Genomic DNA, 72,089 nt, shown 5'->3' on the forward strand with positions numbered 1-72,089 from the left:
TTGCTTTAATGTAATTTGGTAGTCTGTTCCAAGCATCAGCTACTCTGTCAGAGAACCAGTTAGTAAACTTCTCATTCCTATAGAATCTTCTACATAGGTAATCTGACGTTTCTCTAGTACTTTTTGATAACCCCAAACATTCCCAGAGGTAGTTGTCCCTAAATGCCCTATATGCCTGAATAAGATCTCCTCTTAAATATATATGAGACACTGTACAAGTTCAGATATTTTAGTCTTTCATAATAACTTACATTTTCACATCCATGGATGCCCTTAGTATATTTCCACTGTACTCTTTCCAGTTTATTCATGCTTGTTTTCCTATAGGGTTTCCATATTGTTATTCCATACTCAAGTTTGGGTCTAATGTAACTGACAAACAATGACTTCATTATGTTTGATTTCCTAGACTTTATAAATATTTTTATACAACCTATAGTTCTATAATTATCATTAGCCAATTGGTTGATATGATTAGAAAAACTCATAGCTGAATCTACCCATATACCCAGGTCCTTAAATGAGTCTACAGTTTCAATCACTGTGTGCTGTATAAAATATTCACCTTTCAGTTTATGTCTCCCAAATCTCATATGCTTAGTTTTTGATGTATTTATCAATATATTATTTTCCTGTGGCCAAATAGTCAATTTAGTCAAATTATTTTCCAGCCATGCCTTATCTGTAACACTTGTAATCAGTTAACCCAATTTCAGGTCATCAGCATATAGACTGTAGAACACCTAAGATGAAAAAGTAAGGTCTGAAAGGTACAATCTAAACAAGTAAGGGCGTAGTACAGAGGCCTGTGGAACACCTTGACTATAACCAAGAATTTCTGTCCAGTTGGTGTGTGATATTTGCCATGTCCTATTTGTAAGCCATGCAGCTATCCATCTTATCAACAGTACATCAATAACAAGTACTAATTTATTGATCAGTGTTTTGTGCATGACCCTGTCAAATGCTGCAGTTAAATCTATATAAATCACATCACAGCACAAATTTTCATTCATAGCTGTTTTATATTGTTACAGAACATCATGTTACAGGTGGTAATAGCTCTACTGGGTCTGTATTAGAACACCGAATGTTCAAAATTTTGAGTGTTCTAATATCGACCCGTTTTCAGTGAATGCTGAAAATATTGAAAAAACAGAAAACCAAATTTTTTCCTAGGGAAAGCATTTGGTTATCCCTTTCTGTTGCTTCGGTATTTTCAGTGCTGTGGTGGAAAGTTACGGGTCGGGTTCAGGTAAGTGTGCGATTGTGTGGACATGAGGGTTAGGGCAGGTTACGTGAGTTAGGGTTAGGTTGCAGGTCAGGTAAGTATGCGATTGTATGGACGTGAGGGTTAGGGCGGGGTAGGTGATTTAGGGTTAGGGCGCGGGTGAGGTGACTGCGCAATAGTGATGGACCTTAGGGTTAGGGTTTGGGTTAAGGTAAGTGGATGGTTAGTGGTGTATATATAGTTTAGTGCAGGGTTAGGTGTAAGAGTTTAGGTGTATGTGTGTGGATTGCTGTTTATTTGGTGTGCTTGTGTTGTGTTTATGTGTTTTGGAACAGCAATTTTTTTCCCTAGGAAAAAAATTGCTGTTCTGCATGTTCGATATTTTAAATTTTCGATTCATAGGGTTTGATATTAGAACACTTGAAATTTTGAACATTCGGTGTTCTAATATAGACCCGATCTATTTTCAACAGATTTCAAGTCCCAACCTACCCAGTTCTGACAATAACTTATCCAGTATTACCTTTTCCATTATTTTTACACAACATGAAAGTAGACTTAAGGGTCTATATGATTCTGGGTTTGTCCTACTACCCTTTCCCTTAAAGACAGGTTTAATAAGTGCATGTCTCCAATCTTGAGGAATCTCCCCATATTTATATGACCTAGTGAATAATAGATGTAATGGCAGTGCAAGTTTTTGCTTAAGTGTTCTCAGGTCATTGTTACTTATTCCATCTTCTCCCTGCACTTTGTTTGTATCCAGTTTGCACAGTTCTTTTTCAATATAATCTAATTTGATTCAAGTATCTGGGGTTACCTGGATGTCACTAAGACAACTTACCACCCCTTTTGTGAAGCCAAACTGTTTTGCATAAGATTTTGTAAATATATCTATAATCTGTTGTGTCTGAGAATACATTTTAGAATCAGCACACAGTTTATCAATTTGTGTATCTTTACTCCTTCCACATCTTATGTATCTATAAAAAGGTTTCCTATTATGCTCAATATCTTTATATAAATTTTCTTCAATTTTTTCTTGATCTTGTCTAACACTATGCTTAATCTGTTTGTCCAGCCCATTTATTTCAGTTTTCAAAGTTGTAGTTCGACCTCTCTTCCATTTCTTATATTTTTGTCTCTCAACTTAATCAGGTATCTTGTTCTTAAGGAAATATACCCCCTGATGTTGTGTGCCTAGATCCTGATGTTAAACATTTTTTGACATTTTGCACTCAAACAATTTCTCTTTCAAAACTTTCCACATTCCATCTGCATTTTTTATACTGAACACCTCACTCCATTTAGTTTTATACAGTAACTGTTTTGCTTCTCTATAATCTGTAATTAACTTTCTGTACATTGGCTTAGATTTCAGTTTGGCAGAATTATCTAGCAACAAATTAACCTTTATGACCCCATGATCACTGCACATCAGTGGTGGTAAAACTTGACTTGAAGTTACAGTAATTTATTTGGGAACACAAACAATATTTAGTATATTCCATCTCCTTTGATATAAATTCCCCAAATAATATTTCAGAGGTAAGAATGTATATTTTTTCATTTCTAAGTTTACATAGTTTTTTATATAATTCTACAATAAAATCCATTTACAGTTTCAGTTTGGTGATTTTAATATAAATTGCATGCATGTAAAATGGAGTCTTATATTATATATATATATATATATATATATATATATATATATATATATATATATATATATATATATATATATATATATATATATATATTACAAAAAATATTATGTTTTTTTTTTCAGTAACTGTAACTCAGAGGTGGTTAGAATTGGGAATTGGCAGTAAAGGATGCAATTACAGCCTCCTTCGTGAATTGGGAGGGGTCTTGTCCCCCATCATAGAATGCTAATTTCAGACAATTGTTCACCTGTAGTCTTCTGATGACAGTTGTAAGCATTTAAGATGACACACAGTTTTGGGACACTGCAACTGAAACATCAGTTGCAGAGCACATTAGCACATTTTAATTAACCCCTGTGGCAGCACAGTGTAATCTGAACTGTAACTTTTGGCTATAGTCTGTTATAAAAGTGCAAGTACAAATAAAGCAAAGCTCCTGTAAAATGAAATACAGTGACGAGACACATGATGGGTCACAAATCAAATTGGAGGGCTCTGCTTTTCTCTGAGGAGTCTGAATCAGTGACCCTATTAATCCATCAGCTGTTTGCTATTGACTTACAAAACATAATGTAATGTAATGCCTTCCGTGGTAAGGTCAGACCACAAAATGGTCTCCTTTGAAGTAAAAATAAAACCTCGACTCCCAGTTAAACCTGGAATATTCAGGAACTATTCTAAGGCTAACCTTCTGTTAAGTGAGAACCTGGCAAAATTTCAAGCGCCTATAAACCCTATGAACACTTCTGCCTATGCAGAACTGTTCACAGAAACCCTTTACAAGCATGCTAATGGCTGCATAGAGGCAGCTGTACCCACCAAGAAGAAGTACAGAACTAACTTAAAAAAAAACCCTGGTGGAATCACAAAATCAGTTGGCTATATAACAGGAGGAAAAAATCATGGCACAAATTAGGAGCAGGATGAAAGCACTCTTATCAAACTAAACAAACAACTCAGGGAACAAATAAAGTCAACTAAAGCCAACTTTGAGGTAAGTTTGGCCTCCCATGCCAAGGACAACCACAAAGCGTTTTTTAACTATGTCCGCAACCTCAAAGGCAATACACAATTGTGTGCAGAGCTCATTGTAAATGGAGCCACCTATACTGAGCCAGAAGATATAGCAAACCTCCTGGCTGATAAATTCAGCTCCAAATTTACCCATCTCTCCCCCTCAAACTTCCCTCAGGAAATATCATCAAATATAACTTCCCCTGCTGTCACTAGGCAACAGGTCCTTAATGCTATGTCTAAGACCAAGAACACTGCATCAATGGGCCCAGACAATATCCAAGGATGCCTTCTAAAAACATGACCTATCAGGGCCTCTGAAATTACTATTTAACGGCCGCCTCCTAACAGGCTTCATGCTTCATGAATGAGAAAGACAACAGTCATCCTTCTGTACAAAGGTGAGCCATCTACAGACCCTGGAAACTACAGACCCATAAGTCCCACTAGTCTTATATGTAAAGCCATGAAAGAATTATCATGGAGATAACCAATAGAGATATAGTAAACCTCCAGTCACTGGACCCAACCCAGTTTGGTTTCATCAAGGGCAGATCATGTCTACTCAACCTGGTAGACTTATTTGAGAATGTCAGCAAAGCAATGGATGAGGGAAAAATCTTTCACACTGCCTACTTTGACCTGGCCAAGGCATTTGACACAATACCCCACTTGGGCATTGTTGACAAACTCAAGAAGTTAGGTGCAAACACATATGTCACCCGGTGGATAGCCAACTGGCTCACAGACAGGACTCAGGAAGTTAGAATTGGAGAGTCCATCTCCACAAAGAGGCCAGTCACAAGTGGAGTCCCTTAGGGATCAGTCCTTGGACTGCTGCTTTTTGGCATTTACTTCTCAGAAGTCAAGGCCAATGTCAGTGGTCTCTGGCTGACTAAATTTGCAGATGATTGTAAATTAGGAGCTATCATTGAATCTCACACTGACACAAATGTTCTCCAGGAGGGGCTGACACAGACAAACAACTGGTGTTAGAGCCATGGACTAAAACTAAATGCCAAGAAATGTGTAATAGTATCCTTTGGGAAGTCATCCATACCTGGTAACTATCATATTGACAACACACCCCTTAGAGTTGACCCTGTAGTCAGGGACTTATGGACACACATAGATAGCAGTCTAGCCTTTGATCATCATGTGTCTACAGTGGGGAAGAAATCATTGTATGTTGCACAACTTATAAACAAAGGTATGGCATCTAAGTCCATGGAAGTCATTGTTCCACTGTATTTGGCATTCATCAGACCTATCACTGAGTACAGTGCTCCCTTTGATATGTACCTAACCAGGCATATCCAACAATTGGAATCTCCACAGAGGTTCCTCATTAAAAGAATACAGGACATAAGTAATATGTCCTATGCAGGCCGCCTCAAGACCCTATCCCTGTATTCTGTCTCCTACAGGCATTTGAGGGGAGATCTATACCTGGCATACAGGGCATTGTCAGACCCCACTCTGATGAATCTCTTGCATATCCACAAAACAAACAACATCAGAATTACCTGTTCTAAAGACAAGCCTTGCCTGTGATATAAATAGGACCTGGAGAGATAGGTATGTATCCCAGAGACTATCCAGTCTATGGAACAGGCTCCCCATCCATGTGAAGCATAGTTCCTCCCAAACCCAATTCAAGTGCAATTTGGACAATTGGACGGGAAACCAGAGATTCATCCCTGGTTTGGCACCTATGTCTCTAATGTAAACAGGTAACCTGTAAATGATTCATCTCCCATGCCCATGCTTACACTTATCAAGGGTATCAGAACTTTTCAGATATTTGGGATGCATGGCTAGGATTAAAAAGGCCCTTGTGGTCATTAGCCTAGTAAACACCTATGAACCTATAATCATACATTATTCCTATACAGTTCATAAATGCAACAAGATCAAGTGGAGGTATGAGGTACCACACAGATACATACTTTTGATGCTTATAATAAAATTTACTAAAAATCTGAACAGTAGAGTTAAAGGGGTCTCCTTTAACTTATCCAGACAATAATGAAATGACCATGGATTTATGAGATGAATAATGTGATTTTAAATTGTTGAATGTACCCACCTGATTGATGAAGATTGTACTTTACTACAAAGAAGACGTCTTTAATGTGCTATCTGATGAGGTTTCAGGGCACAGTGCCTAAAAGTTTACCCAAGATTCCCGACATTTATGGCATTGAAAGTGTGTGGCTTGCTATTATTCAGCTGACAGAGCTAAATTCTCAATAACATAGTCAGAGACAATAACTCTGTTATTACCAATTAACACCCTTGAAACGAGTTATGTCTAAAATAATCTAGTGCAGAAAAATAAAATAGTGTCTAATACATAGCAAATGTGAAATCTTTACCATTTATTTTACAACAGTATTAATAGGAAAGTGAAAGAATTTAAAGGAATACTCCACCTTAGAACTAAAGAAATCTATTTTTTCACTCTATCTCTGTTTTTCTAAGTTATTTTAACATCTCAAAATCACTCTGACTGCTTCTTATAGAATTTTAATATGTTTTCTGCAAAATGGCTGTCAATGGGGCTTGACTTATTAACGTGATCTTATTCTTCTTCAAGCCTTTCTCTTTCCCATAATACATTTCAAGTCTGCTTTATATGACTCATGCTAGATATAAGGAGGTAGTGATGTATTCCCATTCCATTGACATATAATGGGATTAGAGTCAGTCACTGTCAGGACTGCTTCTTTTATTTCTTAAATGACCCTCATTTGTGTGCGTCACAGGGTTTGTTTTATAGTATACTAAGCAATTATACAGCTGCAACCAGCACAGCTGCTAAACTGCAGGCCTTTGTTCAAAGTAGCTTTTTGTAGTCCAAGATGAATTGACAGCCCTCCCCCCCTATACTTTGATAAATGTGCTGATACTTTAAAAGAATTACAAGAAAAAATATTTTCTGACTTTTCTCTGAATGACACAGACATCTCTGATACTACATTCAAGTCATCTTATAATGTAAAGTAGTATAATTTAAACCATAGCATTTTAATACTATGATGCTGCTTATGTAAATTTGTCAAAAGAGGTGACAACTGCCTTTGAAAAATTAAATGATCTACTTGCTCTGTTTTGCTATGAAAGGTATGGCTACATTGTAAGCAACTGGAATGAAAACAGTTTCACACCTCTCTGTCTTGTTTACAGCAGCCTGGGCTCATGACTACAAATTTATTATTTATTATTTATTTATTTTACATTTGTTAACCGGGATAGTCCGGCTGGACATGTGTCCATTTATAGTGGAGGCCCGGGGAGAAAAGCTCCAAATTAATATACACAAGTAGTGAAACTTAAATTGTAGAAAATGCTCTACAACAATTTACATTAATAATAAATATATTTTTGTACAACTTATATTGTAGAAAAAGCTGTACAACAAATTACATTAATAATAAACATATTATTGCACGAGTGACAAGCAGGCAAATAACTGGTCAAAGGTACATTTCATAGTAAGAAAGCAAAAGTTAAAATTAACCCAAATTAGGGGATTTATTTATTGCAGTGGGGGTTCCTGGGTTTGTAGCAGAACATCTGGAGACTGCATCTGCATTATTTATGTGCCATTTCAAAGATAGGGGTCCTATGTGATGTATGGGCATAACCAAGAATTTAACAGGTGTGCTTTGAGAGAGTTTTTGAACAGTGTAGTTGAAAGAGCTGAGGTTAGAGAGGTGAGAAGGTTGTTCCAGTTTCTGGCAATGTTGTGGGAGAATGGAGCTTTTCCAGCAGAGTTATTGGCTTTAGAGATACAGAGGAGAGACTTTTCTGAGGGGCGGAGGGGACAATTTGCTATGTACTGGGTTAGGAGTTTGTTTAGGGATGGGGTTTTGTCAGGATGTTTGCAATATTGTAGGTAAGTATTAGTTGTTGATAGTTAAGTAGTTGGGGGAGTTCTAATCATTTAAGTCTCGTAGTGCCTGACAATGATGGGTTTTGGAAGTGCAGTTATTAGCAAATCTGGCAATTTTATTGTAGCAGGACTCAAGTTGTTCAAGGTCCTGTTTTCTAGTGTGGGTAAGGATAGGTGTGGTATACATGAGTGTAGAAAGTAGGTGCGTTTGGGCGAGTGTGATGTGTGTCTGATCAGATAGGAATTTTTTGTGTCTGTATAGGGTACCCATTTTCTTGTGGACTTTTTTGATTGTTTGTGATATATGGACATCAAATAGCAGTTTATTGTCAATTGTTACTCCAAGTAGTTTGGTGTGGTCAGAGGGGGAGATGTTAGTACCATTTTTAGATGTGATTGTAAAAGGAGGTTGGGTGGTTTTAGTGTTATTAAGAGCAAATATGAGTCATTTGGTCTTGTTGGAATTGAGGATGAGTTGGATCTGGGTAATCCAACTTTCAACTGAGGTAAAGGATTCCTGAGTAAGTTTTTGCAGGGTAGTAAGAGATGGTGCTGAGCAGATGAGAGTTGAGTCATCTGCATGTTGTATAAGAGTGGCATGTTGGGAGGACCTGTCAAGGTTGTTAGTAAATATCGTGAAGAGTAGTGGGCCCAATATTGAATCTTGTGGGACTCCTATAGTGGTTGGTAGTAGGGGAGATAGTTTGTTTTGCCATTGGACAGACTGTTGTCTGTCTGATAGATAGCTTTTAAACCAGGCTATGGTGGATGGGGCAAAGGATAGAGAGGTCAGAAAGTCTAGAAGCATGGTGTGTGACACCATGTCAAATGCCTTAGATAGGTCTAAAAATATTGCTGAGACAAAGTTGTTGTTATTTCTGTATGGGTTACCTGTGTTTGTATAGTGGTACTATGGTATTGCCGGAAGCCATGTTGTGTGGGAGAGAGGAGATTGTTAGTATTCAGGAATTGCATCACTTGAGAGTGAATATATCTTTCAGGTATTTTCGATAAGGGGGGTAAGATGGCTATGGGATGGTAGTTAGAGAAATCATAAGAGTTTCCACTTTTATGAAGGGGAATAATGTATGATACTTTCCATAAGTGTGGGATGTAAGGTTCCTGAATTGAGTGGTTAATAAGAATGGAAACAGGGTAAGATAGTGAGTCAGCTACTATTTTAAAGAAATTGGCTGGTAGGTTGTCTGCAGCAAGGGTGGTAGGTTTAAGTTTTAGTAGCAGTTTTTTAATTGTAGCAGTAGGGACAGGTGAGAGGGTAAAGGATGGGGTATTGTTAGGGGGTTGGTTAGGGGTGTAGGAATGGTTGTTATTGGAGAGTTGTGCAGACAGGGATAGGATGGTTTTAGTGAAATGGTGGTTAAATTGGGAAGCAATGTCTGTAGTGTTGTTTTTGGTGGTTGGAGTTGGAGTGGAAGTTATGTCTGTGGTATGTCATGCACATGTGGACAAATTCCTCTGCAACTTATGTGAGAAGTTAAGCTAAAAAAGTCTGTGTTTTTTCCCTTCCTTTGGTACCAATGTGAGGAAATGAAAGTTTTATAAAGTGCAAGCAGCTTTCAGGTACCTATATAGTACTGGAATTATATTGCAGGGAGAAAAGCAGACAAAGAGTTGAGTTAAACTGTAGGAGAAGGTGGAGTTTTCCTTTAAGACCCAAGTGTGAGGTCTGGTCAAAGGATGTTTTGCGTTGTGTCACCATCATATTCTAGATTAGTTCATCATTTTTTTTTATTTTGTTATACTGTTGTAGAAAAGTACCTATAGTATCTTTAATGTACTGACATTGCATGTTTTCCATGATTACATTTTGGGGCTCTTTGACCTAGAGCCAAAGAAACAGAATGAAATCTTGTGGAAATGTTGCCAACAGCAGGAAACAATTAATTGTTTTTCAATTTAAATTTTAATTGTTGTTTTTCATGTGACTTAAGAAATGTACATTTTAATTATTGTTTTTCACGTCTGATTGGTTTGCTGTGTCTTGTTCTAGCTTTAAAATGTGTGTTGATTTTAATGAATTTACACTGCACTGAGGAAAGGTTGTTTAACCTGAAAGCTTTGCATTGCACTTTAATAAATTGCTGGTCTTGCTCTTGGCTTCATTGTCCAGCTTTTTCCTGGCACCTGCTCTTTGACCTAGATTCAGGGTCTGTACTTTTACTTTAATAGTCTGTAGCCTAATCTGAACAAAAGGGAACTTTGTAATGGACAGTCTCTTTTGGTGTGGTGATCTCTGTTGAGTTTCTATTACCTGTTTTTGGTCGCCTCTCCACACAGGATGGCAAATCAAGAAGTTGAGTTGGACTATAATCCGAACCCGAGGGTGAGTCTTATTTCTAGTAAATGGACAAATATTGTGAACTGTGTCAACAACCCTTTATTGGATTTGGATCTACAGACCCACATGTCTGCTATCTATAATAATGATATAGATAATTCTGAACAGTTTCTTCATTTATTGAGACAACTCGAGAATGACCTGTATAAATTGCAACGGCTAACATGGCAGCGCAAACACCTAGAGGCATGCCTGCATTTCAAACTGGTTCCGAGGGGCATGCAAGTTCTTTGCATGCCCTCTTATGGTGAACAGCACCCTACCCTACTTAAACTATGGCAACAGATTAACCTCGAAACAAGTTATAAGTACATCTAGTTAATTATTGATTATTTTACTCCGCTAGAAAAGGAGTTGCTGTTGAAAGTTGATAAGCTAAACACTGATATACGCAGCAATTTCAACTGTGATTCGTGTTTAAAGAGACTTGACCATATATACGTGCAGGTAGATTCCTATGCTTTCAAGTTGCAACAGACGAAGCAAAAAAAGTTGCAACGTGACTACAGGGATTTCCTAGATGGTAACGTGTTTGTTTGGCCCAGGAGAGTTGAGAACACCACCTCGACACACAATTTACCTGTTACCGCTGGTACCATGGACACCACGCTAACTGACGTTGATTTGGTGAGTCCTATTCCTAGAGACGTTGCAACAGCGGGTTCCGGCCGGACTTCAGGAACTAGCTTTGTCACTCCACCTGAGCTACCCATCTCTACGGAGGCAACGAATGTGATTTCCACATCGCAACCAAACCAGGAAGCAGATTGTGCTACAACATCGAGGAGGGATTTGGGAGCCATAAGGAAACATGGAGCCTTACCCTCCGGTCAGGATTTTTTACCCTTACGGATAAAGAAATCAGCATTACCGAGAGACAGGTCAAAAAGTTGGGACAGGCGGAAACGAAAGTTCTCTGGAGAGAACTCCCATCAACAGAGAAGGAAGTTCAGATAACGGAACATTTATTCTTTAATTTATCAAGGTTGGTGCTTAATCCGGCTGATGTTAGCGTACTGGATAAAGGCCTTTCCTTTATCCCTTCCCAAGGCAGTACTTTGAATAGTTTATTAGTAGACTTACGTCTTTTTGCTAGGAATGTAGCTATCAAACTATTGTTTTCTAAAGACGCAATGAATGTGTCCACTAATATTTGTTCATCAGACACTTATTTGTTCAAGCGCAAAAGTACTTTTTCCCCTCCATTACCTGGCCTTGTAGAAAGTTTTGTCAGATTATGTGAACGGGATTTGTATACTTACTTCTTGAAGGGCAATAAGAAATGTCTATATTTTAATATGTCTGAGGAAGCTATCTCATGATCCCTCTCTTGCTATAAGACCAGCAGACAAAGGGGGGGGGGTATTGTTCTGTTGAACAGAGAAGATTATGATTGCTATATGGAGAGTATGCTTAGTGATCACTCTACGTACAAACGTATAGATGAAAAGATCTTAAGTAAGATACTTAGTGATATTAATGATACACTATATGACCTACTAATGTGTCGTCAGATTAATAAGGACCTATATGAATTTTTCATACTGCCTCCCCTCAACTTCCAGTAATAAAAGGATTACCCAAGATGCATAAAGGGGTACATCCACCTCCTCTTTGCTCCATAGTTTCGGGAGATAATTGGAGTACGGAGAACATCTCCATTTATCTAGAGAAGCTGTTGAGACCATTTGTCAATGACATTCCGACTATCCTGAAAGATACCTATCAACTTCTAGATTTTCTAGACACCTTAGATGTTGAATTACTCAGGGATAGACACCTTTTGATAACTATGGACGTCCAAAGTCTATTTACTTCCATTCCGAACGATAAGGGTATTGAATCCATTAGAGAGCTATTTCAGGTTTTACCTTCTATAGATTGTAATACAGAGATACTGGTTTGCCAACTGTTAGAGCTGGTTTTAAATAATAATGTCTTTTGTTTCAAAGAGCGTATGTTTCTACAACTAGCAGGGGTTGCCATGGGCACCCCTTGCGCAAATACATATGCAAACCTAGTGGTTTACCAGTGGGAGAAGGAGTTTTTATTTAGTCATGACTCTTTCAAAAAATGCTTGGTCTACAAGCGTTTTGTAGACGACATCCTTATCATTTGGGATGGGAGTCTACAGGATTTTCTTTCATTTGTGGGATATTTAGAAACCACTACAAGTTTTTTAAGATTCACCGTTGAAACTTCGTATGACACTGTGAGTTTCCTTGACGTGAATCTAAGCATTCAAGATGGCAGGTTATTATCTTCTCTCCACAGAAAGGCCTGTTGGAAGAATGCTATACTAAGATATGATAGCATGCATCCCCGTCATATATTTAGAGGGATAGTGAAGTGTCAATTTCAGAGGCTCTTGAGGCTTTGTAAAGATCCCATAGACTTGACCATGGAATTAGAAAAGATGGAGTTAATTTTTATCGAAAGGGGTTATGATATTAAGTTAGTAAAACAGGTCAAGGCTGAGGTGTTAGGAGAAGAATCCGACAGGGCTTTTGTGGATTCTAACATTCGAACTACTAAGAGATTAGGTTATAGTAACAAAAATACATTTTCCAATAGAGTTATGTTTGTTACTACATATACGAATGATAGCACAGCAATTAATAAAATTATAGCTAAACATTGGGGTGTTTTAACCTTAGATGACAAAATAGCAGACATAGTGGGGTCCACCCCTGGGTTTATTTATAGGAATAACAAAAATTTGAAAAGAATATTATGCACTGATCATGTTACTGACAAAGGAAATATTAATTTATTAGGCACTAGTATATTACAAGAAAGAGGGACTTACCCATGTAAGAATTGTAATTATTGTGGATATATATCAACAGTACAAGATTTTATACATCCAGAGTTAGAATTTTCTTTTAGTCCTAGGTTTTATGCAAATTGTGATACATCAGGACTTATCTATTTAGCAACGTGCCATACATGTCCTGCATTTTATGTAGGCATGACTAAAAGAAAGTTTAAACATAGAATTTATAATCACATATATGACATTAGGAATAATAATCAATTGAATGCCTTAGCTAAGCATGTTTCTATCCACAATGATCATGGTTTTGTATTTAGAGTACTTCAAATCATCCCTCAGAGTCAGAGAAGGGGAGATTACATGAGCCACCTGGAATGTAAAGAACTGGAGTGGGTTTTTAAATTAAGAGCTCATTACCCACCAGGTCTTAATACATATGTTTCACTACGCTCTGTGTTAAAGTCCCGTAAATGAAGTTACATTTTAACACCCATTAATGTTTTACTTATGTTCATTAAAATACAGGCATCATATATTTATATTACACTTTTTAAAAGTCTCATATTTATTACATGATATAGTGTTTTATTAATATGCATCAAATTGAGCTTTATGCTTAGGTCTATGTGAAATGCAATGTATTTATGTTTGTATTTATAGTTGTTCGTTTGCTTTTGTTCATTTACATTTAATGTTTTAGAGAGAAGTTTTTATTTTTATACTATTATTACCATTGTTTTATATGTATGTTTTTATAGTATATAAAAAATTTTTTTGTTGTCTGATGAAAGTGAAGTTATTAATGTTTGTTTGAACAATGGGTTAATTTTATGCACAGCGCTCATTGGAGGATTTGAATTAATTAGAATATTGAGTCACATTTAAATAAGGTTGATTTGTTTTATTTTGTGATCTGAAGAAGCGTAGTAATACGCGAAAGCGCTCATCTCTGTTTTATATACAATAAATGCATTGGATTTTTATAACTGCTTTTGCCTTTCCTGTGTTGGGACTGTACGTGTGTTTGCTGCCTATTTACCCACTTTGTAACGGACAGTCTCTTTTGGCGTGGTGATCTCTGTTGAGTTTATATTATTGCACAAGTGACAAGCAGGCAAATAACTGGTCAAAGGTACATTTCATATTAAGAAAGCAAAAGTTAAAATTAACCCAAATTAGGGGATTTGTTTATTGCAGTGGGGGTTCCTGGGTTTGTAGCAGAACATCTGGAGACTGCATCTGCATTATTTATGTGCAATTTCAAAGATAGGGGTCCTATGTGATGTATGGGCATAACCAAGAATTTAACAGGTGTGCTTTGAGACAGTTTTTGAACAGTGTAGTTGAAAGAGCTGAGGTCAGAGAGGTGGGAAGGTTGTTCCAGTTTCTGGCAATGTTGTGGGAGAACGGAGCTTTTCCAGCAGAGTTATTGGCTTTAGAGATACAGAGGAGAGACTTTTCTGAGGAGTGGAGGGGACAATTTGCTATGTACTGGGTTAGGAGTTTGTTTAGGGATGGGGTTTTGTCAGGATGTTTTGCAATATTGTAGGTAAGTATTAGTTGTTGATAGTTAAGTAGTTGGGGGAGTTCTAATCATTTAAGTCTCGTAGTGCCTGACAATGATGGGTTTTGGAAGTGCAGTTATTAGCAAATCTGGCAATTTTATTGTAGCAGGACTCGAGTTGTTCAAGGTCCTGTTTTCTAGTGTGGGTAAGGATAGGTGTGGTATACATGAGTGTAGAAAGTAGGTGTGTTTGGGCGAGTGTGATGTGTGTCTGATCAGATAGGAATTTTTTGTGTCTGTATAGGGTACCCATTTTCTTGTGGACTTTTTTGATTGTTTGTGATATATGGACATCAAATAGCAGTTTATTGTCAATTGTTACTCCAAGTAGTTTGGTGTGGTCAGAGGGGGAGATGTTAGTACCATTTTTAGATGTGATTGTAAAAGGAGGTTGGGTGGTTTTAGTGTTATTAAGAGCAAATATGAGTCATTTGGTCTTGTTGGGATTGAGGATGAGTTGGATCTGGGTAATCCAACTTTCAACTGAGGTAAAGGATTCCTGAGTAAGTTTTTGCAGGGTAGTAAGAGATGGTGCTGAGCAGATGAGAGTTGAGTCATCTGCATGTTGTATAAGAGTGGCATGTTGGGAGGACCTGTGAAGGTTGTTAGTAAATATTGTGAAGAGTAGTGGGCCCAATATTGAATCATGTGGGACTCCTATAGTGGTTGGTAGTAGGGGAGATAGTTTGTTTTGCCATTGGACAGACTGTTGTCTGTCTGATAGATAGCTTTTAAACCAGGCTATGGTGGATGGGGCAAAGGATAGAGAGGTCAGAGAGTCTAGAAGTATGGTATGTGACACCATGTCAAATGCCTTAGATAGGTCTAAAAATATTGCTGAGACAAAGTTGTTGTTATTTCTGTATGGGTTACCTGTGTTTGTATAATGGTGCTATGGTATTGCCGGAAGCCATGTTGTGTGGGAGAGAGAGGAGATTGTTAGTATTCAGGAATTGCATCACTTGAGAGTGAATATATCTTTCAGGTATTTTCGATAAGGGGGTAAGATGGCTATGGGATGGTAGTTAGAGAAATCATAAGAGTTTCCACTTTTATGAAGGGGAATAATGTATGATACTTTCCATAAGTGTGGGATGTAAGGTTCCTGAATTGAGTGGTTAATAAGAATGGAAACAGGGTAAGATAGTGAGTCAGCTACTATTTTAAGGAAATTGGCTGGTAGGTTGTCTGCAGCAAGGGTGGTAGGTTTAAGTTTTAGTAGCAGGTTTTTAATTGTAGCAGTAGGGACAGGTGAGAGGGTAAAGGATGGGGTATTGTTGGGGGTTTGGTTAGGGGTGTAGGAATGGTTGTTATTGGAGAGTTGTGCAGACAGGGATAGGATGGTTTTAGTGAAATGGTGGTTAAATTGGGAAGCAATGTCTGTAGTGTTGTTTTTGGTGGTTGGAGTTGGAGTGGAAGTTATGTCTGTGGTATGTCATGCACACGTGGACAAATTCCTCTGCAACTTATGTGAGAAGTTAAGCTAAAAAAGTCTGTGTTTTTTCCCTTCCTTTGGTACCAATGTGAGGAAATGAAAGTTTTATAAAGTGCAAGCAGCTTTCAGGTACCTATATAGTACTGGAATTATATTGCAGGGAGAAAAGCAGACAAAGAGTTGAGTTAAACTGTAGGAGAAGGTGGAGTTTTCCTTTATGACCCAAGTGTGAGGTCTGGTCAAAGGATGTTTTGCTTTGTGTCACCATCATATTCTAGATTAGTTCATCCATTTTTTTTTATTTTGTTATACTGTTGTAGAAAAGTACCTATAGTATCTTTAATGTACTGACATTGCATGTTTTCCATGATTACATTTTGGGGCTCTTTGACCTAGAGCCAAAGAAACAGAATGAAATCTTGTGGAAATGTTGCCAACAGCAGGAAACAATTAATTGTTTTTCAATTTAAATTTTAATTATTGTTTTTCATGTGACTTAAGAAATGTACATTTTAATTATTAATTGTTTTTCACGTCTGATTGGTTTGCTGTGTCTTGTTCTAGCTTTAAAATGTGTGTTGATTTTAATGAATTTACACTGCACTGAGGAAAGGTTGTTTAACCTGAAAGCTTTGCATTGCACTTTAATAAATTGCTGGTCTTGCTCTTGGCTTCATTGTCCAGCTTTTTCCTGGCACCTGCTCTTTGACCTAGATTCAGGGTCTGTACTTTTACTTTAATAGTCTGTAGCCTAATCTGAACAAAAGGGAACCTTGCAAATCAGGAACAAGGTAACTTGTTATAAAGTGGCTGTAGGTGAAAATAGCAAGAGAAAGACAATTACCACACAAAGGACTGATTGAATTGTTTTGTACCTCGAAGCTGCATCAAGAAGTTTCTAAAATCAATGAGAAGAAATTATTCAGAAGGTGTAGTGAGGTTCATCTGGAGACAGTCTGACTCAAAATTGATAGTATGTACTGCAGCTATCACTTCTGAAATCTTCAGATTGACAGGGAAGCTTTTTCCTGCTTTACAAGAACATCAAAAAGGGAAATCTGCCCAATGTGAGTGGCAGTTTAATTTGGAAAACATGCTATTGTATAGTAATTTCTTTGAAGCTATATTTTAATTGATTTCTAATAGTTTGAGATTTTCGATGTAAACATTCAGCTTTCTATAGACTGTTTCACCTGTAATATTTGTATTAGTGACGTGTGTATGTACTTGCATGCTTGCATCTGCTTGTCTCTGAGCATATGTTTGTTTTTCTGCATATGTGTGCTTGTCTCATTGATAACTGCAGCTGTTATATTTTAATAAACTTTTAATAATGATTTCCTACATATCTGTTATTGTACTGATTACTAAACTGAACATTAAATGTGATAATCCCCTCATCCACCCACTCTGTCACCTTATTTCCATGATAAGCAAGTCAGACATGTGACCCTGTTACTGCAATGAAGATGCCAGACCATAGCAAGTAGAATATTTTTATTATTTATCTTTCTTGTGTTATAACTAAGCAGTAAACCATGTGACTTGCTTTTCTGATGTTATGTATACATTTAGAAGAAATAAAGAGTACTGACATTGCAGAGATTAAATGAAATTGTTACAAACACCGCTCAAGTTCTGCAAAGGATATATTCAGAAACATTATATAACTCGGGGTGAGAGAGGCGTTGATCTACTTATTAGTGACAATTTTGACTGGCATGGCAACTTCCCAGGTTATCCATATCTAAACAGCCAAATTCATGCAGATTTGCTCTGGTTGAAAAGAACCCTGATATTCAGAAACATTGTGGCTGTTATTGAGGGCAGCCCTCTAGTGTTTACTGTGCATAAACGATGAGCCTCGATGGTCATTAAATATGAGTAGAGCCAGGAAAGGGTGTGTGAGAAGCAGCTCATTAAATGTTCATAGGTTCATAGGTTCATAGGTTCATAGGAGATTAGGCTTAAGGGCCCTTACAAGCCTAGCCAATATCACCCAATTTTACCCAATATATGGCCCCTAGGGGCAAGAAGATAGCATGAATTTGTGCCTGTGCATTGAGTATCTTACAGACTGCCCTATCCATAAGGGGCATAGACACTACTCTGGGTGTGAAATTGCGATTCCCCATCCATTGATTCAAATTGCATTTGAAGAGGTCCAGGGAAGGGGTCTGATTAATGTGAATAGGAAGCCTGTGCCAAAGAAGGGCCAATCTCTGAGACACATATCTTTCTATCCAACATGTTTTGTTTGGGTCTCTGTCTAAGTTCATATCCCTAGATTGGGTGACCCTTGTGCTGTTTGACTTGTGGATTTGTAGTAGCTCCATCAGGGCTAGATTTGTGAGTGCCTTGTATTTTAGGCATAGGTCACCCATTAATAGTCAGTAGGAGAGAGAGTAAAGGGACATGGCTTTTAGTCTATACACATAGTTCATGTTGTTTACAGCCTGTATTTTCTTTGTGAGGAACCTCTGAGGTCACTACAGCTGCTATAAGTACGTAGTCAAGTACATGCAAAATGATGCACTGTAGTCAATTATTGGTCTAATGAGGGCTGAGTACAGTGGGACTATAATTTCCTAGGATCTGGATGCCATACCTTTACTTATAAGTTGTGCCATATAAAAGGAAGGATTTCCTTACCACTGTGGACACATGACAAAGTTCAGGCGGGTCTGTATCACATAGTCGAAGTTTTATAACTTCAAAAATAGAATGTTCAAACCATCATCATCAGAGAACTATACTCCAAACAGGGAATGGTCACAGTACTGAGCCCTGTGGCTCTTGCTGGATCTGGATTCACCCACCTTAACCACATGTGTCCTGTCCATGAGCCAACTGGCTATCCATCTGGTGACTTAGGGATTTATGCTCAGTTTTGTGAGTTTATAATATTTGAGTGGGGAATTGTGTCAAATGCCTTGACCAGGTTAAGGTAGGCAGTCAGACCTCTCAACTATACTGAATTTCTTATTTTTTACCAGTTTTGAGGTCCAAATTATGGGGTGCCATGATTCCCGAGTGGCACCCCTTAATTTCCGATTTTTCCCTGCTGTTTTTTAAAATTTGTCAGCCTTGACCTGATGTCATCGTGTACGAAATGACATCAGCTTTGTGAATATCCTGCCAGCCCGTTGGATTTGAGCTCGAGTGACGTGCAGGGCAGCATTTCTGGCTGCTCCATTGCAAGAGAATTATGAACTGAAAGGGAATATTGCTCCTTCTGTTATATTTTAACACTCCGTTGCAGCAAGGGAATAAACAGCTAAATTGCGAGGGTCCAGGAGGTGTGTATATTGTATAATTCATTATATGCAAGTGCAGCTGCAAGGGAATTACAAATTGAACTGCTCCAGCTCGTTATGGTGTGTGTGTGTGTACCAGTTTCTGAAGCTACATTAGATGAGTGCTTTTATGCGGTGTAGCTATGTGTGTATTTCATAGGTTTCAGTAATTGTCTGCGTGTGTTTTACCTTTTTTTTTGTTTTGTGTCTATTATTTTCTATTATAGATGTGAATTATTACTGTGTATTTGTTGCAGCTGTCTAGGACACAGAGAAAGGGGGCAGTGAGATAAGGGGCAAGAGCTTTGAATATTCTTTGTGGTTTAAGGTCTCGTGAACTAACTTCATGGTGTTTGATATACTCGTGTGTGTTGTGCTGGAGATGTTACCATGTTTAGAGTCTCCAGTGTTGATGTCCCAGTTGAATCTAAGCGAGTGAAAGAGAATGCTTTATGATTGCTGCAGATCTGCTGTACTTGGTGTCTGATATACTCATGTGTGCTGTGCTGGAGATGTTACCGTGTTTAGAGTCTCTGATGTTGATGTTCCAGTTGAATCTAAGTGAGTGAAAGAAAATGTCTTATGTTTGCGGCAGATCTGCTGTACCTAACAGTAAATATGCATGACCGTGTGATTTGGCATCATAGCTACCTTCCATCCCAAAAATGTGGAATACTACTTTCACAGCTGGAAATCTCAGACCATGATTATTAACAGTCACAGTTTTTTCTTGTTTTTAAGTTCTTTTATCGAGTTAATAAGATTCAGTATGATTCAAGGCCATTTACCGTAAATATTCGTAAAAATAATTTTAAAAGAATGCTCAGACCATGATTATTAACAGTTGTAGTTTCTTGTTCTTTTATCCAGTTAATAAGATTCAGTATGATTCAAGGCTATTTACCGTAAATATTCATAAAAATAATTTTAAAAGAATGTGTGCCGGTTTCACTTAGTGTTCAGTTAATACTCTTGTAATCTTTCCTTATATTGGGTTTATTGTGTATGTTAAGCTGCTCACCTTTTGTATTTAATGTGAATTGGAAATGCTAAACAAGAATTTGTTGGGACTAGGTCAGACTTTTTATATGAAACGTGTTGTAGTTTTACTGTTTGTTTTTTTACCTTTTGCCAAGTATTTTGGTGTTTTAGTTTACTGCAACAAATGTACTGATGACACACTTGGTAAGAATGGTGATGTCTTTTCAACCCACCTGTTTAGCCTGCTCTTCTTCCTCAACTCCAGCCCATTAAGTCACATTATTCTGTTTTCCATTTCATTTTTGTTACTTCACACACTTCTCTACACTACCTTCTCCCATTTAATCACATTATTCTGTTTTCCATTTCATTTTTGTTACTTCACACACTTCTCTACACTATCTTCTCCCATTTAATCACATTATTCTGTTTTCCATTTCATTTTTGTTACTTCACATACTTCTCTACACTATCTTCTCCCATTTAATCACATTATTCTGTTTTCCATTTCATTTTTGTTACTTCACACACTTCTCTACACTACCTTCTCCCATTTAATCACATTATTCTGTTTTCCATTTCATTTTTGTTACTTCACACACTTCTCTAGACTATCTTCTCCCATTTAATCACATTATTCTGTTTTCCATTTCATTTTTGTTACTTCACACACTTCTCTACACTATCTTCTCCCATTTAATCACATTATTCTGTTTTCCATTTCATTTTTGTTACTTCACACACTTCTCTACACTATCTTCTTCCATTTAATCACATTATTCTGATTTCCATTTCGTTTTTGTTACTTCACACACTTCTCTACACTATCTTCTTCCATTTAATCACATTATTCTGTTTTCCATTTCATTTTTGTTACTTCACACACTTCTCTACACTATCTTCTCCCATTTAATCACATTATTCTATTTTCCATTTCATTTTTGTTACTTCAAACACTTCTCTACACTACCTTCTCCCATTTAATCACATTATTCTGTTTTCCATTTCATTTTTGTTACTTCACATACTTCTCTACACTACCTTCTCCCATTTAATCACATTATTCTGTTTTCCATTTCATTTTGGTTATATCGCACACTTCTCTACACTACCTCCCCCCATTTTTAGTGCTCCATGTAGCGTTTTTATTTTTGATTTTTAAACTAGGTGTATACAGAGTCATCAGAGGCATTAATTTGTCTTTTCTGCTAAATTGTCCCTGGATGAACGTCTATATAAGTTAAACATGGTCACAGCTCCATTATTTTTCATCATTCATGTTTAACTTTGAACTGGTGTCAAATTGTAGACCAGTATCCACAGAGAGTAATTGTAATTTATTTTTATTTATTTATTTCCTTGCAGCAACTCAGAATGCTTTACCTTACTTTTTTTCTTGTTTGGTCTTCCACACTTGCAGTGAGCACCTTGAGTCATCATTCTCAGAATCCCTTTTACTGGCTTTGAATTATTACTTAATGTGCACTGTGACATGTGTAACCTTTCTTCTGCAGATGAAGGTTGGTACATTGCATCAGTAGTGGCTTGCCAAAAGTACACACATAGATGCATTACTGCTTTAGCCTTTCTGTTTATCTTCCAAAGTATGCATGTAGACACACTACTGTGTTAGCTTTTCTGCTGTCAGAACATTTGCTTGTGCAATGTTTCTCTTCCTGTGCTTCAGTCCTGTTGTCACTTGTTTAAACAGAGGGATATGCTTGCAAAAGCTTCAAGGTTCTGCATATCTGATGCATACATTTGATTTGCTGCCCTAAGCGGCAATGTGCCTCAAAGTCCTTATTTTCTTATGTGCATTAATTTTGTATTTTGTAGTTGAATAACGAAAAAAGTGTCACCAGTGTGCCCATTTTATATATCGCTATGTTCATCTTTTTTTTTTTTCATTTTGACTTTCCAGAAAGTGTTCCATTGCTTCTTTGCCCCATTGATGCATTAGTTTACTAGCCTGTAATAAAAGGGACACTTGCTGGCTTTTTGACATAGTGAGGATGTATCACTGTGACCCAGGAGACCTGAGTTAAAGTAGTGGATCTTGTGGGGCCATATTTTGGTTGTCTCCTCTTCAGTTTGCATTTGAAAGTTGATACCCCACAATTCCATGGGAGTGGGCATGGTTACATAATAATGTATGCAACTTTTATGTTAATCAGCGTACAGATTCGTACCTATTTTTCATGGGCCATTGTCCAGATTTTTGATGTTTCCAAGTTGAGAGGTATCTACGCAGTATGTACTGTTTTCCGTCATTCATGCCCTTAGTGACTTTCTCAAAGAAATCTATCAAATTCAGTAGGCATGACCTGCCATTGAAAAAGCCGAATTGGGTTGGGTCCAGTGTTTGGAAGTTTCCTTTGTCATTATTTACTAGGTCCATGATTATTCCTTCCATGGCGTTACATATAAGACTAGTCAAACCTATGGGTTTGTAATTTCCAGGGTCAGAAGATGGCCCTGCTTTATGCAGATGGATGACTGTTGCTGTCCACTAATCCAGAGGCTGTGGTTAAACAGAGATCTGAATGGGCCTAATAAGTCCTAATTTAAGCTGTTTAAGAGGCAACCTAGTATATTGTCAGGCCCTATTGTAGCCATGTTTTAGTTTTAGAGAGCACAGTGGCAACCTGTTCTTTGGTGATAATTGGCAGTGGAGTAGTGGAGGGTATTTTTGGGGGCAGAAATGGGAGTGATGGGGAGGCAAATTTTGAGCTGAATTTTTTGGCCAGCAGATTTGCTGTCTTTCAACTGAGTATAGGTATAAACAAGTAATTCCGCACATTGTTATGTGTTGCCCTTAAGATTTCATGCATGACTGAAAGATGCCTTATGGTTATCCTTAGCTTTGGAAGCTATTTTTCCTCAAAGTCTGCTTTCGGAGACTTGACTTGTTCCCTGATTCACTTGTTTAGACTAATGATGGACTTATTGCTCTATTGTGAATCTTCTCTCTTACTTCTCAATAGGATTTTCTTTCTTTTTTTGGACAATCTATTAATACCAGTGGTTCACCAGGATGGCTTGTTTTAATGGTTTGACCTTAGTTTATGTCAGTCTGGTACTGCTGTTTCTATTAAGTTGTTTAAATGATCATACAGGGTTTTTTAGTATGCCTCTGCATAGGTTTCTGTGTTTTCTGAATTTGGGGGAGCTTGGAAACTATCTATACTGTCTCTTAAAAGGGGGTAATTTACCTTAGAAAAATTCTTAAAGTTTTTGGGGTTAGGTGTAGGGGACTAGATTCATGTTTATTTCAAGGTAGACTGCTTTGTGATTTTATCTTACCAGTGAGGACAAAACACCAGAGGGGCAGCACTCTCCCATATTTGTGAGTACCAGATCTAGGATATGTGTTTCCCTAGTGGGAGTGAAGATTAGCTGCTCCAGGGCATTTGAATTTACAAAGTCAAGAAATCTTTAGGCCTGCATGTTAGTGGTCATGTATGCCTTCCAATTAATGTAGGAGCAGTTAAAATCACCCATGAGTATGCTATGGGGCTGGATGGTGATTGATTGTAATAACTTCAGATATGATGTATGGGTTTCCTGGTTCATAGTAGGGGATCTGTAGCTAGCAAGAATATGGTAATGGATTTTTCCCATGGTTAGTTGGACATAGAGTAGCTCAAGCATGTCATATTGTTTGACCATCCTTGAGGTGTGCTTATCCTTTATGTAGATAGATACACCTCTGACTTTTGCTCTTTCCTGTTTAGTAGGTGGTCAGAATGCATGAAAGGCATTATAGCCATGCACTGCCAGAGTGCTTTCCATGACTTTGAACCATGTTTCAGTAACTGCACAGACATTAGCATTCTCCAGGGGAGGAGAGCTTCCAGGGAGTGCAGTTACTTGTTGAGGCTCCTAGCATTGGGCAGTAGCACCTTTAACTTGTCCTGAATATATTTGTTATCTGTTTGGCAATGCCTAAAAAAGGCACTATAGGAGTGAATAATATTTTGGCCAATATCCAAAAGCTTAGAGGTGACAGGTGAAGATCATCCCGGGCAAGGCAGCATGGCCTATCATCCATGTCCTCACAGGCTGACAAGTGTTGGACCTCTTTATAATGACACCAGTAGCTAAGACAATTGTTACAATCAACCATTTTCTGCTGATATTCTGGCATCATCCTTGGCGATGGTAGAATGCTGCTCAATGTTAGGCTCATACCTGACTGTGACACATATTCTGAGAGCTCAATCATGTCTCTTTTCATATAGTCCAAGGAAGTACATCTCAGGTTATTCATGCTCACATGAATTATGACTGAGTCACACTGGTACTTAGCGGTAAGTGACCTGAGTGCTTCCGTGATCTGGCGAATCCTGGCTCCTGACAGGCAACTAACTGTAAGACACCCTTATCCAGCCTGATAAGCGGGACATCAGTGTGTCTCACAATGGAGTCCCCTATTACCAGAATATTGGGTTGTGGGGGTTTCGTCTTATGGGCTTGGTAGTTGAGGTACAGTGAGATATGGCTTTTTATGTTGTGCTGGGAATTGTCTTGTTTGTGTACATGTGGATTTTCTGAGGACTGCACCTGAGAGGCCTTTGATATTTGAGTAAGTTACATGTGAGTACCTCTGCACATGTGGGTCTGTGTGTGTGTGTGTGTGTGTGTGTGTGTGTGTGTGTGTGTGTGTGTGTGTGTGTGTGTGTGTGTGTGTTGTCCTTTGTGGGTGCAGTGACTGATGTGTGTGAGTCGCTGACAACCTGTTTTTTTTTTTTGCTTTTTGTGCCTGTATGTGAGAGTCTAGCTTCCAATATCAATGTGTAACTACATCCTCTCACTTACTGTATTTGACTGTTCAAGAATTAAGTTGTTGTCAGTGTACATAAGGCAATTGTTACATTGCCTCAGGATACCCATGTCCACCAAGCTAGATGCAGAGATGGCAAGAAAGTGCCCATCTTTGGTTGCAGGTTCTAATGTGTATTTGAAAGGAATAGGAGTGGAGGGTGTTTGTAATTGGATGAGGGAAGGGTGTTACATGTAATCTGCAGCTAAACTAACCAGCATTGTTGCACAGTGCCAAAATCAGCTATTCTCTGAGATTTCATCCTGGGTGCTATAATAGGTAACTAGCGCAGTAAACTTTCACAGTATAATGAAAGTAAGCCATTTTTCCAGATGCTTGCATCTGAGCAGGGAGCTGACACAGTGAGCAGCTCAGTGTAAATGTGCCAGATTTATATCAGCACTGGAAATGCAGAAAAATGACTGACCCTCTGGCTAATACAGTGACTACACATATAGCCCTTTTGTGTGCTTCCCAGCTCAGATAGACCAGGTAAACACCTACTGCCACTAGACGTGTAATCCCAGTCCTCCTAATGTAAAAGTGGAGCAAAGGAGTGTCTGGAGGGAAATGGTTCCACAAACTAAAAGACACAGATAGAGCAGTGTACTTTAAACAGTTTATAAAAGTGGAATTATTCTACTTCTTCTTCTTCTTTTTCTTCTTTCGGCTTTTCCCAGTTAGGGGTCACCACAGCGGATCACCTTGTCCGCTCATGATTGGCAGTTGAGTTTTACAGTGTTGAGTTGCCAGCCCGGCGCCCAACCTTCCACAGAAGGCACACAAACATACACACTCACACCTAGGGCCAATTTAGAGTGTCCAATCCACCTACAGCATGTCTTTGGGATGAAAAGTGGGATTATTCAGTAAAAGTATTTTGCTTTGTAGAAATGAGCCAAGAGCCACTAAATTGTATAACATTTATAAAGGTGCTTAAAACAAGATAAGCTAATTAATAAGCCCTCCAGCCACTAGATGGAAAATCCACTCACATCTCAATGTAAAAACAGGAAAAGTGCTCGCTAGTGTGTAAAAATAAACTGCTTTAGCTAGCTAGATAATGAATTCAGAGCAAGTAAATCAGTAAAACAAACAATGAGAGGCAAAACACACTTTTTTCAAAATAAGCACAAGGAAAGGCAAATAAATAATTCACCTGGGAGACATTACTCAACACCATAACTTTCCTGGCCCAAGCTTTCCCAGAGTTCAACACCCTCAATGCCATGGAACTAACTGTCACTGTTCCCCAAAGGAAAAAATATACTGAATAACATTCATAAGCACTTTGGGACTGTCTATCACTCCCACCCCGGGGAGTATATCCCTACCAACCAACTTGGGACCTATAAATTAATCTCACTGGAAATCCACATTGGTGGCCACCCCACACAAAAAAGACCATAGAAATAAGAACTTGAGAAAAGCAAACTTCACACTACTCAAGACTGTCACAGTATCCTTCAAGGCCCTGAGTCACTGGAAACCACAACCCAGGTAGATCTGAAGCCCCTTACCAATGCATTCTATAATCCACATCCAGCCGAAGCCCCATCAAAAAATCCCAACTAAAATAACTCTCTTTTCACAAAGGGCAAGCGTCCACACTGGTGTAAGAAGCCATTCTGCGAAGCAGAGGGAAAGACTATTACATCAAGCTGCGGAAGCCCATAAAGGGGAGAATGGAGATCATTATCCAGAAACTACGAGCAAGGTAAAAAAAGCTCAAACTGGATTTCAGCCATAAAATTAAGTAAACGTCAGGACAATCATAAGGCCCAGCCCAACTATGTTAGGAAAAGAGGTGGAAACAGGACGAGATATGCTCAGAATTAGTCCAAAATGATAAAACCCCGACTGAACCCACAGACATTAATTTTATGGATCAAATGATAACAAGTGCAAAGGAATTCAAAAATCCCTAAAACCTCATGGCTGGAACCTACATAGCCTGCTAACATCTCTCAAATCATGAGTGATAAAACTTCACTCCCTCGCCTAAAACACAACATAGGTGGGACTGGGTGAAAATCCCTCCCTCTCCCTACCTGTGAAAAATATGCCTGGTATATTAAACCCGCACATAAGGCAGTCCTTTAATCTCAGCCTTACCACAGGATCGTGCCCAGCACATCGTGCTCTCAGGATGAGTCCCCTCTGTGTGCTGAAACCTCTAGGACCGGAAAGTGATTGCAGCCCCATAAGAGTGAAGTCTAGTCTGCTGAGCTATGGACTCCACGAGCTAGACGCTCATAAACAAGATATAAGGACTTGCAGACATGTCACTGACCCAGTTTGAAAACTTTGTCGAGGGAAGATCAGACCTTTTTGAACTTGGTGGGAAGGTGGGACTTAGTCACCAAGGCCATTGTTGATGTTTGCTGGCAGTCCATACAGCCTACCTTGACCTTACCCAAAAAGCTTCGAGTCAAATACCTTGGTGACTTCCCGCACCGAACCTACCAGCTTAAATGTAAACCCATATGTCACCCCGGTAATTTACCAAAACTTACCACCAGAACCCACAGGGACTTAGTTGCTGAATGGCTGTCAGGACACAAGCGGATGGGTTGGTGTCCCACAGAATACCACAGTCAGAGCTGCGCACAGCTGTGTAGGTCCCAGGTTCGTACAGGCGGCCATGGGAGAGACTTTGGCTGACGCAGTTTGCAGATGACTGCAAGGAGGAGCATCTACTTACAAAGTTTGTAGACACTGATATCCTTCAGCAAAGATGACGGAAACAGATAGCTGGTGCCAAAGCGATGGCCTGAAGTTAGATACCAAAAATGCGGGTGCCTTACCCTTGGGAAAACAAAGAAAAGTGCAAAGGCCACATATAGGTGGCAAAAAGTTGTAAACCCAAATTACCATAAAAGGGGCCGCGGACTGGACCAAGTGAGTAGGCCTTTCTTTTTTGTACATACATTGACCAAAGAGTGAAGTTTTAGAAGACCTTCTGACAGTGCCACTTCACGACATGAACGGATTTACTGATTCATCTAGTGAGATTGTTGTTCCCCTGTGATCCTCACTTATCATGTCAATGATCGAGTACAATGCCCCCATTAGCCCATATCTCACCCGTATCCTACCAATTTTGGAGATGCAGAACCCGATAAGTCAAACAAATAAAAGACCAAAAGGACAAAGGGAGAAATGCTGCTGCCAGAGACAAAAAAACTGGCTCTATTCAGTGCATACCAGCTCTGCTTCAGAGCTGGAATGCCTGACATAAGGCCACCATGTCCAACCGAGATTAATGGACATACAAGTGTCTCAAAATCTCAATAAAAAAAGAAACCACTAGAAAAATCCTTAAACCTTACCAGACTTTATACTTGGGGTATGCTGGAGAGGGACTAAGGCGGTAGATCAGACACTCCTATCACTCAGAATAAAATAATGGTCCATGTGAAGGCCAGAGCACCATGGCTGACTCTGTTCCTCATTGAATCTAGACCTGTGGATGGGAGATGGTAGGTTTTGATCGAGATCATCTCTGGGTCACTGCTGTCTGTGCTGCCAACAGCTGCACAAGCACAGTATTTTTTCATATTTTTTTTTCTATATAAGTGTGGCGTATTTAGGCTAATGGAAACTATATTGCCTTGCCTTTAGGGCAGACCCTAGTATAAACCTATGAACCTATGAACCTATAAGATATAAACTGCAATTTATAAAAGGAGGAGCTTATAAAGCTCAATTTACAGTAAGAGTGGGCAGCTTAAAATCACCAAGTTTAAAAAGCAGATCAAGGAGAGGGTGGGTGGGAAAAAATAACTAGCAGGGAGTCACCAACAGTGCTTGTAGTTTTTGCAGGCTTCTGAAACACTCCACCATGTTGTTTTGCCTCATTAGCATACACAGAGTGCCTCATTTTAATAATATAATAGGATGTAGGGAGATGTGTAGCTTACAAGTCCTGGAGTAAGAAGTTGATTAGCTGAGAGGGGAAACTAGGAAATTCAAGTGAGGACAAAAGGGAGGTTATATATGCATGAAATAGAACTTCAGAAATTTTATCCAGGTTCAAAATGACTATTAGATTAATGGTGTTGTGAAATATATGGGGAAAAAGCCCATCCCAACCTTTGTCAATAAAATACGTGTATATATACCTCTCAACTGTACAGATTTTCACAGAATTTCCAGATTTTTGCCTCATATTTTTGGCCTGTTACTCATAAAATTGTGTTTTTTTGGAAAATCATTGCCAAATTTTTGAGGACTGAAAATAATAACAGACATTTGAGATTCAGACTTCATACCCTTCAGAAAATTCATGCTTTTAGAGTTTACAGAAAGCAAAAAAAAAAAAAAATCACTTGAGCTGCCTTGTCAGTACATGCCATGAATCTCCACAATGAGAACAGTCACACAAACCACCAGTTTCCTCACAAAACATTAACATCATGAAAAAAATAACCCTTTCATATAAAAACAGCTATTTAGAAAAAAAAGAACCTGGTATATATATATATATATATATATATATATATATATATATATATATATATATATATATATATAAAACTTATATTTAGCTATATGTTACATAACTAAACCTTTATAGGTTCATAGGTTCATAGGAAGGTACTAGGCTATTGGCCCTGGGACCTATACAAGCCCAGCCAAAAAGGTACGCTGGCTTTTGCCACCAAAGAAAATTATTTCCCTGTGCCACTGTCGAGCAGAGCCACAGAAGTGATCCCCAAGGTGAATTTTCTATTTCCCATCCAATCATCAAGATTTTTCTTGAAGAGTGCTAATGAGGAGGTTTGTTTGATATAGATAGGTCATTTATTCCAGAGTATGGGAAGTCTCTGGGACAGGAATTTATCCCTCCGGCATGTTCTGTTTATTGTGGTGACAAGGTTTAGGTCCCTAGAGCATGTAGCTCGGAGGGATTGGGATTTCTTTAAGTGGAGCATGTCCAACAGCTCTGGGTTTGACATAGCTCTGTATGTTAGGCAGAGATCACCTCTGAGTAGGCGAAATGTGACGGAGTAAAGCTGGAGTTTTTTGAGATGGTCTGCGTAGGGCATCTGTTTGAGGTCGGTAATCCTCTTTGTGAGGTATTTCTGCAGCTTTTCCAGTTGTTGTAGATGTCTTGTGAGGTACATACCAAAAGGGGTGTTGTATTCTATAATGGGTCTAATGAGTGATGAGTCGAGGGGAACAATGACCTCTTTTTTTCTGGATGAGAAACCTTTTGTGATAAGGTGTGCCACGTAGAAGGATTTCCTGACTACTGTGGCGATGTGATTATCAAAGGAGAGACTACTGTCCACCTGTGTCCCAAGGTCTCTTATCACACTTTCAGTGTTAAGTAGACTACTACCTATGTTGTAGTTCATGGGTACAGAATTTTTACCAAAGGGATGACAATGCACTTTTGGCATTGAGCTTGAGGCCATGGCTTTGACACCAGGCATCTGTCTCAGTGAGGCTCTTTTGTAGGATGTCCACATTGTTAGGAGTTCCGATTATGGCTCCTAGTTTGCGGTCATCTGTGAACTTCATTAGCCAAAGACCTTCTGTGTTAGCCTGTACTTCAGAGAAGTAGATGTCAAACAGGAGAGGACCCAGGACTGAACCCTGTGGTACTCCACTTGTCACTGGTCTGAAGTCGAATTTGAGACTCCACTTTAGTTACTAAACAGAGGCTTGTGAGCCTTTTTTTTGTTAATACATACATGAGTGATATGTGTATAAGTGTAAACTATAATAGTTATGTTATAACTGTTATATATGTATTTAACAGATCCTTACATGAAAAATATTAGATAGATGACTGACAAAAATGGTTAAATCGTGATGTTTCTTGAAAAGTCATGGAAACATTGACAATCTTCTTAACCTTCAGCTTCTAATGTTTATACATACTATGATTTGATGTGTATTTATGGGATATCTACTTATTAGAAGTGCTATTATCAAATGTGACATATTCATATAGCTTCAGTTATATTGAACACTCTCATTTTGATGTATATTTCATGGATTCAGATTTCTTTAGTTGCTTTCTGAATGCTTTTCTTTTTTCTTTATTTTATTTTATTTTATTTATTTTATTTTACATTTGTTGACCGGGACATTGAGCCATACTTATTAGTCTAGAATACATATTAGAAAGCATATGATACTATCTACATATTCAGAAAGTGATAAATTCTTTAAAGATCACTTAACTTAAGTTCATTTAAAAAGTTTTTAAGATAGGTTGAAGTAAGATCATTTAAAAAAAGTGTTTGATTGATTAGTCTGGATTAGTAGAGAAAGATAAGGAAATATGGTTAAGATGTGATAAGTATAGTTAAGATGATAAGTAAGAAGGAGGTTTTGTTTTATATAAGATTGAGGAAGGAAAAGGATAAAGGATGTTGGGAGGAGGTTGAGGGAAGAAGTGAGGAATTAGAAACTTCCTAGAGTGTTAGGGACTGGAGTATGGTGTTTATAGTTTCGTAGCTTTTCAGTTATAAGAGCTGTGAGAGTTGTTATGAGCTGAGCTGTTTGTTACTAAGATTAGATGTTTTGAGGTTGATATATGTTGTTTATATGTTATTAAGAGTTGTTGTTATATAATTTTGTTGGGAAGTTCTAACCAGTGTAAGTGTCTTGGTACTAGCATGGTGAGCTCTATAGTTGTGACATATATGAGTGTAGGAATATTGTTGTAGATTTGTGTAAAGTTTTTAGTTTTGCTTTTGATAGTAGAGATATTAGAGAGCCAGATCAGATGTAAAGTAGGAGGAGTGATTGTGCTAGAGTTGGGTCAGGTGGTGTGAGTGTAGAGTGGTGTTTGTATTTTTTTTTAGTTTTTATGTTTTATTTTGTTTTTGTTGTCAATGTGTTGATTATAGTTATTATAGTGTTACAATACAGTTTGGTTGGTTAAGAGTGGGAGATGAGATGAGAGGAGGCAGTCTAAGTAGCAAGAGGTATGTAGAGATTTGTGGGTAGGTGAGAAAGAGAAAAAGAAGTTTTTTTGTTTTTTTATTTTCTTTGAGATGAGGAGAGATTTTCAGTGTTCAGCAGTGAAATCGGTAGAAAGTGTGTTCACGATCAGTTGGAGTGAGTGAGTGGAGGTCAGGAGGAGGGGTAAATCATCATCATAGTAGCATCATGAGTACATGTAGTGTTTTAGTTTGAGATATTGATAAATATAATAAATAGAGAAATAGAGAGTGGGCCTAGTATAGATCTCTGTGTCTAAGGAAAGGAAATAGTGAAGTAGATAGATATGTTTTTTTTCAGTTGTGGTCGTTTTCAAGATAGGAAGAAGAAAGAAAAAAACCAGGAAAGGGAAGAGGAATGCAATTTTAATATGTAGTGTAAGTGTAGTGTATGGTTAGGTTAATTATGTTGAAGGCTTGACAGGAGAAAGAAGAGGGAGTTAGTTTGTTATTTATACGATTACAGTTGATGGTGTTGGTAAAGGAAAGTAGAGCAGTGGTAGTACTATGTCTGCATGTATGTTGAGTGTGAGTGTTAGAGTAGTAGTTTGTTGAAGGAGATGATTAAGTAGCTGTTTGTGTATACATTTTTTTTTTTATTTTTTTAGCTAAATAGTGCTATAGTAATGAGAAAAAAGTTGGAAGGTCAGTGATTTTCTCCCTTGTGTGTGGGTATGATATGATATATATATCTTCCAGCTTGGAAAAAGTACTTTTTATGATCTGTTTATGAGAGGATGGAAACAGTAGGCGATTTACTTAGCTGCTACTTGCAGAAATTTGGGGTTTTGTAAGTAAGTTTTTTTGTGTAGAAGGTATGTATTGTATGGTGGAAGGAGGGAGGGAGTTGAGGGAGGGAGGAGTTATTTTGAGGAAGGAAGGAAAGAGCAGGAGATAAGTGGTTAGAAGATTGTATAGAAGTAAAGAAGAAGAAAAAGAAGGTATTGATTGTATTGGGGTGTGTGTGGGGGTTGTTGGGTCTAAGTTTTGTGGGCTGGTGTGGTTACTTTTGCCTGGGGTAGTAGATTATTGATAGTAGACCAGACTTTTTGGTTCTTTTTTTGGTTGATTGCTGAAGTTCAAAAGTTTTCTTTCTAATAAATCTAATTTTTTATTTTTGGTTAGAGGCTAGCCAGGGTGCTTTTTTGGTCTTGATAACGATATAAATTTTGGGGATTGGGATGATTTGATTTTGCAAGGAATGTTGGGTAAAAGTGTTCAAAAGCATGGTTGAGGGGGAGAGGTTTAAGAGGGGTCAAGTGGTATTGAGAAAGTTCAATATATATATATATTTATTCTTTTATACTATATTCTAAGCAGAGATGGATAATGTGTATCTTTTGGTGTTGGAGAGGTGGCATATGGATGGTTTAGTTAAGTTTTTAACTAAACCAGAAACTTTATGTTTCATGTATGTGTTTGTAAATAGTTTGGGGTTTTTGAAAGTAGTGCTTAATACATGTTATGCATCCATGATAAGTAAGTTTCCAGAAGATTTCAAGACAACACGGAAGAAAGGTCTTTCAGTAAGTAACAACATACAGATTATAATCAATGGCTTATAAATGTTTATCATTAAATATTAATGGTTTGAGCAATAATGTCAAAAGAGCTGTTTAGCTTAATTATATCAAAATGCATAAAGCCCAGATTATCGTTTTACAGGAAACCCATCTAGTAAAAAGAGATCTACAAAAATACTCATTTAATGGCTATACCATTCTGCCTGATTCATGTTTTAAGACTAAGAGAAGGGGCACTCTTATTCTATGGAAAAATACTTATACTATGCCAAGAATGATAGATACACTTTCAGATAAAGATGGGATGCTAAGCATGGTTATTTTGGAAATTAATAGGAAATATTATACTTTGATTAATACATACTGGATACCAGGACTAAGTACTAAATATGTTGACAAATATCTGGACCAGATTACTTTAAATGCAAAAGGGGAAATTATAGCAACAGGTGATTTTTACTGCCTATTATCAAGCAATGATACTTCTAAAAATGGTAAAATAAAACTAACATCTCAAGCCAAGAAGTTAAATGACTTTACAAACCAGATGAACCTTAAGGATATACCATGGTCTAAGAGAACATTATTCCTTATTCTATACTCACTATCCATATCGGTTTGGTACACAAACAAACACTGATAAGGTCTTTGTATCAAATAATATATACTCTAAAATAAATGATGTATCTATAATGACTTGCCCACTTTCAGACCATAATGCTATAAACTTTACAGTGACTATGCATACAGATGATTTAAGATTTCTCCTGCTTACATAACTAAGTTAAAAGAGTTTAGGGAATGGATAATGAAAGAAATAGACATGTTTATGGAAACAAATGATATTGGTGAAGTCCACAAAAACCAACAACCACTGCCCACAAGAACATCCAGGACCAAGCGAAGACGTAAAGAAAATGTAGTTTAATAACAGCAACCACCGACTAAGCGCTTTCGCCATAAAATGGCATCATCAGAGTCGGTGCAAAATCACAAACACACAATATTTAAATAAATTACATCAATTAATAAATGACATCACAAATTAATCAACCAATGAGCCAGCCTACTTCACAAAGAACTAATAAATAATTAATTAACCTTTGCAAATCCTCGCCTTGCACACAATTTCAAGAATGCATGGGAATATATATATTCTGTCACAACAGCTGAGGAAAAATCCACATTGAATAAAAATAAATAAATACATGTATATAGCATAAAAAATGAAGAATAAAACAACAATGTATAATAACATAGGTGAATATAAATATAAATATAAATATGAGCTATGCAGACAAAAACAATTTAAATAAGACTAGATTTATACTTCAACACTGGTTTGATGGAAATAAAATCATTGATATCAGGAAATCTCATGGCATCCAGTCTTAACTGCCATTCGACCTCCAACATAGCCACCCTATTACCAATGTCACCCCCCTGATCAATATAAACCCTGTCTATAACAAAAAAATAAAAACTTTTTGAAACCATTACATTGGCAACTGTGCAAATATAACGCATTATGTTGATCTTTCTTCTTTAAACACCGTACATGCTCACTAATTCTATCACGCAATCTACGTGTTGTCATTCCAACGTAGAAAGCGTCACATGAAATACATGAAGCAACGTATACCAAATTTCTTGTGTTGCAGTTACATAATCCTGGGCATGCCAAAGTATGCCCAAACCCTTTAACACACAAGTATGCACCTTCAGCAATGAATCTGCAACACCTACAACTACCACATTTGGCCATCCGAGATTTCCTAACCCTGGGTACCTTTTCAAGAATTGTTTTCAGGTTTTCACCTTTACTATAAACAATCCTAGGTGTCCTCCCTACTATTCCCTTAGTTGCACTACCCAGGCAATAATTCCATGCATCCCGCAGTACCGCACATATTTCAAAAGCTTTCTCATTAAATTTTAAAATAAAACAAGGTCCTTGAGGACTTGTTGTCTTGTTTAAACTTTGTTCTTGCTCATCTATAGTTAACTCCAAGGTATTTTTAAGAATAGGAGAATATACAGAGCTCCTCTTCTTTAATACCTCCTTCTTCACTTTTAATAATAACTTGAGTGGATATCCCCTATCCAACAACATACCTATAAGTTTGTATATTTCTTGCTTAAATAAATCATCATCACTTACCAATCTTGAAATACATACCATTTGACCATTAGCCACACCTTTTCTCTGGTGATAAGGGTGGCAACTCCCAAAATGCAAAAGTGAATTGGAATAACTTTCTTTCCTATAGAGTGTACCTGACAAACCTTCCTCTTCCTTAATAATGGTTAAATCCAAAAAAATCACTCTATCTATATTCCAAACATGGGTAAATCTCAAAAAAACAGTGGTAGCATTCAAGTATTGGACAAATTCAACTGCACTAGTCTCATCACCATCCCATAAAATAAGCAAGTCATCCAAAAACCTATTATAAAGTACAATGTTGGCAAAAAATCTTGATGGAAAGACAAAAGCTCTTTCCCATGCCAACAAGACCAGATTCGCAAACACTGGGGCACATTTTGCCCCCATTGCTACTCCAGAACATTGTTGAAATGTTTCCCCTTCAAATTTGATAAAATTGTTTTTAAGGGTAATTTCCATCAGATCACAAATAAAATTGATTTTGCTCTTATTAATATGTTGACACATATTCAAACTGTCACGAAACATCTCTAAGCCTTCCACATGGGGAATGACAAAAAATAAATTGACAACGTCAATTGTTAAAAAAACAAATGGCCTAGAGTGGTGCCCCACTCCCCTCAGTCTCTCAAGGCAGCGCCATGAATCCCTTAAAACATGAGCCACATCCCCCAGGGCTGATTTACATGACACATCAACAAATGCTGCAAGGGGTTCAGTCTTAGAACCCCTGGCCGCCACAATAGGCCTAAATTGTAACTTTTCAGTACCTTTATGCACCTTTGGAATACCAAAGATGCATGGCATGATAGGATTTTTAACCATGAGATAATCAAACTCAACCTCCATAATGTCCCCTTGGAACAAAGCATCTAACAAAAACAAATCAATCCTCCTGTAAGCAACATTAATTTCATTAATGGAAACCGTTGTATATGTACTGACATCCTCTAAGATGGTCATCATGGATATAAAGTAATCAATTTTATTCATTAACACAATACCACCACCTTTATCTGGTCTCATACATCTAATATTGTTAGAAGACCTCAGCTCCTTGAGAGCTAACCTTTCTTGAGGAGTTAAATTATCTCTAGATTTATTTTTGTCCCCACATATCCTTCTGAATTCAAACTCCAATAACTTTTCAAGAGCAATGAATTCATTCAAGGTTGGTGGAATGAAGGTACTTTTCCTTCTAAATACAGAAGTTGCTAAGTTCCCATCAGACGAACCAATATGCTTGTTGTCATGGAAGGACCCTTCTAAACTCAATCTTCTCATAAAAAGCTTCACATTGATCATAACCTGAGCTATATCCAACCTGAAATTCGGTACAAAACTAATACCTTTAGTGAACAACTGAAAATGTACATCCCCAATCTCAATATCAGTGTAATTATAAATAAAAAAAACACATTGCTTCAAAATTTTGCAACTCAAGCAAAATGCAGAATCAGACAAAATTATATTACTATCAGTTAAATCACTAATAATATCCATAGTACCGTTGTTCAACACAGATATTGCCTGTTCACCCATATCATCCATGGGTGACATGAGGTTGCCATTAAAAGTAGCATCATTTGCAACACAAGGTAAATTGTGACAAAACATTTGTCTATCATAACATGAACCCCCCCTCCACCCACACATGCAAATACATCAAAGGGACATGGCTCAATACAAGAACTAGATAAAACATACATATCACTATTGTAAGAAATCTCTAAAAGTGTCTCTGTTGAAACCCTCGACCTCTCCCCGGGACTTGTCTGTCCACTATTGTGGTCCTTTGATCCCTGTTTATTAGTCTCTCCGACCTGCGAGGGCCCGGAAATTGATCCAAAAAAACTTCCTCGTCAAGCCCATGATCGTGTACATCCAGATTTACACAATCTGGTTCAAGTTCGACATGGTTTGCCCTTTGTTGATTCACATCCCCATTGTAATTAACATTACCATGCCGAACTTTATGTTCCCTACTACCTGGTGGGTAAGCGCACTGATGTTGGTAATCAAATGTATCTCTCACCAATTTTTTCTGTTTTAAGATTTTATTTTTTGTGACAAAGGACTCCAAGTTCCTAAGTACCCTTTGAAAGTTGACCTCGCACTGGAAAAATAACAAATCCGTCGTAATACTATTGTGTAATTTGGTAATATCCTCACGTAGCGATACCAACTTAGCACAGTTATTATTAATGATAATGTCAAGCATGTCTAAACCCGCTTTGTTGAAAAGCACTACCAGGTCTCTAAAAGCATTAGATCCCATGTCAATACCCATAGGGAGCTTCCACAACCGGAGCCCTTTGGGCACCTGTTTGAGCTCTTTAGATTGCTTAAGAAACAAGTTATCAAGTTGTAAAGCTCTGTATTTAATGCAGAGTTTGTCATACCTGGAAATTTGCTCTTTAAGATTAAGAAAACCCGCTGACTGCGAGTTCGAAGGACCAACATAATCACCCAACACTGGCGTCTCGAACCACAACTGTAAATCATGACCTCTCCTTTCGCTCGTCGATTCATTGGGCGGGACACCTATTTCAGGTTGATCTTGATTGGTCATTGCCGAATTCAAAACAACTTTATCATTAGAATTAGGAGCGGAACCAGGAAATGCACGTAACTCAGATGTTACACGGGTAGTCGAAATAGAATTTGAACCTGCTTTACCCTTCGAGTTGGAACCCACATCAGAAAAGGTTCCCTTAGCACTCAAATTCTGTCCAGGCATAAGAAGGGACGGAGAAGAAATAGGGGAGTGCAGGGTAAATAATTCCACTTGTGACTCGGTAGGGCTGACAGCCAATACTGCCCTCTTAACAGCACTGTCCTTCTCATAAATTTTGAGTAGCTTATTCACCACCAATGATAGTTCCTTAAGAACACTCTCCATAACGACTAAGCACAGTCACTAAATGGTCAAATGGCAGGGTCGCAAAACAGAAAAAAATTAACAAAAACCCAATGTAGGGCACAACTCCAATAATCCACAAAAACCAACAACCACTGCCCACAAGAACATCCAGGACCAAGCGAAGACGTAAAGAAAATGTAGTTTAATAACAGCAACCACCGACTAAGCACTTTCGCCATAAAATGGCATCATCAGAGTCGGTGCAAAATCACAAACACACAATATTTAAATAAATTACATCAATTAATAAATTACATCACAAATTAATCAACCAATGAGCCAGCCCACTTCACAAAGAACTAATAAATAATTAATAAATAACAAGACAACAAGTCCTCAAGGACCTTGTTTTATTTTAAAATTTAATGAGAAAGCTTTTGAAATATGTGCGGTACTGCGGGATGCATGGAATTATTGCCTGGGTAGTGCAACTAAGGAAATAGTAGGGAGGACACCTAGGATTGTTTATAGCAAAGGTGAAAACCTGAAAACAATTCTTGAAAAAGTACCCAGGGTTAGGAAATCTCGGATGGCCAAATGTGGTAGTTGTAGGTGTTGCAGATTCATTGCTGAAGGTGCATACTTGTGTGTTAAAGGGTTTGGGCATACTTTGGCATGCCCAGGGTTATGTAACTGCAACACAAGAAATTTGGTATACGTTGCTTCATGTATTTCATGTGACGCTTTCTACGTTGGAATGACAACACGTAGATTGTGTGATAGAATTAGTGAGCATGTACGGTGTTTAAAGAAGAAAGATCAACATAATGCATTATATTTGCACAGTTGCCAATGTAATGGTTTCAAAAAGTTTTTATTTTTTGTTATAGACAGGGTTTATATTGATCAGGGGGGTGACATTGGTAATAGGGTGGCTATGTTAGAGGTCGAATGGCAGTTAAGACTGGATGCCATGAGATTTCCTGGTATCAATGATTTTATTTCCATCAAACCAGTATTGAAGTATAAATCTAGTCTTATTTAAATTGTTTTTGTCTGCATAGTTCATATTTATATTTATATTTATATTCACCTATGTTATTATACATTGTTTTATTCTTCATTTTTTATGCTATATACATGTATTTATTTATTTTTATTCAATGTGGATTTTTCCTCAGCTGTTGTGACAGAATATATATATTCCCATGCATTCTTGAAATTGTGTGAAAGGCGAGGATTTGCAAAGGTTAATTAATTATTTATTCGTTCTTTGTGAAGTGGGCTGGCTCATTGGTTGATTAATTTGTGATGTCATTTATTAATTGATGTAATTTATTTAAATATTGTGTGTTTGTGATTTTGCACCGACTCTGATGATGCCATTTTATGGCGAAAGCACTTAGTCGGTGGTTGCTGTTATTAAACTACATTTTCTTTATGTCTTCGCTTGGTCCTGGATGTTCTTGTGGGCAGTGGTTGTTGGTTTTTGTGGATTATTGGAGTTGTGCCCTACATTGGGTTTTTGTTCGTTTTTTTCGATATTGGTGAAGTGACTGATACTATACTATGGGACACCTTTAAAGTTTATATATATGGTAGAATAAAATCTTGGTACCTGAAAAAAAGGAGAGTGCGGGACAAAGAACTTTCAGACTTACAAAAATAAAACATAGACTACATAAAATTGGATGCAAAACCAAATAAAAAAGTAGCTTAGCACATAACAAAATTACTAAGTTAAATCAAAAATACTTAGAAGTTCTGAACCATAAGGTAGTCATAAACCTGGAAAAATTGAAATTACAATCTTATGCTGTAAATCCCAAATATCTACATAAAATAGCAGTAAGATAAACAATCAAAATATTATTAATGAGATTACATATAAAAGTGATGGTTCAGTTAAGAGTGCATCTTACTTAAGGGCCATATTAGAAGTGTTCAAAAACTACTATAAAGATATACATAATAACGCACCACTTTTGGAGACAGATAATGTAATAAATACTTGTATTCAAGAAAATATAACTACTAAGGTGTCAATGCAACAAAATAACATATTGAATAAACAAATTGCACTAACAGAAGTGAAAGAGCAAATAAAAAATTTAAAAGATAATAAAGCTCCAGGACTGGATGGACTAATTCCTGAACTATGTAAGATTTTTCCTGAATATATAATAAAGAAAGTGATAAGTGCCTTTACTATGGTTAAGCAAAAATGTATAACACCCCCATCATGGAAATATTCAATTATCTCCCCCATATTAAAACAAGGTAAGGGCCCCAAATCTTGTGATTCATATAGGCCAATTTCCTTAAACACTGATTATAAAATGTTCATGACAATATAAGCTAATAGGATAAAGAAAATATCACCTAATCTAATACATAATGATCAGACAGGATTCATTCTTCATGAAAAAATGCAAGATAACATTATTAAATTACTATCATTAATAGACATAGCATGCAAATACAAAAAAAAAACAACTAACTATTATCAGCCTAGACATAGAAAAGGCATTTGATTCTATTAGTTGGTCTTATCTACAAAAAATCCTGATTGGTTTTGAATTCTCCTCAGATTTTGTCAATTTATTAATGAAAATTTATAGTGGGGCACAAGCTTATGTGAAAATCAGATCATGTCTATCCTCACCGCTAGAAGTCCTCAAGGGAACTAGACAAGGTTGTCCTTTGTCACCATTATTGTTTGCTCTTTCAATAGAACCTTTTGCTACATATATCAGAAACAAGCAAAATATAAAAGGCTTTCAAGTTAATAAGGACTGTTGTCCTAAGATACAACTATTTGCTGATGATATGTTAACGTTGGGTGATAGTGATTGTTTGTTGCATGATGTTATAAATAACTTAAGCAAGTTTGAAAGAATTTCAGGGCTTAAATTTAATATTAATAAATCCACAACACTACTAATTTATAAAAAGATAAACAAAAACTTAAAGGAGAATAGCCTGTTTAATTGGAAGAATGACATATTACAATATTTGGGTGTCAGTATAAAGAGTACATGCAAAGAGTCTGTTGAACTAAACTACAATAATTTAATAACCACCATTAGTGAGCTAATCAAAAGATGGAATAAAATGTTATTAACAATGAAGGATAGGCTCTCTTTAATTAAAATGATAATTTTACCTAAAATTTTGTTTTATATACACTCATTGATACTACCCCCTCCCAAAAAACGTATTTAAAAATTAGATTCCATGCTACTTAAATTGTTATGGTTTCCCTTAAAACCCATGACTGTATATAAATGGCACATTACAGTTTAGAACAGTAATGGGATAGCATTTCCTAGCTTAGATCTTTATTCCAAATCAGTTATAAGTAATATAATATTACATTGGATCACACCTACCTATATATCTGGCTGGAAAATAATACACGAGATTCATATAACTGATGTCAGAACTATAGAAAATCAATTTAAAAAACAATATGGAATAAGTAGAGTTCATCGGCTTTTACATGGATTTTGTTTATTTAATAAAAAGCTTGATCATTTTTCTTATGGCATTAATCAAATATTGAATAAAGTTAAAAATGCAATTGATTGTAATTACAACATTAAACAATTCCTATTTCTTATATTCCCTATAGCATACCCCCTGATTGCCTAGACTCTTTTATCGTCAATGCAATGCAAAAATTAAAGGAAAATAACTTGATATTCTGACATCAATTTATTGAAAATAAGAGTATTAAACTACTAAACTCTCTTTTATGTAGTTTTGATAATAGTCAAGACAGTTGGTTGTTTATATATTCATTACAACAGTTTATAGAAAACAAAATTATAGTATCAATCAACCTAGAGACTGAATCTAGCTACCTAGTTTGATCCAGCTTTTTATTAGGTGTCTTGAAAAGACAGATGATCAAAAATTAAGTATCTCACCTATCTCTAAGATACTAAGAGAAGATACTCTAAAGTTTGACTCAGATTTTTGGCATTACTATGTAAAGATTAATGGAAAACAAATATCTGATGAATCCAAAAAATTGTTATTGAAATCTATGTATGGTACCTCTTCTTCAGTATATTGGGGATTATATACAAGGAAAGTTATGAATGGAAGTTTGGGGTTTTTATTAGAACATTGAAGTTTCAGAACTTCGAATGTTCTAACACTGAACCCTATTCAGCGAACTCTGAAAATAAACCAATTTTTTTCCCAGGGAAAGAATTTGGTTGTCCGTTTCTGTCGCTTCACTATTTTCAGAGCTGTGGTGGAACGTTACGGGTCGGGTTCAGGTAAGTGTGCGATTGTGTGGACGTGAGGGTTAAGGCGGGGTATGTGAGTTAGGGTAAGGGTGCGAGTGAGGTGAGTGTGCGATAGTGACGGACCTTAGGGTTAGGTTTTGGGTTAAGGTAAGTGGATAGTTAGTAGTGTATGGACAGTTTAGTGTAGGGTTAGATGTAAGATTTTAGGTATATGTGTGTAGATTGCTGTTTGTTTGGTGTGCTTGTGTTGTTATGTGCATGTGTTTTGGAACAGCAAATTTTTTCCCTAGGAAAAGATTCGCTGTTCTGAATGTTCGATGTTGTCAGCGTTCGCTGAATTGGGTTCGATATTAGAACATTTGAAGTTCTGAAACTTCGATGTTCTAATATAGACCCGAAGTTTCTATATTCCACATAAAATAAATCTTATACTCAAAAGCAGTGAAAGTAAATGTTGGACATGTGATGAATTACTAGAGGCCAACTGGGTTCACATGTTCATTGAATGTAGAACTGTTGTTCAGTACTGGAAAGACTTCAGATATTTTTTAAATGCTTTATGGTCTGACAACTGTCAGATTTCTAACTCATTAATCCTATTCAGTGTTCCTATACCTAATGTAATACCTAAATTTCAGATTCAGTTACTCTCGTCAATTCTTGCAATTGCCAGAAAAGTTATTACTTTGAACTGGAAAAGTAAACAAGATTTGATGTTTAAAGATTTTATTAATTTAGCAAAAGTTGTTTGTAAAAAATAACTGCAAACCATTTGCTATACAACTCATAACATTACTCATAAAAAAATAGCATGCAAAAATTAGAAAACCTTTTGAACAAATACTAATAACTTCTGATGGATAAAATGATTGTTTATCATGGATGAATGTAAATATTGTAAACAGTGTTGTTATTGTTTTATTGTATTTGTTATATGTGCATTTGCATATGTTTATAATGAAAACAAAATAAAAACATTTTTGAAGGAAAAAAAAGAAAATTCATTCTAAGGCAAAACCTGTTATTCTATCAACTTCCTGTTTGTAGGAGCAATATTTAAAAATTGTCCCTATTTATGGGTGTTTGTTCCCCCATTCTTTACGGCTTTGTCCAGATTTCTTGCTCTAAGATGTTGAGAGCTATGCATGTATATACGTTTAAGTAGTGAAGGAGCTTAATTTGAAATAATTTTAGATTAGTAAGTTGTCTAATTTCTAGTGGGATCCTGTTTCAGTTTGCAGTAACAATTTTGTTGAAGCTTCTTTCCCCAGTTATTAGATTGAATGCAGTCCTGACTAATTCTAAGTGCACAGTAGGAGTGTTTAATTTGAGGTTTGCCTCTAAGGGAGGGGCAGTAGTGTTTGTGGAAGATTTTACAGGTAACAGGAGATAGGAGAGAAGTAGATCTGTCTGGGATAGGTAGATAATTGGCTTTATGAAGGGTGACACAATGGCGTTCATAGAGAAGGGCTAGGCTGATGAGCCAACATACTGCATTGACAGTTGTCTGAATTGTGCTAGTGCTGTGATCTGAGTACAGTATGGATAATCTTTGGTCCAATTTGGCAAAAGTATATTTTTAGATATGGCTGTTCTGGAGACAGGAATGAGATGGTTATATATTGGACATGTGGCTTTAAGTTAGACCTTTCTGATCACAGTCACTGTGTAGACTTTTAAGGACAAGGTAGGGTCAACAGATAGTCCCTGATATTTATTCTGTAGGACTGAGTTTAGAGTAATGTTTTCAGGTGTGACAGTTTATAATGCAGCAATGCTTGCATTTTGTTTGGAGTTCCAAATTACACAATGCTAATTTTGTTGTCATTTAGTGTTAGTAGTTTTTTTTCTCATATGTGATTCCACTCCTATTATTTTTTTATCATTAATATCTTCCTTAACTTTTCAGACCCTCTCCAATATACCTCTTCATTTTGCACTCATATATTGCCTGATAACCTTATAAATTAAACTATTTCCCTTTTTAATACTACTCCATTTGTTTCTGAGTCTCCCTATTGTTTGTCCCCTGCTTAGTGGTGGAACATTCCATAGGAGTCTTCACCAACACATTAAAAATTAAAATATGTTAATGTCCAGTCTGAAAGCATCTTTGTAATTCTTGCTAAAGAAGTGCTCTCTCCTCTTGCCCACTTTCATACATATCTGAAGTACTTTATTCCCTTTTCAGTTTCCAACCACATATATCTGCTTCTTCCTCTTTTGCCTACTCTTTGCAGGAAAGTTTGTCCTTGACCTCTAAATAGTCCCAAATTCTTTTATATACAGGTGTTTTGCATGTCATGTCTCCAAAATGTTGTAAGACCAATTTTCAAGTTTTCCCTAAGTATTCACCATAGGGTTTCTTTATAGAGGGCCATAATTCTTCCCCAGAAAAAAAGTCAGCATTTTGCCTTCTTCTTGCAACCTAATTCACTGCACCAAACTGAATGTTGCAAACGGTGAGAGCAGATTTTTCAACCAACATCCCCCTTCTGAAGATAATGTTTGCAGCTCCTAAATTGGAGTCCTATGTTGGTGTATCTCACCTAGTGATTGTTTGAAATGTGGGGACCTGCATAAGCAAGACCCATAATATGGAGATTGAATGGCTGATAAAACACAGATACATCCATGCTGGACATTTCTCAGAATACTCCCTTTTCTCCAAGATATCAAAAAGAGAAATAAAATCTGTGCACAAAAAAATTCAGAACCAAAAGCAATTACACAGACGTGATGCTAACCCCAGAAATCTTACACAGCAGCTGGAAACTTTCACCAGCAAAACAGCCAACACAATTCTTTACTAGGTAGCTAAGCAATTTTATCCATGGGACATCATCAGAACTGCCATAAAACACCACTGATACAAATGTATACATCCAACATTGGAGACAACAGATATCCTTAAATCCAGGTCTTGCCTCTCCTTCTCTGCTTAAATGCAGTCAGCCACCACAGAAGCTTCAGACTTTGCTTGGGGAGCAGTTACAGGAGGGATAAATATGCAGGGGGTGTGGGACACCAAGAACAGATGCAAGCACATACATTTCAAGGAGATGCTTACCCTGATCAATGCAGCCAGCTGTCTGAAACATTTTTGGTTACAGACATACTTTTAAGTTTAAAGCAATTGACCAGGTACAAGCAGATAGTAGAAGTGGACTATTACCTTTAAAATTGGAAGAACTGGAGTTGTATTGGCAACTGTTATTGAACGCCCACAGCTACCCTGGTATTAATGACATGTGCGCTATTACATGTCTACTAAAACTTAAAAACCTAAGTAGATAGTACTGAATATAAACAAATATTTTTTAATATTTTTTTTTACTATTTTGTCCACTAGTTTCCCTAATATACATAGCAACAAGTGTTTGGAATTCTATTCTTTATAAGAAACAGTTTGAATGAAGTTAATTTTCAAAGCTCGTTTACTTTGTTACAATTTTTAGAATGGCTTGGAGGTTACCTAGTAACTAATGTTCTTTTATGAAACCTGATTGGTTCTTTTTAATCACATGTGAATTGTCTTATTTTAAAATGATTGAATTTCTGCCTTTAATGTATCTGATGAAGTTTGTTATTTAGAACAGAAGAAAAGCACTTAATAAAACTTCCCTAGAGCAAGCTGTGGTTTACCAGACTTTTATTTAATTTTTGCTGTCAGTATGTAATTTTCACTCATTACAGACAATACCACAGTCATATGGCGCATCAGCTAGCAAGCAGAGGCAAGGTTGTACCCCCTTTGCAGACTAACCATGTTAGCTTTGGATATAGCTTCACAGCACAGCCTCACTCTACAGGCATCCTACACTCTGTCAGAGTAAAACTGTTTGGTGAATACCTGAGTAGGTTCAGGGCAGATCCTTACACATGGAAACCAGATCAGGGAGTCTTCCAAAATTTGATCCATCTACTGGGAGTTTCTCAAATAGATGTCTTTGTTTCCTGAACAATTAACTGGCAAGATTCTATTCCAGGACTCCATGCAAGAAGGCCTGGAAGACAGATGTTTTTTCTTCTCCTTGGACATAAATGTTCCTGTATGTTCCTCCATCGTTTCCACTATATCCAAGGTACTTCTGAAGATTTAGAAGGAATACCCATGATCATTGTGGTGATTTCCTTCTGGCCCAGGCAACTGTGGTTCTTCATTTTTTTGGAAATAACCAGCAGCAATTACCACAGGCTTCCTCATGGACTGGATCAAGTCACACAAAAACAGAAGAGTTTGATACACCCCATAAGTTTACTTCAGTTGACTGCCTGGATGATATTGTCTTAATTCGTTTTAGGCACCTCTTTACTAGGGATATGCAGCAAGTAATAATGGTGACAAAAAAGCCTGCGACTAGGAAATCATATATTAGCAAATGGAAAAGGTTTTCTAGTTGGTGCCAACAACATAACCAGCACCCACTCAGGACTAGTTGTTCTCTGGTTCTGCAATATTTGTGTGAGTTACTATATTATGGCCTTTGTTATTCCTCTATAAAGGTTCATTTGTTGACTATGTCAACATATCTTCAAATAGAGCCTCCTATTTCAGTACAGTCTCATGTCAAGATGTTGTTAAAAGAGGTTCTGCATAAGAGGTCTCTAAGAAAACTGGTGGCCCCCTCCTTGGGATCTTAAATTTGCATTAGAGAAGCTAACAATTGCTCAGTGTGAACCAGCTAATCTGGATGACTTGAGGTTCTTAACATGGAAAAGAGTTTCCTGATTGTTCTGACCTTTGCAAGAAGGGTACCTGAGTTGCAAACTCTGATGGTGAGTCAACCCTATCTCATTTTCCATATGGACAAGGTTTCTTTGAGAAAAAATCCTTTTTTATGCCTAAAATGGTATCTGGGTTTACTTTAGGTGAAATAATCAATTTCCCTGTTTTTTTTCCTGAACCTAAATATGAGGAAGAAAGGATACTCTATACCTTGGATGTCCACAAACAGCTCAAGTGCTATCTTTATAGAAGTAAATCTTTCAGATCTTCAGATAAATTGCTTATTTTTTGTGAAGGTAAGAAGGGACAACCTTAGTCAAGACAGAGTATTTCCATATGGTTATTTAAGGCTATTACCTTTTGTTACACTCACCATAACAAAACTTTTCCAGGTAGGGTCAAGGCCTACTCTATCAGGGCCTTGGCTTCATCTATGGCTTTCTGAAAAGGATTAGATTCTAGAATTATTCTAGAAGCAGGTACTTGGCCCTCTGTACATACTTTCACAAAACTGTATGAGCTTGATTCCTTTTCTATGTCCAGATCAAGGTTTGCTAGTACTGTTCTCCAGGGGTTCCTGGACTCTTCTCTTTTCACCTCCCAAATGTAGTCAGCTATGGTAATCTACCCATATATCTAAAGCTGCTGCAGCAGGGATCAATATAATGAGCATAGTACAGTTGTATAAGTAAAACCTACCATAACAATATATGTTTGAATGATCACTGTTGCAGCTGTTGCTCCCTCTCTTTACCCCCCTTGTTTGTTGGTGTGTTTTTATGCCAGGGTGTGGACATTTCATTTTTATTGTTCCTAGCATTGTCCTTTCAGAGCTCAACCTCCCTCTTAATCTTGACAGGAAAGCTCTGAAGGACTTTGCATGCAAACTTGTCTTTTAGTCAGCTCAGTGCAAATTGCCTGAAAGTTTAGGCATGTGGAAGGTGCCCTGATGCTTCGGAAGGTGGATGGCTGTTATAATCATAGCTGGATAAACTCCCCATAGCTAAGGATACTGCAGTGGTGATTATTCAAACCTGTACTGTTATGGCAAATTTTACTTGCACAGCTGTAGTTTCCATATGTTACATCATCATGTTGCTAATTGAAAATGTGACCGATCAGTTTAAAAATCAGAGTGCTAGCTACAGCAACTAGAATGAATGTGATCATAGCAGAGTGCTAGCTACAGTAGCTAGAATTAATGTGATCATAGCAGAGTGCTAGCTACAGTAGCTAGAATGAATGTGGTCATAGCAGAGTGCTAGCAACAGTAGCTAGAATGAACATCATCATGGCAGAGTGCTAGCTACAGCAGCTAGAATGAATGTCATCATAGCAGAGTGCTAGTTACAGTAACTAGAATGAACGTCATCATAGCAGAGTGCTAGCGACAGTAGCTAGAATGAATGTCATCATAGCATATTGCTAGCTACAGTAACTAGAATGAATGTTATCATAGCAAATTGCTAGCTACAGTAGCTAGAATGAACGTCATCATAGCAGAGTGCTAGCTGCAGTAGCTAGAATGAATGTGATCATAACAGAGTGCTAGCTACAGTAGCTAGAATGAATGTGATCATAGCAGAGTGCTAGCTACAGCAGCTAGAATGAATGTGATCATAACAGAGTGCTAGCTACAGTAGCTAGAATGAATGTGATCATAGCAGATTGCTAGCTACAGTAGCTAGAATGAATGTCATCATAGCAGAGTGCTAGCTACAGCAGCTAGAATGAATGTCATCATAGCAGAGTGCTAGCTACAGTAGCTAGAATGCATGTCATCATAGCAGAGTGCTAGATACAGTAGCTAGAATGAATGTCATCATAGCAGAGTGCTAGCTACAGTATCTAGAATGAATGTCATCATAGCAGATTGCTAGCTACAGTAGCTAGCTAGCTACAGTAACTAGATTGAATGTCATCATAGCAGATTGCTAGCTACAGTAGATAGAATGAATGTCATCATAGCAGAGTGCTAGCTACAGTAGCTAGAATGAACATCATCATAGCAGAGTGCCAGCTACAGTAGCTAGAATGAATGTGATCATAGCAGATTGCTAGCTACAGTAGCTAAAATGAACATCATCATAGCAGAGTGCTACCTACAGCAGCTAGAATGAACATCATCATAGCAGAGTGCTAGCTACAGTAGCTAGCAGGAATGTCATCATAGCAGATTGCTAGCTACAGTAACTAGAATGAATACCATCATAGCAGATAGCTAGCTACAGCAGCTAGAATGCATGTCATCATAGCAGAGTGCTCGCTACAGTAGTTAGAATGAATGTCATCATAGCAGAGTGCTAGCTACAGTATCTAGAATGAATGTCATCATAGCAGATTGCTAGCTACAGTAGCTAGCTAGCTACAGTAACTAGATTGAATGTCATCATAGCAGATTGCTAGCTACAGTAGATAGAATGAATGTCATCATAGCAGAGTGCCAGCTACAGTAGCTAGAATGAATGTGATCATAGCAGATTGCTAGCTACAGTAGCTAAAATGAACATCATCATAGCAGAGTGCTAGCTATAGTAGCTAGAATGAATGTGATCATAGCAGAGTGCTAGCTGCAGCAACTAGAATAAATGTGATCATAGCAGAGTGCTAGCTACAGTAGCTAGAATGAATGTGATCATAGCAGATTGCTAGCTACAGTAGCTAGAATGAACATCATCATATCAGAGTGCTAGCTACAGCAGCTAGAATGAACGTCATCATAGCAGAGTGATAGCTACAGTAGCTAGCTAGCTACAGTAGCTAGAATGAATGTCATCATAGCAGATTTCTAGCTACAGTAGCTAGAATGAACATCATCATAGCAGAGTGCTAGCTACAGTATCTAGAATGAACGTTATCATAGCAGAGTGCTAGCTACAGTAGTTAGAATGAACGTCATTATAGCAGAGTGCTAGCTACAGTAGCTAGCAGGAATGTCATCATAGCAGATTGCTAGCTACAGTAATTAGAATGAATACCATCATAGCAGATTGCTAGCTACAGTAGCTAGAATGAACATCATCATAGCAGAGTGCTAGCTACAGTAGGTAGAATGAACATCATCATAGCAGAGTGCTAGCTACAGTAGCTAGAATGAATATGATCATAGCAGAGTGCTAGCTACAGTAGCTAGAATGGATGTGATCATAGCAGAGTGCTAGCTACAGCAGCTAGAATGAATGTGATCATAGCAGAGTGCTCGTTACAGTAGCTAGAATGAATGTGATCATAGCAGATTGCAAGCTACAGTATCTAGAATGAACGTCATCATAGCAGAGTGATAGCTACAGCAGCTAGAATGAACGTCATCATAGCAGAGTGCTAGCTACAGTAGCTAGAATTAATGTCATCATAGCAAACTGCTAGCTACAGTAGCTAGAATGAATGTCATCATAGCAGATCACTAGCTACAGTAGCTAGAATGAACATCGTCATAGCAGAGTGCTAGCTACAGTAGCTAGAATGAATGTCATCATAGCAGAGTGCTAGCTACAGTAGCTAGAATGAATGTCATCATAGCAGAGTGCTAGCTACAGTAGCTAGAATGAATGTCATTATAGCAGAGTGCTAGCTACAGTAGCTAGAACAAATGTCATCATATCAGAGTGCTAGCTACAGTAGCTAGAATGAATGTGATCATAGCAGACTGCTAGCTAATGTAGCTAGAATGAATAGTATCATGTTTTATGTATTGCTGTATACATCTGTTGTGAAGAGATTGATTTGTAGATTATAAACAGGGGCATAAGGTCATTCATTGAGCCTGAAACTGTGCAATAGGAGATAATGGTTCCTTCTGTGAAACATCTCCAGGATGTAAAGGTCAAGTACTTTATTCCTTAAGATGATCTCTCAGTGTGTGTTAAAGCTCTGGTCTTATCCCACCTGGACTACTGTGACACCTTCTACCTGAGATTTCCTGACACTGAGATTAACCATTTGCAGCAAAACTCTGCTGCCAGGCTACAAAAATCTTGTTACCATCAAATTTTGTCTGTGCTGTAAACCTTGCAGTGGCTTCTTGTCCATTTTTTGCAATATCATTAAAATCTTTATATTAGTATATTTGCCCATATTTGACTTTGGAACTCTGTACCTGAGATACTTTGTGTGCTGTTCTGCCTCCCCAGTAGGTATTGTGCTATGTTTCCAAGGAACTCCTAGTGTTTCCATAGGCATGTTTGGCATATAATATTCTGCACCTGTGGAGTTAACTTCCATTGTGGCTGAGGGAGTATCGTACTTTGTCCTGTTTATGCAAATTATTGAAGGCACTCCTATATGAGTTAGCTTTTCATGTGAGTGGATTGTTCACTGTATTATGTGTACATTTAGCAACCCATTCTCGAGTTTACCTTTCCATTTTTACATATTTAGTTTTTCACTCTATTAATTTTTATATTGCAAGGTGTGCCCAATCTCATTTATGATTGTATTTTAGAATTTGCATTATATTCTTATGTAATTATAGTTGCTTTTACAACTTAAGTGTATGTTATTGCAAGCTAAGTGTTTTTACATGATCATTAATGGGTCTATTTTAAATCAGCAAACATTTAAAAAAGCGAACACTGATTTATCGACCCCATGTAAGCGAAAGTTACAATCCCGAACACTTAGAACAGCAATTTTTTTTCCCAGGGAAACAAATCGCTGTTCCAAAAAAGAAAAAAAAACTTTAAAACTTTACATAAACTGGGGGCTTTGCCCCCCCACACCCCCCTACTTAAATATACCAACTCCGAGATCGCACTATAGTAATGAAAATGGCAAAATAACGAAGGCAGCCAAGTGATTTCTTTCCCAGGGAAATAATTTGCTTATATGCCATTTCGGTATTTTGCCATTTCGTGCTTTCAAGTTCGATCAAGATGCATTCAAAAGAATGCGTCTTCGATCATATAATAGGGAACCTCATTAACAGGTAGCACTTTGGTTAAAAGTACTGAAATAAAATAAAAGATAACTGAATAACTTGTATTAGTTTATTGCCTTTTTATATTTTGAGTGCTGTGATTTGTTTTTTTTTTACCTTGTGTTTTGCTTGTGTTCTGCTTTTAACTGCATATTAAAAGTTTAAAAGACCCCACAGCTCTGTCTCTTTGTGAGTCAGGCAGAAATTAGAACTGATCAATTAAGGACTCATACATAAGACAGAAGAGGTCACTTAAGGTTAATCATTTGTGAACTGAGGGGGTGGAGCTAGGAACTAAACCTTCTATTTAAGGGGTAAAATAAAACATTTTAGAGCTTTATTGGAAAGGCTCACCCAGACTCTGCTACAATTTGCTGTGAGGGAAAGGTTGGTTTGCTTTTTATTTGTTGTATTTTGTATTAGTTTATTGCCTTTTTATATTTTGAGTGCTGTGATTTGTTTTCTTTACCTTGTGTTTTTCTTGTGTTCTGCTTTTAACTGCATATTAAAACTTCAAAAGACCTCACAGCTCTGTCTCTTGTGAGTCAGGCAGAAATTTTTCCCCACCCCCTCACCCTGTCACTGTTGTGTTCTTAAATGCCACTGTCTTTCTCGTTGCCTGCCTCTTATGTTAATTTGACCATATATCTAATTTCCTCTCTGCTTTCACTGGCTTGTATGAGTAAGCACACAATTATCATTTTGTGAAATCACTCCCCTTCAGCTATTTAAATGTATTGGCCATTCTACTGTATTCTATAGTACCAGAATACAAAAGGGATCACCCCCTTTCAATCTATCTTGCTGTTCTAAAAATAGTGACTCTCCCCTAAAACTTAACTTTTTAGACAGGTAAAACGTAAGTTACCTACTTTCACATCTAACTTCTCTAGTGCACACTGCAGTGTTTAGGATAAACCATTTTTTTCATCTTACCTTTAAGCATCCCTGTGACTAGCACTTGCTCTAATACCTGCTGGAAAACACCAGGAAGCATTAAACTGATACAATCACTCAACTCTCCTTATTAATAAAGAGAAATTAATCATAGGCTCTAAACAGCCTATAATTGCAAAGTACTTTGCTAAGGTAAGGGAAAACAGCTCCTGTACTTTTCAAAAAAAAAGCACCAAACCAGGCATGTCCAAGGGTCAGCTTCCATTGATTTCTCCTGTCCACCTGGTGAATCTGGGCATATTGGGGCAATGCAGCAATTGCCTCATGTACACAGACAACCCTCTCCTACTACCATCCAACTCTACAACCTGTGAGAGATGCACTTACATAGCCAAACTGGAAGCAAAGCTTTCTCCACCAAAGATTGTGCTAGACAGTGAGGAGAAGGTTAAGACCCGCACTACACCTCAAGCAACACATAGCCCTTCTAAACTCACACCACCAACACCCACATATAGCAACACTAAATCCACATATGCAGAGGCCCTTAAGTGTAACCTGCCTAAGCAACAAGGACCTCAGAAGTTGAAACGCAAACACCAATCACAACCAAAATGTCACATAGTTCACAACACCAGTGTGCCACCCAGCAACAGCCCTTAAGGCAAGACAATGTACCTAACACTTTAGTCATAGGTGACTCTATAGTCAGGCACACTGATGTCCCACTCATCAGGCTGAACAAGGAGAAAATTACAGTGAGCTGCCTGTCGGGTGCCAGGATCCACCACATAACTCAAGTCACTCCACAACAAGTACAAATATGACTCTGTTATTGTCCAAGTTGGAGTGAATGACTTGAGACGTACCTCCCTGGACTACATAAAAAGAGACATGGAAGAGCTCTCAGATCATGTAGCCCAGGCAGGTATGACCCTAGCCCTGAGTAGCATCCTGCCTTCACCCAGAATGATACAACAATATAAGGACAAAGTGATTGACTTCAACAATTGGCTAAGCTTCTGGTGTCATTCAAAGGGGATCCAGTATCTGTCTGCCTGGGATGACATGATCAACAAACCACGATGCTTTGCCAGAGATTGTTTGCACCTGTTGCCCCTGGGATTCAGGTTACTGGAAAAGGCTCTTGCCACTCCTATAGTGCCTTTTTAGGCAAAGTTCAAAGGACAAAACCACCTCCATAACAGGTACAAGCATGCAAAATCTGAAGGTAATGCTACTCAATGCTAGAAGTCTAAACTTCAAAATGCACTCTCTCGAGGCACTCCTAAAAATGGAGAACATTGATATCTGTGCAGTAACTGAGACCTGGTTCAAGGCTCCAGAGAGCACCCCTGCAATACCAGGCTACAACTCTTACCACACTTTTCGGCCACCAAACCAGGATCGAAACACTAAAGGTGGAGGAGTGTCCATATTCACCAAGGATATTCACACCACCAGGTTAGTTGCCCAACACAATGCATCTGAAATTCTCCAGGTGCAACTAACACTAGGTAAGACTGCAATCCAAATTGTAGCTTGCTACAGATCCCCCACCATGCCCCAAGATTCTCACTACACCTTTCTAAACATACTGGAAAATATTAATATACAACCAAACATCCTAATACTGGGTGATTTAAACTACCCTGCCATCAACTGGGAAAACTACTCATGTGCCAACACCTTTGTCCAGCTGTTCTTGGAATTCACAAATTTCAATGCCCTGGATCAACTAATCCATAGTCCCACCAGGGGCTCCAATGTCCTAGACCTAGTCATTACCAACATGGGAAATCGATGTTCCACACCTATGGTCACCCCCTCGTTGGTCAGGTCAGACCATAAGCTAATCACCCTTATCATCCACATCCCACCCCCACCCCCCAGTAAGGAAACCTCCATAAAAAACTTCTCCAAAGCCAACTTCATGCTACTCAAGTCAGAAGTTGCAAACTTCATGACACCCATGCAGATGGGAACTGAAAGTTTGCCTGGTGAGTCCTACACTAAGGCACTGTACGAGCACATCCACTCATGCATGAATTGTGCCATCCCAAATAGAACCAAGATGCTCTCCTCCAAAAAAAGGAAGCCAATCTGGTGGTCCCCTGCCATAAACAAACTTTACAACAAAAGGAAGAAACTGTTGCAGAAAAGAGGAAAATCCCAGGATGCAAAAAACTCCCTTAACAGCCTCAGTAAGAAACTGATATCCCTCATAAAATCCTCCAAAGCTAGTTACAAAAATAAAATTGCCAACGATTCCAAAGACAACCACAAGGCATTCTATAACTATGTCAAGAATCTAAATGGCAATGCTCAGATCTGCTCTGAGCTACAATAGAATGGCATTAAATATACTGATCCCAAGGATATTGCCAATATCCTGGCAGGTCGATTCAGTGCCAACTTCACCCCCCATCTCACCCCCTAAATGGCCCATCTCAATATTGGAAGATTGCCAAATTCCAGTAATAATGGCCACACAGGTAACACATGCACTCTCCAAAGCTAAGAATACAGCATCCATGGGACCAGATGAGATCCCGAGCTGTGTACTACATGAACTACAAAATGAACTGGCACCTCACCTAAGTGTTATGTTTAATCATACCCTCATCTCAGGCTTCATGCCCACTGAGTGGCACACAGCTACAGTTATCCCATTCCACAAGGGGGGATCCACCTTGGATCCCGGGAACTACCGCCCCATCAGTCTGATGAGCCTGATATGCAAAGCCATGGAACATATTATCATGGAACTTATAAACAAAGACATTGACAACCTTAAAACACTGGACCCCACCCAGTTTGGGTTTGTAAAGGGCCGATCTTGTCTCCTGAACCTGACTGACTTCTTCGAATCAGTCTCCAGAGCCGTGGACGAGGGTAAGGCAGTCCACAGAGCCTATGTGGACCTCGCCAAGGCCTTTGACACCATCCCCCCTCTGGAATCATAGATAAACTTACTAAGCTGGGCATTAATCCCTACATCACCCAATGGGTTGCTAACTGGCTTACTGACAGAACCCACACTGTAAAAGTAGCTGACTCGAAATCCAGCTCCAGACAAGTGACAAGTGGAGTACCTAAGGGTTCAGTCCTGGGACCTCTCTTGTTTGGCATCTACTCCTCTGAAGTACAGGTCAACACTAAGGGACTCTAGCTAACAAAGTTCGCAGATGACTGCAAACTGTGAGTCATTATTGAATCCTTAAATTATGTCGATAGTCTACAAAAGGGCCTTACAGAAACAGATGCTTGGTGCCAGAGCCATGGGCTCAAGCTCAATGCCAAGAAATGTATAGTTATCCACTTTGGGAAAAAACATGTACCCGTGAATTACCGTATAGGTGGCAGTACACTAAACACCGAAAGTTTGATAAGATACTTGGGGACACAGGTGGACAGTGGTCTCACCTTCAATAACCACATTGCCACAACAGTCAGGAAATCCTTCTATGTGACACACCTCATCACTAAGGGCTTTTCACCCAGAAAAAAGGAGATCATTGTCCAACTGTACTCATCCCTCATTAGACCCATTATAGAATACAATGCCCCCATTTGATATGTACCTCTCACGACATCTTCAAAAACTGGCCATGTCAAACACAGAGCTGTTGGACATGCTACACTTAATGAAATCCCAATCCCTCAGAGCCACATGCTCCAGGGATCTAAACCTTGTCATCACAATAAACAAAACATGCAGGAGGGATAGGTTCCTGACCCAGAGACTCCCCAGACTCTGGAATAGACTGTCCATACATGTCAAGCAGAGCACCTCTTTGGCCCTCTTCAAAAGGAACCTTGATGACTGGATGGGAGAAAGGAAATTCACCCCAGGGATCACATCAGTTACCCTGCTAGACAGGGGTCCAGGGAAGTAAATAGTGTAGGAAGAAATGGCCAGGGAATTGTTATGGCTAGGCTTGTATAGGCTCTAGGGCCGATAGGCTAGTACCAACTTATGAAACTATCAACTAACTAACTAAAATTAAATTAAAATTATCTGGCAATTAGCTCAAAGGAATTTGGCTATGAGCTGTTAACAGGCTGCTTCTTGTAGTCCAGGGTTTGATTTTCTCAGGCCCCATTTGTTTAATGTGTGGCTGCAAGACACTTAGACAGTACTGCCAATTTGAGTCAAATAAGGTAAAAATGTATCACCAGTTAACAAATGCAAACATGTAATTAATTCAAAGCTGAAATAGAACTTTCCAAGTTCTCACACTGGCTTTCTTATATCTCATGTCTTTAACTTGAGGAAACCCATGTTCAGGTGTAACTCACACATTCAAATCCAAAAAAACATTCTAAGTGATCTTGCTTTTCTGTACCTTACACAATTGAACATCTAATACCAGTGTCCATTTTGCAAGCACTATTTATCTTCTAGACTGTCCTTTTTTCAGGGCAATGTTACATTTCCAGCCCTCCATATCTTCTTTAATCTGCCTCCTTATCCTGTCCTTGGCAACAATTGTTATTTGATTATGAATTATGTCCCATGTTTGTCTTGGTGTGTTGTGTGTCTTATTTTTGTCATTATTGCCTACCCTTTTTCTTCCTTGAGCTTTCCCTTATTTTTCTTCTTACCGTATGTAGGTTTTAGGACCCTATGTAGGTTTTTAGGCTCCATTTTCTTCCTGTCTGTCTTCCACTGCACATTTAAATGTCTGCCTCCTTACATTTTTTGTGTTTTGTTTTATTGTCCTTTCAGTGCCTCTGAATGTCTTTTCTATCCTACCCTCACTGTTTTGTATTTGCATCTGGCATAAATCTTGCTTCTACAAAACTTTACAATCTAATATTTACTATAACTTTATTCAGTATTCCAATGCCAGTTGCATCAGATGTATGGTGCCTTGGGAAGCAGGAATATCCTGCCACCTCACCCATAGCTGATTGACAATATGTGCCATCTCACAGCATGGCAGTAAACCTTGCAAGGCAGGATAAGCTTAGATGCCAGAGGTGATAACTGTAGCTCAGCCACTGGCAAATGCAAATGTTTACAGAAATCCTTCAGAATTGGTATTCAGTGTGTCCATATTTTTATCTTACCTATCTACCATCTATGGCATCTCTTCCTCTTTCCTGCTTTCCTTCACTGCACTCAGTGCTTACAATAATAGGTTCATAGGTGTATACTAGGCTAATGGTCACCAGCTTCAAGTATCTGGGAGGGGTGGTTGAAGAGAAGGGAAGTCTGAATGAAGAGGTCAAAGCTAGAATTAGGGGGGCTGCAGCCAAATGGCAGAGTGTCAGGTATAGTGTTTGACAGAAGAATGCCAAAGAAGCTGAAAAGTAAGGTGTACAAAACAGTGGTGCAACCTGTTCTACTATGTAGTATGGAAACCTGGGCAGTAAAGGCAGAGGAGTTGAGGAAACTAGAGGTGATCAGAGTTGAAGTGCCTGAGATGGGTAGTAGGGTCCACACTGTAGGACAAAGAAGAATGAAAACATAAGAGCAACAGCCAAAGTAACCCCAGTTGCAGAAAAAGTCAAAGAAAACATATTAATTACATTGGATTGGGCATGTGCAGAAAAGCAGAGGACAATCTGGTGAAGAATATTTGGGACAGATAGGAAGAAGGCAAGAAGAAACAAGGGTGTCCAGCAAAGAGGTGGATGAATTGTGTGAGAGAAGACCTGTGACAGTCAGGCATGAGTGTCAAAGAAGGTAGGAGAGTGGCATTGAATAGAGAGAGATGGTGACAGTTGACATGACACCCCAACCCCAAATAGAAAATGTTGAAAAAGATGCTTGATGATGATGATGATGATGATGATGATGATAATGATGACCACTGAGCCCTTTATAAGCCTAGCCATGCAACACAAATGTATCCCAGGAGTTACTGTGCTTTAGGTTATTTTAAGGGGTGTATGCTAGTTAGGGCATAATTTAATGGCTGCATCTGTCTAGCAGAGACATACATGTCAGGCCAGGGGTGAATTTTCAATTTCCCATCCACTAGTTTATAGGTTCAGAATAATTTGAAATTGTTCCTCAAAACTCACTGGTTATGTCCCTGCACCAAACCTGACTAGTCTATATGTGTCTCGAAATGTTTTTTTTTCTCTTATTACCCTGTCTACTCACACACAGTAACTCCTCCTTATCCAACTAATTTACTAAACTATCTCTAACATACCTTGATTGTATTATCATTCCTTTGTTGTGCCTGTATTCTGCACTGTAACTATTACTGTGTTAACCTGTAATAGACACTGTTAATAGTTTTTATTTTGTCTAAAGTTTTATTAGTTGTGATTGTGTTAATTTCATTGTCCTACCTAGGAACTTATCTCCCCGGGCCTCTACTGAAAATGGACATGTATCCAGTTAGACTAGCCCGGTCAACAAATGTAAAATAAATAATAAAAATAAAATTCATAGGTTCATAGGTTGGTACTAGGCTATCGGCCCTAGGGCCTATACAAGCCTAGCCATAACAATTCCATGGCTATTTCTTCCCACACTATTTACTTTCCTGGACCCCTGTCTAGCAGGGCGACTGACATGATCCCCCGGGGAGAATTTCCTTTCTCCCATCCAATCATCAAGGTTCCTTTTGAAGAAGGCCAAAGAGGCGCTCTGCTTGACATGTATGGGCAGTCTATTCCAAAGTCTAGGGAGTCTCTGGGTCATGATCCTATCCCTCCAGCATGTTTTGTTTATTGTGATGACAAGGTTTAGATCCCTGGAGCAAGTGGCTCTGAGGGATTGGGATGTCTTTAAGTGTAGCATGTCCAACAGCTCTGGGTTTGACATGGCCTTTATGTTAATCAAAGATCGCATCTGAGTAGACGACATGCGACAGAGTATAGCTGGAGTATTTTAAGGTGGTCAGCATAGGGCATCTACTTTAGGCCTGTGATTCTTTTAATTAGGTATTTTTGCGGCCTTTCCAGTTATTGCAGATGTCTTGAGAGGTACATACCAAATGGGGTGTTGTATTCTATAATGGGTCTAATGAGGGATGAGTACAGTGGGACAACTACCTCCTTTTTTCTGGATGAAAAGCCCTTAGTGATGAGGTGTGCCACATAGAAGGATTTCCTGACTGTTGTGGCGATGTGGTTATTGAAGTTGAGACCACTGTCCATCTGTGTCCCTAAGTCTTTATCACACTTTCAGTGTTTAGTATACTGCCATGTATGTGGTAATTCACAGGTACATGTTTTTTCCCAAAGAGGATAACTATACATTTCTTGGCATTGAGCTTGAGCCCATGGGTCTGGCATCAAGCATCTGTTTCTGTAAGGCCCTTTTGTAGAGGATCCACATCATCTGGGGATTCAGTAATGGCTCCCAGTTTGCAGTCATCTGCAAACTTTGTTAGCCAGAGTCCATTAGTGTTGGCCTGTACTTCAGAAAAGTAGATGCCAAACAAGAGAGGTCCCAGGACTGAACCCTGAGGTACTCCACTTGTCACTTGTCTAGAGCTGGATTTGGAGTCAGTTCAGGATATTATTGAATACAGTTGGGGAAGGACTCTGCTTCACATGGAGAGGAAGTCTATTTCAGAGAATGGGAATTATCTGAGATACATACCTGTCCCTCCAACATGTACTATTAAAGTCACAAGCAAAGTTTAAATCCTTAGATCTAGTACTTCTGGTGTTGCTCATTTTGCTGAAATGCAGAAGGTCTATCATAGGTTCATAGTTTCATAGGTTTATACTAGGCTATCTGCCCTAAAGCATTTATAAGCCTAGCCCAAATTTTTGTGGCTTATGCCACCCCTTATATGAAAAAATACTGTGCCCATTAGTTTGTTGTGCCTCTGTCCAGCAGTGACACAGAGATGATTCCTGGGGTAAACCTACGATCTCCCATCCACAGGTCAAGATTTCTCTTGAACAGAGCCAGCAAGGCGCTCTGCCTCACATGGACTGGGACTCTATTCCACAGCATAGGGAGTCTCTGAGTGATAAATATATCCCTCCAGCACGTCCTATTTATATCCGTGCTAAGGTTTAAGTCACTTGCTCTAGTGGTTTTGGTGGATTTGGATTTTTTGAGGTGGAGCATGTCCATTAATTCCGGGTTGGACATGGCCTTGTATGTCAGGCACATGTCACCTCTGAGCAGACGGTATGTGACTGAATAGAGCTGGAGTTTCTTCAATCTGGCAGCATATGACAGATTTTGGAGTCCCTTTATCCTTTTGGTAGATCAGGATTCAAGGGTACCTTGTATGCCAGGCATAAATTGTCTCTCAGCAGTTTGTAGGAAACAGAGTAGAGAGACAGGGATTTAAGGTGATCTGCATAGGACATTGTGTTTATGTCCTGCTTTTGGTTTGTAAGGAACCTCTGTGGATATTCAAGGTGTTGTGTGTGCCTGGTCAGGTACTTACTGAACTGGGCATTATACTCAATGATGGGTCTGATGAAGGCCGAGTACAGTGGCACGATGACTTCCTGGACCTAGATGCCATGCCTTACTTATAAGATGAGTGACATAGAATGATTTTCTTACTTAAACTCATGTTGGTTGAAAGCCAGGTTACTATCCACATGATTCTCATAATCTCTGATTACTGTATCTAGTTTCAGGGGTGTTTTATCAATTAGGTAATTTCCCTAGGTGGCCATCTTCCCAAAAAGTACTATTATGCATTTTGTGGCATTGAGTTTTAAGCTCTGGCGTAGGCACCAGTCATTTGTCTGTATTATACTTTCTTGTAAGGTGTTACTATCTTGAGGGGTTTCTATGACTGTTCCTAGCTTGCAATCATCTGCAAACTTGATAAGCCAAATGCTCTTGACATTGACCTTGACATCTGAAAAATCGATGCCAAAGTGGAGCAGACCCAGCACAGAGCCCTAGGAGACTCCACTGGTCATCAGTTTCTTTATGAAGGTAATCTCCCTAGTCATAACTGCTGGGGTCCTGTCTGTGATGCAGCTGGCTGTCCAGCGAGTATACCTAATTCTATGAGTTTGTTTACAATGCCCCAGTGGAGTATTGTATCAAATGCCTTAGATAGGTCAAGAAAGGCTATATGCACTATTCTGCCTTCATCTATTGCCTTGGTGAGCTTCTCAAAGAAGTCCACCAGGTTCAGTAGACATGACCTGCCTTTGACAAAATTACACTGAGTTGGGTCCAGTGTCTGAAGGTTTCCTATGTTACTCTTAATTATTTCCATGATTATTCTTTTCTATGGCCTTGCATATGAAATACAATCACTCTGAAATATCCATTTGCCCAAGAAATCCTTCTGTCCACTACACCTGATTATTATATGGGCATTGCTAACCATCATACCAACCAATGTTTCATATATTGATCTTGTCTCTTTCAACTTGCAAAGGATATAAAAATTGTGAAGAGAGGCACAGCAGGCTGAGGATAACTATAAAGGTTCCCCTGACCTAGATACTGAAGTCACTTATGCTAGAAAAGACTGGATCCAGCTGATGCCCCATTATATGCAACTAAGGCCTGCATCTCTGCTACAGTGTAAAGCAAAGCCTTTCACTGACTGTCTCATGCATATTATGGAGTCAAGGTATCAGGATGGTATGCAAGATTTCCTCTCCATATGATCTATGCAATATATGCAAGGTGTTGCCTGATCTGTCCTATTATGGGTATCTATTCTGTGCTGCAGTGACATAGCTGCATGTCTGCATTCTGCATGCAATGTCACATATCCACATGCAATCATTTATTCATTTACGATCCTATTCCTGCCCTCATATTTCCTGTTTTACATCATGCATTATTTATGTAAGCATTTTGGTGTCCCAGCCATCATTTGCCTCTGTTACCTTGACTGACATATTACATTCAATGTGTAATGAGCCCTTGGAGTGCACCTAATTATCTATGCAATTTATAGACTCGTCTACAATGACTTCATATGTGCTTGGGGATGTGCATACTGATTTCTTTTTTCATGGTTTTGTGGCGACAAGTTTTCTAATTTAGCATAAGCAGCACTTTTTGTGCATGCTTCTGAGACCTACAGTTTGATACAGTGGTCTGTGAGATGATCGCCATTTAAAAACATGGTTGTAATGATAAACGATTCAATCATTTATCAATTAATCAAGCAACCATATTCCATCAAGATGTTACTGACACCTGACATCACCACCACTGCTACAACTACTGATATTTTAATTTTCTTACCTTTTGAACAGAATAGTATGGTTGGTGTAGATACAATGATCCAGGCTGTTGAAGTCCATCTACTCATAGGCAAATGATATACATGCATTTGTGGTCATTTGCTGACTGTCCTTTTAGACTATGAAAGTTAGTGCAGTCTAGATTATCTGGTCACCATCTGGGATGCCATTTAACTATGTCAACTATATTTCAGTGCATGTTGAGGCAACACAACACATGCAGTGGTCATATTCCTACAACTGGCAGCGATTACTGTTAATGGCTTGTAGAGTGTTGGCACTAAGTGTATTCACTTCAGATGTAGTAATATATGTACTATCACTTATCTACTGCCTGCAGAGGCCTATGTATAATGTAGAAGAGCATCTCTGCAATACAGGACCATGAGATCACAGGCAATACAAGGTAGTTGAGTCTTGTGACCATTTACAACTTTCCAGTACCCACCCTAGGAGGTCAGGCCAGTCAAGCAAAGAGTGAATTTATTCATGCCCATTAAATCATCCAGTACATGCATGATAATGTATCACACTGCTTAATTTGCAGTGGGGAATCTGTTCCATAGGTAGAGAAGGCACTGTCTCTAGAGGTGGGAAAGGTATTTGTAGTGATACATATAAAACTTTAAACATTATCAGTACATTGCTATATTCGGAAGTTTCACACAGTATATCCCTTGATGCATTAATGCTCATTGATATGTAATAAATGACAGTGTTCATAGACTCTGTGCATACACTAGTTCACAAGGGTACACTAACATGTGTGTTACTAGTACTGGGTGCTTCTTGTAGGGTTCTGTGAGCCTGATTACCATTCAGCAAAGTGACCATGGCCAGAACCTGACACTTGGCGTCAGTGATTTGTTACTGCATATCCTGCAGCTTTCAAACTCATTTAACCAACATTATTTTCTTATGTTAATATAATGAATGGCTGATAGCTGATTCAGCAAAACAAAATAGTCCAAGTTAATTTTCACAAAAAAAAAAAAAAAAAACTGCTGAATATTATCCTCCCCCACAGAACATATAATGTATCTTAAAATGTTACAAGCTTGAGGTAAGTCATATTTAACTGGGATTTAACCCTCACTTAGAAAGATTTTGGTTAAACCAGTCTGAAGTACACATTTGGTGACCTGTGTTTTGCCGAATTGTGTTTTGGCCAGTTGTAGGAAACCCATTGGAGTACATGTTCTATACCTACAAGAAAATTATACAGCATGTTTACTCCTCTATGTAGCAGAGAACAGTCCGTATCGTCTAAAATGAATTATTTACCACTAAAGACAACATGCATTAATAGCTATGAAATTGTAATGTATAATACAATCACATTTCATAATTCATACTTTAATTTTGCATCATCTAGCATTAGAAAACTTATTTTTTTGTTAAAACAATGGTCATTTCCTGTTATAAACTGTGAAAGTTTCCTTCATAATGGTGTTCGCTGCTATTACTTTAAAATATGTTTAATTCTAAATAGTTAGTGACGTGTTAATGCAATTTTGATAAATGCTAAAACTGCAATAAAGAGCAAAATAACTAAAGAGTCACTTAGTCATTAATTTGTTTACTAAAAATGAACATTCATTTATTCAACCTGCTGTCCGTTAGGTTTACCTACACATGCATGCTTTCACTGCCTATGGAATTTATGTATCTGACTTTTTTGCAAGGTGTCTGCTTATTATGAACAAATTTTTCTTTTGTTTGTTTGAGAGTGCTGTTTTCTAGGACTGTTGATGACTTACCACCTTGATATTCAGATGAAGTGGCTATAATAAAGCCTTTACTAAGATATTTATTGAAAATGCATACTAAAGCAAGAGTAATATATCTGAATATATGCCATGAGACAGGCAAAATCTCTACAGCCATAATAAAAAATGTCTTTTAGCCCACCTAACGTAGTAAAATGACACACTGAAAGTTTGCACTTAATATTTGATCTTAACAATAATACAGCAGCAGCAGCAGAGGAAACTGAAGGACATCAATCTTGTTAAGAAGAATTAATGGTCCATTATCACTGGATGATCATTATTCACCATATTCAATTATCTGACATTTCTTTCTTAGGCCAAACAGGGCATATAATTGATTAAGCACCGTAGGTTCCAGATTTCCATTGTAAGGTGAACCAGTGCTTAGGCTGCCCACAGATCCTAAGTGTTGCTAATCTGCATCAGTAGTAGCAACTTGTTCAGCCCAAGTATTCTCTAAAGTGGCTTTCTGTTGTATTACTTAATAATGTTTTAATGGCTAGCCTAGTATTTTTAATAAAACTAGAAAGTGCAGCAATCTAGCAGCAGTGAATGCCATGCTGTGAAATTGCCACATGCCTGTTTTAATACACTTTGCATTTTAGTTTTGTTTAAAGTAATGGTTCTCTTTGTATAAGTAATTTACAAGAGCACATAACTCAGCTATAGAAGTTTTCCACTGTTTTCTGATTACAGTGTATGTCTGTAATGAATTTACCTGTGAGTCAGCCTTGCTTTTGTTTTATATTTTGCCATTAGAAAATGGGCAGGTAAAAATAGCAAATAAATAAAAAAAAAATAATTGTTACAAAAAGATTGACAAATTCTGAGCTTGATTACCTTGGCTTCAACATGCACACTGTATGATTATGATAAATTCAGAAAAATAAACTCAATTTTCCAAGTGATTCTCTATTAACCTATTAAGCAGACTGCTTCATCTAACATATTCTAGAAGTCAGAACAATATAATAAAGTAATAATCCATGACTATGTGTGGGTATTATCAGGATTTGCAGATGGTTAGTGTGGTTTGGTCACAAGGCCTGAGTGATTAAACAAAGCCAACTGTGAGTAAATCCTGATATACCCACAAACAGAAGTGGATTATTACTTTTATATAATAATATTATTTAAGAAAGAAAGAAGTTACTTCTCTTAAATAATGCAGTTGTATAAGGGGACTTCTGTCTTCTTCCACATTGTCTTCACTATTCTGATATGCTGTGCATGCATATGAGTTTTGCATTCCCACGCATGCACAGTGCATCAGCGCAGGAGAAGAAATTGAAAAAACAGAATCTGCGTTGCTGTTTGTTTAGATTTTTTTTGTTTAAACTGTTAAAACAAGCATTTACAGGGACAGTGCAAGAATATGAGGGAAATCAGGTATGTTTCTGTTGTACTTTTGCAGAATGTACCTAATTTTTTTCATATTTTGGTGTGTGCTACAGTACGTCAGTAGAAAAGTCTGGCACTCAATGACACTTCAGTGGCAAAACATTTTTCCACTGGTATATTCTGAATTTACAATGGGCACGCTGGTTTGGCTGTCTAACCAGCATGCTCATTTTTGAATAGTAATGAGCCGTTATTGCATAACAGGGAAACAAAAATCACTGTACATGAGCATTTTGGAAAATTATGTGAATACCTACCAGAGTATGAAATGATTATTGTTTACTTGCTGCTCATATAGTTCCATTAAAATTAAAATACCAAAATAATAAAACAAACGTCCTTGGCCCATTGTACTGACCCAATAAACAAATGGTTAATAAAATAAAATAAATGATCACCGACATTTTTCCAACATACAAGTGCCACAGCAAATGCACATCTAAATCTCTGTATATCTCTCCCATCAGCCTTTTCTAGCTATTGTATAACTCATTACAAATTAGGTTTGACAACAAACCAAGTTGTCCTGGGGCATCTTCAAGAGGGGTTAGACAGTTATATTAGTGGGAGTTAAGTGGGTTGGGGAGGTAAAAGGGTTAAATGGAGGGAGGGATGATTGGGAGGAAATGAGATAAGGATGAGGAGGGGCTTAAAGGGTTTAGACAAGTGTTGCTGGGTAAGTGATCACATTTTGGTGTGAACTTGCTACCCTCTCACCCTCCCTTTACTGTTGGTGGATTGGTGGGGATTGTGGTTATTTTATTAGTCAGGATAGGCGGAGAAGAGGGACAGGCTTGACCTCTTCTGTTCCCCCTCAGGTGTCTGGAGGTTCATTTCAAGGATTTGGGGAAAGGAAATGAGCAGCTGGAGGAAGTTTGCTGAATAGATAAGCAACCGGAGGTAAGGATGCTGCTTATTGGTTAGAAGGTAATTCAATAAATGGTTTATGAAGTCAGATGGGACGCTGCTTCATAAATGGGATATGAAGTAATTCTTGGTCGGTGCTTCATAAGTAAAGTAAGTGAGCAAAGGTATGGACGCTGCTTACTGAGCCAGGATGAGCAGGTACACTATCCTGATTAACATTACAAGGATGTTTATGCTGTGTCTAGAATCAAATATACTATGTCTAGTTGTAATTAATAAATTGTGGTGATCAAGCTATGTTATAGAAGTTCTAATAAAGGTCGTCAAATGTCATTCAGTGTGATGTGTTTATTGAAGGGGACTGGGACAAATACTGTCTTGTATTTTTTATCACAACTTTATACAGTTTGACTCCATTTCTTTTAATAATAGTATTATTCTGTAATTTGTTTATTCAGTGTTTTACTTTTTGCCAAAGCTTGTATATTATTATCTATGTAAATTGTTCAGTATGTTATGCTGCAACTTTTCTCCCTGGGTCTCTGCTGAAAAGGTGTCTTAGATGGTCCAGTTTGGAGTTTCTTGATAAACAACTGTAAACAAATATAAAAATAAAAATATACATGTGTAGATAGATACATACACATGTGTGTGTGTGTGTGTGTGTGTGTGTGTGTGTGTGTGTGTGTGTGTGTGTGTGTGTGCGCGCGCACATGTTTTACATTATGTGTCAGTCTCATAAAATGACAGCAATCGGTTGCAAGGCAGACAGAAGTTAAAAGAACAGAAAACTGAATCAGATTAAATCAGCTCCGAGTGGCTATGCGAAAGGATCAGGAAAGATACTATAGCCTTTAAAAGTGGTGGGATGAGGTGAGACACAGTTTTGTAACCAAATTAGGTTGTTTGCACATGCAGGACAGTGAGGGATAATATGGGCAAGTTTGGAGCCAAGAAGACAGTCAGCTTTTATTATGGGAACTCTGGCTATCTGATGTTTAACCCCAACTAAAAGATGAAATGAATGAGAAGGAATCTGCCTGAGACACATAAACAGTTAACACATTGTGTAGCTCAAGACAGTGTAACATTTCAAACTTAACCTCTCCACCATGGCTGAGTTTGCTATGCATGTGTTTGAGGCAGGAAAGACACTGGTCTTGAGTGACATTTTGCTATCAGCCAGAATGATAACAAAATTCAAAGAGAACATACTTGTCTTCACTAATGATCTATGTAGCTGGTGTCGTTCAGGGAGATCCAGTATTGTTTCAGTCTGGGATAAGATGGCTGAAAAGCCTTTCTGCTATGCTAGGGGTGGTCTGCACTTTTCTTACCATAGCTTTTGTATTCTGGTTACTGCCTTTGCTGTCCCCATAGTGCCTTTCTTTAAACCTTCCAAGCGAGTAAAGTCTAAACTGGAATATATTAAGATGCCTTTGCTTTGTGCCAGGAGTCTTAACAAAAAAGGCCTGAAACTCAGGACTGACAGCAACTTGAATGCATTTGTATATGTGTAGTTACAGAGACATTCCCCAGGATTCATGAAGCTTGCGCCAGGTGCAGGCGTAGTGTCGGCATTCTAACACCAAATATGGACACCGAGTGATTCAGGTACAAGCTGTTTCCACATGCACTACCTGCATACGCTGCGCCCGCACAACTCCTGAGCCTTGTATACTAATTACCCCATGTGCAGCAGTGTAGCATGCAAATGAAGGTATGTAGCGATTCAGGAAGTGGTGCAGGCATAGTGTAAGCATGCAGAAATGTAAACCGTAGAAAACGGTTTACATTTTTGCAAACATAAAATCGGAGCCATGGCAGCAGACCAAACACATGTATTATAATGTTAATATATGCCAATGGCTAAATACATAGCCATTGGCATAAAAAAATGTACAAAATATAAAATTAACATTTAATATATATAGTCGTACTATCGTGACGTGGAAGCGCAGGGCAGCAGTGCGCAAAGGGAATCGCAAGGAATATATAAAAATATAGAATAAAACTGCAAAGAAACACATATCATGATTTCCCCATAATAGTCAATGGCAGGCATGCTACACCATACTCATGGCGCAAGGGTTGCTAAGGGACAGTGACAGTATTATGTGCAGTAGCTAGGAATTATTAGGCAATGCCATGCAAATGAGAGGAGTAATAGTGAATCACAGATTCCCCACTGGTGTAAGGATGCACCTCACAACGTAGCGTTATAACACCGAGGTGAGCCCTTGAGATAAAGATAACATCAAGAGAGGGGTGTGTCACCATTGCTGTAAGCACATTGGAGCATTGCTAAACTGGTCTGCCCCTACCTAGGCAAAGCTGCAGGATAGGGGTGTGTCGAATTGTCCATAGCTATGCTTAGCTGAGAATACACAAGGTAACCGAGTATGCATGTGAACAGAGATGAAAACGCGTGTAAACCCGGTAAACAGGTATGCGTGTCGCACACTCCAGCTGAAACAGGAAGGATATAGGAAAGAAATAAGGAAATGCTGCTGCAGTGAAATTGGAGTACAAATGACTAATTAACACCTAGGAGCCTACAGTGGGCCATTGACAACAGCTAACAAGGCTGCAAGCAGCTACCTGCAGAACAGGGAAGGGGAGGGGCTGTACTGCAAAGAAAACAGCAAAGTGTCAAAGCAGAACAAAGGCGATATGCAGTATATCAGCTATAAGGCACATTTCGCCAAGACTGGGTAGGGAAAGTACGAAACAAGAAAGACAGCAGGTGGATGCATGCCTGATAATGGGAGGGGATCTAGGTCTAAAAGTGAATTAAAGGGCAATAGATTAATCAAGGCAGGCAACTAGATCTCCACAGTATAGGCTCCACACTTGCAGTACTCATTGCAAAACCCATAATTAAGACACGCAGCAGCTGGAATAGTTCATACACACCCACTTACATCAGCAGCATCCATAGCACAATACTATAAAGTGTGAAAGCACCTCACACACATTTGTGTATTCCCAATCACTCTGCACCAGTGGTGTATGCAGATGGGGAACTTTTATTATGTACATGTTAGGGGCTGCCATAGCTTTGATCCACCAGCATGTGTTGGAGACTGAAGGTGGTGTGGAGGATGATGCACATGACCACTGCAGGCACCAGAGGAAGAAGAAAGTGTTCAGACCCAAGGTAACTTACCAGGGGCTACATGATCTGGAGATAGTAGAGTGTTACAGGGTGGACAGGGACACCTTACAGCAACTTGTGGAGCTGTGCTGGCCATGCCTCAGAGCCAGAACAAACAGAGGGTAACCCATGCCAGTGGATACAAAGGTATATGTAAGCCTGAGAATACTAGCTACAGGTACCTTTCAAAGACCAACTGGGAATATCAAGGGTATCTCACAGGCATCAGTATCCAGAGTACTACACCAGTTCCTGGATACCATGTTACCACATGCCAATGAGCACATATACTTTCCCCGAACACAGGAAGAGTTGACCAGCAATATGCATCTCTTCCACCATGTGGCAGAATACCCGGAAGTACTGGGTGCAATAGACTGCACGCACATACACATCAAGTCACCACCCAGTTAGCAGGGTAGGTGCTACATAAACCGCAAGGGATACCCCTCCATCAACTGCCAGGTCATGTGCAATGCCCAGGGCATTATGATGGATGTGTGTGCTGGCAGCCCTGGAAGCTATCACGACTCCCACATCTGGCATGCCTCACAGCTGTATCGGTTATTTTCCAGGGGAGACATCCCAAATGGCCACCTGGTGGGGGATGCTGGCTATGCCCTGGAACCATGGATGATGACTCCCATCGGAAATGCACACACACCCATGCAGGAACACCATAATGAGGCACATGCACAAACCAGAATCATCATAGAGCGTGCGTTTGGGATGATGAAATCATGGTTCCATTGCTTGGACATATCTGGTTGAGCCTTGCAGTACTCTCCAGGCACATGTGCCCACATCTTCATAGTGTGCGCCATGCTACAAAATATGGTCCTGCAGAAACAGCTGCAGCAGGGACAGAATGGTGAAGGCCCTCACAGCCCACCACCATTGCCAAGGGCCCCACAGGCACAGAGGTACTCAGACCATGAACACCCTGAGCCAGCCCCAGTAGGCAGACGGAGGTGTGCCCAGTATGCCCATGCCTTGGCAAAGAGGGAATGTATAGCACACACACTGACAGTGTAGGCAACTAGGGACTGACACTTTTCTCCACCTGCACACACAGTAAAAATGGATGGCACTCACACAAGACTACCTGTAAATTGTCATGTATAGGCAGTCTACTGTGTGCATCCAACATAGGCAGCCCTCAACTATTGCACACACAACAGCCATTGGCACAAGGTAAGTCAACACCTGAACAGTAAATTAAGCTATCAGCATATGCAGATACTGTATGTATAGATTCATAGGTAGGTACTTGGCCAACAGCCAGAGGCCATTCATAAGGCCAGCCAAAATGTGTCATCTTTTGCCACCCCATTGATTCATTAACCATCCCTCTTTGGAGCAGAGCCAAT

This window comes from Protopterus annectens, chromosome 6.part0 (assembly GCF_019279795.1).
Source record: "Protopterus annectens isolate FY-2018-M chromosome 6.part0, PAN1.0, whole genome shotgun sequence".
Taxonomy (NCBI): Eukaryota; Metazoa; Chordata; order Ceratodontiformes; family Protopteridae; genus Protopterus; species Protopterus annectens.